The following is a 71,540-nucleotide window of genomic DNA, read 5'->3' as shown; positions in this document are numbered from 1 at the left end:
TATATTCAACTACTATTTTCTAATTGTGGACTGAGATAACAAAGCAGTGTGTACTTTTGATTCTATATTTGTGGCACAATATCTAGTTAAAACTAAAGTGAAATCTGAAAAGCATAATGTACTACCTCGTTTTCTCTCTTTATTAATAACAAAGCATGTGAAAGGTTCCAGTGACTGCTCTCCAGTCTGTGGTGCAATTGGTTGGAGGGCTTGGAAAGACCTAACTGTCGATGGCAGTAATGACTGAAATGTTTCTGACGTATCCTTGCGGCTGCTCTTTTAGAGGGCAGAAACGATGACACAACTCACTGCATACAGTCCTCACTCTACAGCTGAGTGTAGAGTGAGGAAGCTAAAGACCAAGACTAAAATGTGATGTGATTTCGGAGATAAGTCATATTGGGTTTCTGAGTTAAGCATGTAAGGTTTAGAATCTACTTGAGCTCAGTTTGTTTAAATGGGGTGTATCTCAGCGATTCAGAGAAAATATGTGAATTGATGCTCATTTACCAAAGTCAGATTTTATATGGCTTTTGAAAATATACACATGCATGTGGATGAGGCCCTGGGCCTTTCTCTTTATGAAATCATTTAAAACAATTAAAAAAAACTTTAAACAAACAAATGAAACATATATTACAATATATACCAATTAGATCTAGCAAGAGTTAACCAAGAACATTTTTAGTGTAAATGTTTCTGCTGTTTCTCCTCCACAGTTTGCTTGGCTGAGGCCTCTGACTGACTTAGTGCATCTCCCCAGCCCAAGCAGCCCACCACCTCTTCAGCTATGAGCAATAAATTAATTACGCTGCTTTAGAGTTTCAGCTCCATCTGCTCAGGAAGACTAGTATGGAGAAGAGTGAGGTGCAGTGGTTAATTTACTGCATGAATTCTGAAATGTTTTCATGGTCTTTCCAATTTAAACATCATAATTAATAGTAATCTAAAACATTTGGTTTTAAATGTAGGGGTACTGCACTTTATTTCCACATAACTAGAATATGCATCAATGGACCTACAGCCTGCAGTGAATATAGAAAACAGTACAATGACCGCTGGGCACTTTATTTATTTTTATATAGATTAAAAGTATAATAGTATATTTTTATAATAATAAACTGACAAAATCATCACCTTGGAATACAGAAAAGAGCGTTTGAATATTCAACATTTGCATTGTAGATTGCAGTTCCACATCTCTTAATATGATCTAGATAACACCTAAACTGGTTTTATTAATCTTTTCTAGAAGTTGTTTTGTATTAATTTTTAATAATTCTTACAATGTTAGAGCATTTGTCAGGCCAACAACTGAACTCTACAACTTTTTGTTTCTGCTGCACTTTACTTTTAACATAAGACTTTTAGCAGTCACAAACAAATTTTTTTTGATTATTTTATGTCAATTAATTTATTTTCTATTTATTTTTCAAATACACATGCATTGTCTTGCTAGCCTTACCATGCTGAGGAAAGTTACCATTTTACACCAAAACAATAGGACACAAATAACGTTTATGTAGTACTTAGCCACAAAGGCACATACCTATATATATGACTACAGGTTAAGTACCAGGAAGTACCTTATCATGACTGGGAAAAAAGTTGGCTGAAGTGCACAGCCTATGACGTCCCTCTCCATATCTCCATCTGTCTGATTCAGTGCCATGAGGTCACTCAGGATGACCTCTGCACTTCCCTCAATCTCACTGGACTGGAGCAACAGATGGATGCTCAGTGAAAGGGTTCCTGTGTCCCAGGAAGCTGAGCAGAACGTGATGAGTCAGCCAGGGCGTGGAAGGATGACAGAGCCCACCTTCCTATGGATCATTTTGTTTTGAAGGTGTGTTCAGTTATCCCTCTGGGTCCTGGCTACTGCACTGCCCTCCCTACTCTAAACCCACGCACATACACACATCCATGTCGTGATGAACTGTGCTGCCACTATTCATTACCCTCCCACTGAGTGACGGAGTGACCCTGAAGCAGGAGCCAAAGCATTAGATAATGAGATGAGAGTTTGCCTTTGCACTGCCTACTATAGAGTGACACACTTAGCTTTTCAACATGCTTTAAATACAAACCATCATGTTCTCCATGATGGTTTGTAATGGCATCAGTTTATAGACGCCATTACTTTATTGGGCTCATTTACAGCAAAATACACCACCACATGTTTGTTAAAAACAAATAGTTCAGGGGCTCTGTGTAATTGTTGGCTCTATCATAAGGTCTCAGTTTGATCCCTGAGATGCCACAGCCATCCGTTGCCTCAGAGAGCATAACTGGCCTCGCTCTGTCTGGGTGGTTAGGATGGCCTTTTTTTGTCCACTGTTGCATAGCACAATGTTAGCCAGGACAAATGTCTGTTAGCTGACCTAAGCTGTCCACTTGCCTAATATGCTACTAGGCAAAGCACCACCAAAATGCCAGGCAGTTCTTGTTTTTTTTCCTGTTATGCAGTGGTCAGTACATACCAAAAGTGATCCAATAAAGGAACCGACAGGGTCATGGGTACCCAAGGCTTATTGATGGGTCCACTTCACGATTTACATGATTAAAGGATCTGCTGCTAATGTCTTGGGGACAGGACACCTGCAGAGATGGTCTCGAATGGTCAGATCTATTGTGGTGGCACAAGCAGGACCTACTTAATATTAGGTAGGTGGTACTAATGTTATAGCTGATGGCTGGGGAAAGTACCATACACTGACCTACTGCGCCACTAGTGACATCAGTTATTGTTTGGTGAACTGGCACCTCCAAATGATCACTCACTCACTATCATGAGCACCATGAGCAGAAAAACAAATGTTGACCTGTAAACAAGTAAGTACATCCACACTGGTTACATTTTCATTCCCATAATTGTTCATGACAAACATTTTAATGCATCAAATTGTTGATTTAAGTTGATCATTGCCAAGTTTCCTTACATGCCTCTAACAACAAACACAAATGCTGCATCCCAAACTAATAAGTATGGCAAAAACTGGTAAAATCAGGTAATGCGTTACAGCCTACCTTCGCTAAAACAGTATGTTTGGATATATTCAATATAGTAAACAGCATTATGACATAGCATGTGCTTTAAAAAGCTCCGTCATCAGAAAGAGCAAAATATCGCTGTAACCCAACATAGCCAACTGGATCTGTTTCACATTAGTGGTCCCCAATACCCAATTTTAACAATTACTGTTTTCACTGAAAAGACTCTACAGGAGGAATTAATTTCAGTAATGGGGGTCTAAAAATACACATGTGGACAAAATTGTTGGTACCCCTTGGTTAATGAAAGAAAAACCCACAATGGTCACAGAAATAACTTGAATCTGACAAAAGTAATAATAAATAAAAAATATATGAAAATGAACAAATGAAAATCTGACATTGATTTTGAACCATGATTCAAAAGAATTATTTTAAAAAGTGAAATCGTTTTCAACATCAACAGGCCTGGACAAAAATGAAGGTACCCCTGAAAATAATGTGACCAAAAGGACATGTTGAATCAAGGTCACAGTTGCATCACAGTAGCATCACAGTTGTCTACAATCTTGTAATCAGTCAGTGGGCCTATATATAGGACTAAAGGTAGTCACTGTGTTGTTTGGTGTCATGGTGACCATTGTGAGATTTTCTTTCATTAACAATTTTGTCCATGTGTGTACATACCCACTGTGTGCTCATTGAAGGTTCAATTGGATGATATAACCCCTGACTGCAGAGTAAAGCTAATATAACCCCTGAATGCAGAGTGAGTATAATATAACCCTTTGACCGCATAGTGAGGCAAAAATCACCCCAACTGCAGAGTGAGACTAATATAACCCCTGACTGCAGAGTGAGTCTAATATAACCCCTGACTGCAGAACGAGGCTAATATAACCTCTAACAGTAGCGTGAGGCTAATCTAACCTCTGACCGCAAAGTGAGGCTAAAATCACCCCGACTGCAGAGTGAGACTAATATACCCCCTGACTGCAGAGTGAGACTAATATAACCCCTGACTGCAGAGTGAGAATAATATAATCCCTGACTGCAGATTGAGGCTAAAATCACCCCGACTGCAGCGTGAGACTAATATAACCCCTGACTGCAGAGTGAGACTAATATAACATCTAACAGTAGAGTGAGTCTAATCTAACCCCTGACCGCAGAGTAAGGCTAATACAACCCCTGACTGCAGAATGAGTCTAATATAACCTCTGACTGCAGAGTGAGACTAATCTAACCCCTGACTGCAGAGTGAGGCTAATATAATCCCTGACTGCAGAGTGAGACTAATATAACCCCTGACTGCAGTGTGAGTCTAATCTAACCCCTGACTGCAGAGTGAGACTAATATATCCCCTGACTGCAGAGTGGGGCTAATGTAACCCCTGACTGCAGAGTGAGACTAATATAACCCCTGACTGCAGAGTGAGGCTAATATAACCCCTGACAGCAGTGTGAGTCTACTCTAACCCCTGACTGCAGTGTGAGGTTAATATAACCCCTGACTGCAGAGTGAGTCTAATATAACCCCTGACTGCAGTGTGAGGTTAATATAACCCCTGACTGCAGAGTAAGTCTAATATATCCCCTGACTGCAGAGTGAGTCTAATATAACCCCTGACTGCAGTGTGAGTCTAATCTAACCCCTGACTGCAGAGTGAGTCTAATATAACCCCTGACTGCAGTGTGAGGTTAATATAACCCCTGACTGCAGAGTGAGTCTAATATATCCCCTGACTGCAGTGTGAGTCTAATCTAACCCCTGACCGCAGAGTGAGGCTAATATAACCCCTGACTGCATTGTGTGGTTAATCTAACCCCTGACTGCAGAGTAAGTCTAATCTAACCCCTGACTGCAGAGTGAGACTTATATATCCCCTGACTGCAGAGTGAGGCTAATCTAACCCCTGACTGCAGAGTGAGGCTAATATAACCCCTGACCACAGAGTGAGGCTAATATAACCCCTGACTGCAGAGTGAGACTTATATATCCCCTGACTGCAGAGTGAGGCTAATCTAACCCCTGACTGCAGAGTGAGGCTAATATAACCCCTGACCACAGAGTGAGGCTAATATAACCCCTGACAGCAGTGTGAGTCTAATCTAACCCCTGACTGCAGAGTGAGACTAATATAACCCCTGACTGCAGAGTGAGGCTAATATAACATGACTGCAGAGTGAGACAAATATAACCTCTAACAGTAGCGTAAGGCTAATCTAACCCCTGACTGCAGAGTGAGACTAATATTACCCTTGACTGTGGAGTGAGACTAATATAACCCCTGACTGCAGAGTGAGGCTAATCTAACCCCTGACCGCAGAGTAAGGCTAATATGAGCCCTGACAGCAGAGTACGGCAGTAGTCTGCAATGGGCTGGATGTTTCTGCCCTCTACTGCCTTTGCACTCACACAGCAGTGACTCTGACACTGACCTGAAGCCTCCTCCTCTTACTCCCCCACAACAGCCTTTTCTGAATAATGTATCACTTTCAGCACCAAAATGGCTATGTTTGCTTTTTTTGTTCTTTTCTTTTTCCCTCACACCGCCACTCTTCCCCTTGCCTCTCCTGGAAACAGAGTGCGGAAGAGGGTTGTTGCTATGGTGATACATCCACTGGCATTTCGTGAGACATTTATAGCGTTGAAATCCTCCGGGGGATTTAGCTCCCTATAACGTTCTGTAATTTCCCATCTAATTATATCCCACCCAGGGTGGACCGGGGCACGGTTTCTCACACTCACTACAAATGTATTTATTCATTATTTAATTCAGTGTTCCATTTTGGCTGATGCTTTTATCCAGAGTGATGTTTGAATCGTGTTACACACATAGACAAATGTAGTGTTTGGCGTCTTGCTCAAGGTGTCACCCAAAATTCTACAGTAGATATTAGGATCTAAAAATTCTGTCACACAGACCCTGCAATGTCACTGCAGAAATGACATCCATGAATAATCAGACATTTTCAAGTGGCGAGGTAAGCACTTTGCTGTAATGTATTGTTGGTCAATATTTGGTGGTATCCATGGTGATCAGACAGAGCCTGTTAAAACAGAATCACCACAGATTGTCATAGTTTACCTGGTGCACAAGTCTTGTACACTTACTTTGTTTGCAGTTCTTTTAAGTAGCCTTGTGTCTGTAACTATAGAATGCATTCTGTATATAGCTTGGCAGGGCACGCTGAATATTACTGTATTGTCCAATGACGATGGAGTATTTGTAAATGGAAGATCCACCTCCCTCTGTCCACCCCTAACCTATATAACCCAATCAAGTTCCAGCCTACAAGCTCCGCCTTGCCCGTGGTTCCACCTGTGCCTTGTTCCTTATTGTTTATTAAACAATACTGTGTTAATATACTCTGCTTAGTACTTAGAAGCCAGTTAATTAATTACCAGGTACCATACTATTTTTCTAATATATTTATTAATGTTATTGGTTCCACATCAGTAAAATAAGTTATTTCAACACAATTACTTTGTGTAAGTTTGCTTTCTAAATGTATGTTTTTTTCAGTGGTCACTAAACAAAATAGGGCTGTACTGACAAAGAGTCTTTTTGAATAGAATGGAACCATGTTTTAAAAATGTACTTTAAAGAACCATCTGCAAAAGGTTTTGCAGAAGAATGTAACCATAACACTTTAAGCATTTAAAGGATATAGAGGATGTATTTCCTATATGTATATCCTAGATATACTGTATGTATTAATAAGTATATGTATTTAGTAATGGACTCTTGTAAGTGTTTTTAAGAGTGTAGATGTAAATGTAAACACCCCTGTTTTTGACACGGGCAGGGCGATGTGCCTATTGAAGAAGTCAAGTTTTTCAGGTGACTACATAAAATTAGAAAGCACAAAAAAGTAAAGAAAAAAATAAATTATTATATTTTGTTATTGATATATTTATTTTATATACCATTGCCATTCCATTGCCAAGAGTGTGACTGGTCTGCAGGTACATTAATGCTGATAGTTTGAGCTTGAAAATAAGTACTTTTTATGTACATTGAAAAAAATTATACGGCATGATAGTTTACCGCTAAACTATGAAAGTTATGAGTGGATTTGGAATCATTCCTTGATTTTTGAGAAACTCCAGGTCTTTACTGCAAACAGTAAGTATCTGCAGCACGTGGTTCTAAAGTTTTAAACAATACACAAGACCTTGTTTTCAATGTCACCGGTGAAATGGGTGAATTCAGAGGGTTTAAAAATGGTTCTATATAACACTGATAACAGGTTCTTTGACTCATAACAGTAGTGAAACACTTCTTAACCCCTTAAGCAGCCTATCTATAGGATGTTATCTGTCATATAGGAAAAGTCTTTGCCACTCAAAGAACCATTTCAGAATTCAAACACTCTGGATTTGACAGATGGAAATTAGGTTACAAAACATTGGTATGTTCCCTTATCTACTCTGCGCTCGGATCAGTGGGAATAGTTGCAAATTGTTCCACGAGCAAAAATAAGTTTGTGTCAACTTGAAAATTTCATCAACATGTTTATCAAACTGAGCGTGTCTGAACCCCTGAGAAGCAGTGGCATCAACCCTGCAATGATCATACAGGACTGATAATATCTGGCATTGGTGCTTTTTAGGATAAAAAACTAAAAAACAGCAAAAAATTTTCTTTGTGACAAATCTTGCTTTCTGAAGTGTGAAGTTGATCATTATATGAGTCTACATTAAAGAGCATTAAAGAGTAAGAGTACAGTAGATGTACAGAGTCTACAGTAAAGATGAGTTAGACAACTCATACAACCATTTCAAATGGTTCTTTGCTAGGTTAGATTGTTCTTCTCTATGATAGAAAACCTCTAGTCTTGTAGATTGATCTTTAAAGAAACTTTCAAAAGCCCATATCAAGCAAAACTGTATTTACTTTGCAATCTGTAAAACAGAAATTTGAAAAACATAACCTTTTTAAAACAAAGTATTCTTATATTGAATACACCTAGAAATGACACTGGACATTGATAAAGCACTGAGTACAGTAACAGCAATCCATCAATCTTCTAGAAAATAGGTTTAGTCTAGGTGTAGAGTAAAAGCTGTGTGTATTAATGAACTCCCTTTACAGTGGTCAGTTTGTACCGTTAACCTGTAATAGCCTAGTTCCTGTCAGAATGGACAGAGGGCATGGTTTTTCTATCAGCTATTTTAGCTAATCTAAAGAAACATTTCATAAATACATGACTTTAAAATGTTCAGTTGTGTAGTCAACATCATACCAAAATGTAATTCATACACACTGTTAATTTTCCCACACAACAGAAACGGGCAGTCAACTGTTAATGTATTTGAGTGACTCCCATGTTCTCCCCCTGTTGGTCTGACTGGGAAATATCTCTGTTTATTTGGGTTTGAATGGATTCAGGCCTTTAGTTTAAATGTTTGCAAATATTAAATAGTAAATAGGCTAAATAGTAGTAGAAGTTTTATTTCATGTGGTTCAGGAATTAATCTTGAATTCAATTATTTAACTTGGGGAAAAAAACTTAAAAGACTTAAAATATTTTGAACTTAATATGACTATATCCTATTATTTCCGTGTAGATTATTTGGTTTTATATGCCAACAACGTTTTTATGTACATTTTCTCTGACTATGCAGTTTCTCAAAATCATTTGATTTTGAGGACAATATTGCATCATAAAAAGGCTCTGTCCTATATCAGTTACACTGAGAGGGGTTCATGCTGTTTGATTGAGTATGAAATAACAAATAGAGAAAAAACAAATAAATAAACAAACAGCAGATGATACCGAGTGTGGCGATTACTCATTTGGGCCCAGATTGGTGTTTATTACTGCTGCTGCCGGGCCCATCCTGCCAGATGGAAGTTATCATTAGCCGAGCTTCTGGTTTTGGACTGCCTGACACACATGCACACACACACACACTCTCACTGCTTTTCTTTTTCACTGCTCTCCTCAGTGAGGCCTGTCAGCTCTTTCCTACTTCATTGATTGTGTTTATTGTATGTCTGCAGGCGCTGGAGGGCTTTTTTAATGCACACTGATGTAGCATTCTAAATGATTCTATTAACTAGGTCATGGTCTCCTGTGGTCTCCAGGAATACAAAAGAATCTCTGTGTGACTCATGGCTCCAGACTGTGCTCTCCGTTCTGATTTTAATGTATGCACACCCATGAGTTTTTAGATGTGAAGCACCTCATGGACCTGACTTGTAACTCACTCACATTCAGCAATCTGATGATTCTCCACAAGGGAATGCTATTAGTACACAAGTAGCTTACAGTGCTTTTCATTAATGGCAATGTATGTACAAGAGTAGTCAAGACAAGTCAAGTCAAATCAAGTGGGTTTTTATTGTCATTTCAACTACATACAGAGTACACAGTGAAACGAAACAACGTTCCTCCAGGACCATGGTGCAACATAAACACAGTGCATACAGAACACAAGTGCAACACAGTACAAGTGCAGACAGACAATACAACACAATACAGACAAAGAATAATAATGTGATAGAATAACAGTGTGATGTGTGTGTGTGTGTGGGGGGGGGGGGTGTTGTAGGAGATGCAGGAGAGTTTAGGGAATAAATAATATTTTTGCTCAATCTCATAAAATATCATAAAAGATCTTTCATGAGATGTTTCTTCAGGGAACCATTTATGTAAATAAAATATGCAAGTGTGAAAATACCTTTTAAGGGTGCCAAAAATGATACTTTGTCTGATGAAGAACTCTTAATTATAAAATTGCCTAAATTATTATTTGTGTGATGCCACAGAGAAACCACTTTTGGTTCCCTGGAAACTTTTATGATGTTTTAGGTAAATTATTTATTCTATGTCTTTAAAGTCCTTCTTTGCACCTATATGTTTAAGTGGGAAGCATAGCAATGCCATAGGGGAACCATTTAGAATCTTACAGTGGATGCTTCTCTAAGAAATCACCTTGATTGTATCAATAAAAACTAAAAGGCTTTTAATAGACCTTTTAGTAGTTTTTTAGGAACCTCTCAGTTTTGCGTGCACATAAAAAAATATAAATGAATTGCAACCCTAGTCATTAGCCTAGAAATCAGACATTGTGTGATCCTTCCTTACTATATTTACCATGTAAATGCAATAGCAATCCTAGACTTGTAGAGCTCAACCTTCCATTCTGCCCACAAACATCAAAACAATACTGCTAATACTGCAAGCCTCTCTTTTAGCTTCCAGTATTCTGTTAGTGTGGAGGTAACAGCAATGCACTTGATCAGGTTTTGGCTATTCTAGATTAAACAGAAATATCAAAGCTTTATTTGAAGCTTGTAACAGACATTAAGGTGTAATTTAACTGTGTCTGTTTGTGTGCCTTTCTAACAACTGTAGGTGATTGACACCTGCTCACACACACTGGTAATCAGAATATAATTGGTTGATTAACCTTGTTAATCTCGTGTTGATGGTTAATCAATCACATTTAGGCCTTTGGTTTTGTTCATGACGCCCAAACATAAGCTTGCCTACAGCTTAAAAAAGGAAATAAGACTTGAAACCTAAGTTTATCAAGTTTAAATGTAATTCTAATTATACTGAATAAAATTGGCTAAAATTCAAGATATGAGGACTACTATTCCAGAAGGCTTTCTGGACTTTCAGAGTCCATAGCAAAAGGACCAGGCATCAGTATGAATTGCTGAAGGGTTTTACCGCTGCTGTTTTGACACACGTCAGTGTCACTGCAGTGTCAAGTCAAGTTAGGACAAGTCTAGTGGTTTTATTGCCATTCTTCAAAATAACTTCTGCACACTTGAATGAGATGTTGTTCTTTAGGCTCATGATGCAACACATAACAGCAGCAAGTTTAACAAGCCCACATAGAGATACATGACATGCCAGTGTATATACAGGACAATAAACAACAAGACAATGTCTACATAGGATAGCAAATACAATAAACACAGAACACCCACCAAGAAGGACAACTATGCCAACAATACAGTAAATAGAGGTAGTGGATCAAGTATATGGACTGGTATTAGAGCAGCACATGTGTGGAAGGACGTATAGGGAATGCAGTTGTCAGTGGTAAACTGTACAGACAATTTGATTTGAGTATGAGACTTACAGTACAGGTGTAGAACCATGGTTATGAGATGTGGGATCGGTCTATGTGATATATAGCTGCGTTTAAGAATTACGAATTTAAAGTGCAAGTTGTCAGTCATGGTTAAGGCTTGTGTGGTCAGTCAGTGATGGATGCTGGGGGTCATCAGTGTGTACAGTAATCTGACCACCTCAGGGAAGAAGCTGGTGTGGACCCTGGTGGTGGAACGGATGTTCTGCTACCTTTTTCCAGGTGGCAGAAAGGTGACGAGTCTGTGGGAGGGTCATTCCCCAGCATGTTGTTTGGGTGGTTAAAGATCTTCTTAGGTGTAGTCACAGTCCAATACATGGTCTATACCACACAGTGAGCTGCTGGTCAGGACATTTTTTGTTGGCCCCACGTTGAAAGTAGTGAGAATGGAAGAAGGGGAGTTGCTCTCTTCATCTGCAGGAAGTGAAGTCACTGCAGGGATTTCTTAGACAAGTAAGACAAGTAAGTTGATTTACACTCTCCATTGACAGGTTGGTTTCTGTATCTCTGACATTTTCCCATTTTAACTGATGCTTTTCTTTCCACAAAAAACCAAATTAAACCACCCAGTCTCTCTGCTTCCGTCAGTGAGCTACAAGCAAGAAGTCATTAATATCAAATGCAATATTAGGTCTTTAAGGGATTCAGGAATGGAAACACCATGTGAGAACTCAGAAGGTTAACCAGCAGTGCAGTGTTAAGGTAGAGTTTTAAGAAGGTCTGTGAGAAAGGTGTTTTTCTCCACTGCCACCCTGGAGGGTGTGGAGCTCAGGCTCTGGGTTTGTGTGAGCTCTAACTCCAGCAGACCAGTGGTGTGTGTGTGTTGTGCTGTAGACTGTTGACAGGCTCCCCTCCTTGCTCTGATTTATAGCTATGTGAGAAACCAGTCGCCTGCCGGGTTTCAGACTTACCAAAATAAACTGCTCCTACGCTCAGGATTACTATCGATCCACACCCCGTTTTCACCCACCTCTGAAAAACAGCAGGTTTTCTGTCAAAGAGGGCAGCCTCCTTTACTTTCTTTCTTTTTACCTTTCTTTCTTGTTTGTGATTATTCCCTATGTTTTCTCTTTCCTTTACTCTTGGTGATCCCACGTTCCCCATTTTGTGATGTACAGAAGGATGTGATGCACACTTATGCTAGCTTTATGTTAGCTTTTGCTTCTGGCTTAGTACACTGTAAATTCTAATAGCTGTTATGACTTACATAAATAAGTCAACTTTACTTTTAGGGTGTGCCTCCTGTTTGGGCAGTTAAACTTTGAGTAAAACTTGCACCTTTCCCATTGTTTCCTGGTACCATTTATTTGCATACCATTTATTTGCCCACCCCCCACTTACCATCAATGTGTAGTCATTCCCCCAGGCTACATCTTTATGTGTTCACTTATACGTTATTTTCTGAGATAGCTGTCTGGTCTGTTCTATTGGCTGTAAGAGCAAGTTACCACTTTGTCTGCTGTTACGTGTGGCTTTATGTTGCTACAGTGACCACTCATGCATTAAGGCAGATGGCTTTAATACAAATGCCATTGGATGTGTGAAATACTTTTTAAAGCAATTGGTTTGCATGGTGTTACCAGATAAATTAGGTTGCTGTTCTAGTAAATACAACTGACACATTCTAAGCTGCAGGAATGTTACATTAGTCAGGCCAACTTAAAAAAGTGTGTTATCCGGAAGAAATACACAGTTGGTTTATTTAGTTTAGTTGAAAGAGTAATTCTGAGTAGTATATGCTAAGTCAGTAGTATGGAAGTATAGAAGTACTCTATACAAGTCAATGAAACTCAAGTGTAAGTAAAGTTTACTAAAAAGCATTGCTTAGTACAACATACAATACCCATACCTGCTTTGTTTTTTAAAGGCAATCCGATTGCATGCTAATTTGATTTTACAGTGTAGTACCAGACACATGTGCCTTAGTTGTACCCAAAGCTTTGTGCACTGAAGGTATTAGTAACTAGAAAGCATAACAGCATTATTGAAAGTCTATTTGTGTTGGTGCTACACACTCGGGTGTCACAACATTTGGAATAAGAGCTTTTTCAATACAAAAGATACACTTAGACTCACTACATTCAATAGGGTCAGACGTTCCTCAAACTCAATAGGTCAGTGGCTCCTTTGACTCAGTAGGATCAGTGCTTTCTCAGACTCAATAGGGTCAATGATTCCTTAGACTTAGTAGAGTCAGTGGTTCCTCAGACTCATGAGGAACAGTGATTCCTCAAACCCTGGTTCCTCAAGCTCAATATGTCAATGATTCTTTAGACTCAGTCGAGTCAGTGTTAGTCGAGTCAGCGTTATGGCGTTATGCCCATATTTGTCACTCCTGGGCTGAGCTTGTAGACTTAAATGGTGAAACTGTGTTCAGAACCCTGTATGCCTTGTTCTGTGTACATTTACCTTCTGTACATCAAATGATCCAGAGTCAGTGGTTTTATAGACCACTCTATAGGGTCACTGGTCTCACAGATATGACTCTCAGTAGGGCCAGTGGTTCCTCATACTCCGTATAGAACGCATTCATTTGAAGGGGTGTCCACAAACATTTGGACATGTAGTGTATCTCTTGGATTGGTGAAACAGGGAGACAATGATTGTTCCATTATTTTTCTAGTGAAAATAAGGAGCACTAGGACCTGGGGGGACTTTATGGCTTGGACAGCTGAGAGGAGGCAAGCAGGAGAGAGAGAGGGAAAGACATAGAGAGAGAGAGAGAGAGAGAGAGAGAGAGAGAGAGAGAGAGAGAGAGAGAGAGAGAGAGAGAGAGAGAGAGAGAGAGAGAGAGAGAGAGAGAGAGAGACGGGTAACCCAGCTGCTGTGGTGGAGAGTGTGTGGCGGAAATGGAGCGGTTTATCTGTGGGGACTGAGCTGAGGATCAAGAGGAGAACTGCATGTGGAAGGAAGGGTGTGTTTAGAAAGAAGCAGGATTAAAAGGTGAGTCTAATGTTGATCTCGAGTGTGTGTGTGTGTGTGTGTGTGTGTATGTGTCGGTCAGGGTGTGTAAGATGAGGAGGCAGAGCGGTGTGTGGTGTGTATGCTGGTAGCAGTTGAATGTTTGTGTGAAGGAATGTGGACATGTGTTATCACTAAAACTCGAGAGGAACACTTTCCTCTCTAGTGTGCTGTGTGCGTGTGTGCGTGTGTGTGTGTGTGTGTGTGTGTGTGTGCGCGTGCCCGAGTGTGTTAAAGGGTGTTTTCCCTCAGTCTGGAGCTGGGTGGAAGGTGCTGCTGGTGTTTATCTGGAGAAAAGTGAAAGCACGGCGGCTGTTTCGTCCTAAGGGAGTTTTACTGGAATTAGATACAGAATCTTACACTTTAAAATGTGTGCATTTGTCCAGAGAACTGTATGTGTGTGTGTGTGTGTGTATGTGTGTGTGGTGGTGTTGTGGGTCTGTAAGGAAGTTTCTTGCTGAATGTGGAGGATTTGGGGCTGCGTTGTTGAAGCAGAGAGCCAGCAGTCTGGGTGATATCCTGCCAGACAGAGACAGATAAGCATTCCTGAGGTGTGTGTGTGTGTGTGTGTGTGTGTGTGTGTGTGTGTTATTACATATAGGTACTTACACATATAAGACATATATACACATTCACAGCAGCTCTGACAATTTGAGCCGTGGAGTCCACAAGACTTCAGAAGGTGTCCTGTGGTATCTGGCACCAAGACGTTAGCAGCAGATCCTTTAAAGTCCTTTAAGTTGTGAGGGGGACCTCCAGGTGCCCATGACCCTGTCGCCGGTTCACTGCTTTGATAGGTACTGACCACTGCATACCAGAAAAACCTCACAAGCATCAGAATCTGACTTTACTTGCTGCATATCATATTCCACCCGTTGACAGATGCCACTGTTTGTCACTCCACCTGTCAGTGGTACTAATGTTATGGCTTTTTGTGTGATATGATTGGCGTGTGTGTGTATGTATATATGTACATATAATTACATTACATATGAATGTAACTACTTCTCAGAGGCAGTTGAGCCAAAGCACAGCAACGGCAGAGTGGAGTGTGTTATGCCCGCCAGCGTCTGTCTAACTGGCGTGTGTGTGCATGTGTGCAATCATGCAATGGCTTGTGTGTGTCTGAAAGCTCAATATGTGCATGAATGTACATTGATAGGAGCGTATTTTGCCTGAGCTGGAGTTATATGTAGAGCATGTTTGTGTACAAGACAGCACACATGCAAGCCAGTTATGAGCATGGTCACTGGTGTGTGTGTGTGTGTGTGTGTGTGCATAAATGTGTGTGTCAGTTTCCCTGCCTCTCTCTGTGTCCTTGAACTTATTTGAAGAGCTGAACAGCAGTGTGTGGAGAGGTGCATTGCTTGAGCGCTGGTGTGTGTATGTGTGTGGTTGTGTAAGGAGCAGTTTCTGGAGTGTGTTGTTAAAGGTGATTGTGACATTTCTCCAAAATCTAAATCTGTATAATGAAATGGTTATGATGTAAACATAGACTGTAATTGTTGTGAAATGCTCCGTTGTAAAAAAACGTAAGAAACGTTCACAGAGGTGGTGAATAAAACAAGGTGTCTGAAGAGTTTAATGTTTAAAAGCAGAATCACAGAAATGATTACAAATGGTTAATGACATGGTTATTAAAGGTAAAGGTAAAGGTGCAGGTATTTGTCACTGTATGGTGTACAGCGAAATGTGTCCTCCGCATTTAACCCATCTGGTAGCGAACACACACTCACACACACACACACACACACACACGTGTTAGGGGCAGTGAGTACACACACACCCAGAGCGGTGGGCAGCCAACTCCAGCGCCCGGGGAGCAGAGAGGGTAAAGGGCCTTGCTCAAGGGTCCAACAGTGGCAGCTTGCCGAGCCCGGGAATCGAACCCACAACCCTGTTATCGACAGCCCGGTGCTCTAACCGCTGAGCCACCACTGCCCCAATACACTGCTAGTCTTTAAATGATTTTGGGTCTAAAACTGTTCAAAATCATTTTATGTTGAAGGGATACGTGATGGGTGTCGTGTTGCAAAATAAGGAATTGAAATGAAAAAACTTCTTCTAAAAATCTATTTTTGACCTCCTCTTATTTATTATTATTGTTGTTGTGCATGTTTCTATAGCTGTATGTAAAGCCTGAGGTGATGTGACTGAGGTATATTTGTCCATGGATGTGAGTCAGGATGTGAAGCCTTTGTCTCTCAGATGTGTAGGGCTGCGATGTCATCATTGGTTCAGGGCCATTATGTAATTTTCATTGAGGGAGATGATGTAAGCACAGTGTGTTTTTCTCTTGCTGTTAAAGTGAAGTCATATTTGGAGCTGGTGAAGGACTGAAAGAGTTCTTAAACATGACGGCAGTGATTAACTAAACAGCAGCCTTATGGAATTCCCCCAAAATTCACTTTAGAGGGGTATTGTGGTTGTTTGATTGTTTTGCATTAAGACATCTTTGGTGCTTATGTCTTGTTTGTTTACATTAGAAGAAAATACATAAGTACTTAAGTATGGGTACTATATCACAATCTATCTCGATTAAAAGAACAGAAACTGTACTATAGTAAAAGTATGGGTACTGTATCACAATCTAACTCAATTTAAAAAAGCAGAAACTGTACTCTAGTGAAAGTATGGGTACTGTATTACAATCTAACTCAATTAATAGAGCAGAAACTGTACTATAGAGAAAGTATGGACACTGTATCAAAATCTAACTCAATTAAAAAGATCAGAAACTGTACTATAGTGAAAGTATGGGCACTGTCTCACAATCTAACTCAATTAAAAGAGCAGAAATGGTACTATAGTAAACGTATAGGGACTATATTAAATTCTAACTTGATTAAAACAGCAGAAACTGTACTATAGTGAAGGTATGAGTACTGTCTCACACTCTAACTCAATTAAAAGAGCAGAAACTGTACTATAGTGAAAGTATGAGTACTGTCTCACACTCTAACTCAATTAAAAGAGCAGAAACTGTACTATAGTGAAAGTATGGGTACTGTCTCACACTCTAACTCAATCAAAAGAGCAGAAACTGTACTATAGTGAAAGTATGAGTACTGTCTCACACTCTAACTCAATTAAAAGAGCAGAAACTGTACTATAGTGAAAGTATGGGTACTGCCTCACACTCTAACTCAATCAAAAGAGCAGAAACTGTACTATAGTGAAAGTATGAGTACTGTCTCACACTCTAACTCAATTAAAAGAGCAGAAACTGTACTATAGTGAAAGTATGGGTACTGTCTCACACTCTAACTCAATTAAAAGAGCAGAAACTGTACTATAGTGAAAGTATGGGTACTGTCTCACACTCTAACTCAATTAAAAGAGCAGAAACTGTACTATAGTGAAAGTATGGGTTCTGTATTACAATCTTACTCAATTAAAAGAGCAGAAAGTGTACTATAGTGAAAGTATGGGTACTGTCTCACAATCTAACTCAATTAAAAGAGCAGAAACTGTACTATAGGGAAACTAAGGGCAGTGTCTCACAATCTATAATCCAAAACTATAGTCCAAAATGCTTGTAGACACGCCATCTAATGAATGCATTTCGAAAGTCTTCTCTGGTCAGTAGAGTTACTTTAACAAAAGCAGGATAAACATTTTTTTAATCGCTTTGAATTTGGAAGAAACAAGGAATTAGCAGACGTACCGATGCCTTTGTCCATGTAGTGCATATATTGGTACTGTATCACAATCTAAAACAAATCAGCTCTCTGAACTCCACTCTGCTGAAAAAAAAACATCATTGACCAGCATGAATTTCATGCTGATCTAAGCTGTTTTTTGCTGGTGTGATGCTGGTGCAGTGAGCTACATATCAGCATTCAAATAGAAATGTTGGTTTTTGCTGGTGACCATGTTTAACAAGACAGAGAGGTTGATCAGTGATTGGCAACACAAAGAGGTGTATAGTGAGTATTTTGATGGTGTCCATAAGATATATGGAGTAAGGAGTTACTTTTTTTTTCTCTTGAAAAGGTGAATGAGTAAAAATACTTTACAGTACTCATGGGATCACAATATTTTTCAAAGCACAATTACTTTTGCACCTATGCTATGACGCTAATGTAGCTAACATCTAATGAAGGCTAAGCTGAGAGACACTAGCATGCTGCTCACTGCATGCCAACATTTTTACACACTCTCCTCAAACTGTGTGAGTGAGTCATTCAGTAATTGTATGTCATTCAGTAATCTTATTTAGTTTCTGACACTGTTATCTTTAAACAGACCTGCAATATATGGAGCATAATGTAAGTCAGCTTGAGTTCTATCGCTCCAGCATCAGGTTGATATCCCCCCCCCCCTTTGGTCCTTTCAGACCATCCCAAGTGCTACAAACCTCAGAAAACATACAAAAGTAACCTGCCAGAGTAAAGTCTCTAGTGGTGGCTGAGGAGCACTTATCTAAGCAGATCAAGAGCCACCCATATTCCTTGTCTCTCCTGTCAAACTACATCATCAATTTAATGTGTTGAAGTCTGAAAGCTCACTCAGTGTGTCTTTCCTGAACGCTCAGGCTTCTCAACATGGAATACACAGCTGAACTCTACTCAGAAAACATACTATTGTTAAACTAAACAACTGATTTAATTCCAGAGCCGTCCTCTGTTATTCTCTTTCTGCTGCCGTCATTATGCAAGTTCTATTTGTGCTAGAGGCGATTTCTGCTTAGTCAGTCAGAATGACAGTGTGGATCATACAAACGTTTTAGAGTGGCCCTACAGTTCTTGTCACATATTGCAGTGAGTAGTCTGTCAGAATGACTGTGTGGATCGTATGAACATTATAGAACACTATAGAAGTGTTATAGAGCACCTCCTGTGTTTCCTGTACTGCACTACAGTCTGTGAGAATGATTGTGGATCGTATGACCATTATAGCGCATTATAGAGCGCTCCTTACACTTCCTGTAGTGTATTACAGTATGTCATAATTACTGTGAGGGTCATATGGCCATTACAAAGCATTATAGAGTATCCCCTATACTTTCTGTGTACTACAGTCTTCCAGAATGACTTTGTGCACCCAACATATTTCCCATGGTATATGGTGACTTTAATCATGCAAGTTTGTGCTTTCTAAATTTGACCAGGTCCTTGACTTTGTGACTTGTGGATCAAACACACTGGATCTTGTTTACATCTTGACAAGCATCTGTGACACATACAAGGCTCAGCACTCTGAGACTGTTTTGATGCACGAATTGGACAATTCAAGAAGGCTGCTACACTAAACGACTCAACTGATCTGGGGAAAAATATACAGTGTCTGTGACAGTCTACATCAGCAATAAAGAGCAGCCTTTCGTCCACCCTGGATCCACAAAGGATGGCATATCTTCTGCGGTTGACCTCTCACTGACCCTCTTGTACAGAAAAAAGAGCTATGTGAGAATGCTGTTCATATACTGTAGTTCAGCATTCAAAGCAATGTTTCCTTAGTAATTTATAGAAAAGAATATAGCTTAAAATTAAAGCTATAGTTTTAAATAGCTTAAAACTAAGCTTACTGGACTTGATGTCCTCCCTCTGCAAATTGATTCTGGGCATCTTGACTGGGAGACCTCGGCCTGGCAGGATTGGGGACCACCACCAGGAACACCACCATACTGAAAACAGAAGTTCCCTAAGGCTGTTTACTCAGTCCCCTGCTATTCACATTGCTGACCCATTACTGAACTGCAATGCACAGCTCAAATCACATCATCAAGTTTGCTGATGATACTACAACAACGAAGAGTCAGCATACAGGGAAGAGGTGGAACAGCTTGACAACTGCAGATTGTTGGTATCTCTTATTGTTGGTAAAATGAAATGTTCCTGTTCCAATATTTACAAGTTATAATGAGACGTAACTCTTGAACTTGAGTCTTCATTTATGTCACTGGTATATCTATTGGATCTCTTCTATGTAGAAACTCAGAACTACTGTTTAATCTTCATTGTAAGCGTCTCTTACTTATATCCTTTGTAGTTTCTTCCTCCTGCTCTTAAGATAGTTCTCCTAATGCAGTTTCCTTTTGTGTACAGTAGGGGCCTGCTCCTGCATTTCTGGACACCTGAAGAAAAAGGTTCATTAGTTTAACCTGAAAAACTGTTGTTTATCCTAAATACATGCAGTGGCAAGCAAACTTTTGGGCACCCCTGGTCAAAATGCCTGTTGCTGTGAATAGTTAAATGAGTAGAAGGTTAGCTAAATGAAACATGAAGCATTCTTTTCAGCATTTGTTGAATAATAATGAATGTTAATGTAATCAAGAAATAGCAGATTGTTATGAAATGGCAGAACAGTGTAGGTCACACTGAGGTTAAACAGTAACAGATTGAGGGGTGAGCTGTAACCTTCACCAAAAAGTCTGGTAAATCCACACAAACACAGTTAATTCAGGATAGCTCTATACTGTTTGAAGCAGACAAGCGTAAAAACCTAAACACATGAAAAATAATTGTGTTTAAATAAATGTGGTCAGTGAGAAGAGGCTGCTGTGTCGAACACTGGCAGTTATTCTACACCACAAAGTAGAACAACAAATATCAGCCCATCAAACTCAACCAGACTTTATTTCCATCACATCTACAGAATCTTCCTGATCAACCTGTTTCCAAAACATTAGCTGTTGTGAATGTACATGGGTGGTCTAGCATTGTTTACTTTTAGGGTCTTAGTTTACATATTTAGTAGCAGTGTGTCAAACCAACCTCACTGTGTGGAGGCAGCACCCTGTTAAAAAAGTTCTATTAAGAACCCTGTATAAGAGTTTATACTTTTTTTAGACTTATCTTTTTTAATACTTTTATCTTAATACATATATATATATATTTACAAAATAATAAACACACACACACATATATATATATATATATATATATATATGTGTGTTTGTGTGTGTGTATAAAAAAAAATTCTTGAGGAAAAACAAACAGTGGTGTGCCGAAGTAAACGCTGAAATAAACACCAGCATGAAACTGCAGTTTGCACAGCAGTTGGCTTTTGCTTTGGTTTCAGTTCTCTCCAATGATGTCTTAAACACAGAACCAGTTACGCCAACAGATTCAGTTGCAGTCATTTACCAAATATGTACCCATTTTATATATAAAGCTGTTTCTTGCAGACATGCCTATATTTACTCAGTGCAGTGGCTCTGTCTTTTGGCGTCTGCAAGGCCCACGCTCTGTCTGGACGCTCTCTGCTCCGTCTTGGTCCGTGCGTGGGTCTGTTCTTTGGCACCATGAGGGGAAAAAATACCTTAGTGTATGATGTCAGTGCAGCAAGCACGATGCTGAGTTTGGTCTGTAAGGGCTCGGGAGACAGGGCCGAGTTAGAGCGTGGAAAAACAGCCATGTTTACATTATTGCCTTATTGCTGAATTCAGATTTTTTTTCTCCAGACTTGATCTGATTTCTCTAGTTCACTTTTTTATAGGCATTCAGATTTGACAGCTCTCATTACGGTTTGGCATGACAACGTATAAGATATGCATCTGATCTAGGAGGAAAGTTTATCAGATCACAGTGGAAAAGATCACATGGTCCTGAATGAGTTTATAGGAGAATGTGTACCATTGATTGAAGAGTTTCATTGATTTGACAAACAAATAAATAATTTCAGGAGGATTGTCATTTGCAAGGTGCCAAAAACAATAATATAATACTTAAAAGGAAAAAAGCAAACAAACAAAAATATTAAGACAATAATAAAATAAAACAATTATAGTCAAAAAGCAACAAGCAGCATTTATATATGTGTATCTTCTGAGAAGGCTTTATACTAGATTTTTGAACTGCTGTGAGGAGAATTTCAGGTCAGGTACTAATGATAGAGGATTAGTTCTGCCACTTTGTCAGCAGTGGGTGCACTTTAAATCATCTAAGCACCTAAATTGACTTCAGTAAATTATATTTAAATAGTATAGAAACTTAATAAAGTTGGAAGTGAACATCTGCAACAGTTTGCAGTATGCAGTATTTTGATTTCCCTCTGTATTGCTGCCCATCCGAGCCAGTCTGCAAAATGGATTCTGCTAAACATTCTTCTAAACCGAGCATACCCCTACATATATGTATCCTTGTTGACTATGTATTTTGAGGGAAGACCACTGCTTATAACTGCAGAGGCCAATCAGACAAACATTATTCAGACAAGGAGATGTCCTCCCACAGGCCTTCGCTTTCCTTTGCTTCTCAAAACAGAGAGCATGCCTACATTGTAATTGTGTGGTGTTGTTTTTTTTTTACTTCTGAATGACGCTTATACATTTTTCCATGATCATCAACTCTATTTCTTACGATGTTTTGTTTCTGTGAATTTAAGGCTGATATATGTAAATTATGCTTTTATGAATGCTTTATTCTGATTGGCTGCCCTGTATTGTGTTCAACACATGACATCCCGGAGACCTACAGTGGGGAGAACAAGTATTTGATACACTGCTGATTTTTCAGGTTTTCCCACTTGCAAAGCATGTAGAAGACTGTAATTTTTATCATAGGTACTCTTCAACTGTGAGTGATGGAATCTAAAACAAAAATCCAGAAAAATACATTGTATGATTTTTAAATAATTAATTTCCATTTTATTGTGGGAAATAAGTATTTGATACACCAGAAAAAGAAACTTCATATTTGGTACAGAAACCTTTGTTTGCAATTACAGAGATGAGACGTTTCCTGTAGTTCTTGACAAGGTTTGCACACACTGCAGCAGGGATTTTGGCCCACTCCTCCATACAGATCTCCTCCAGAGCCTTCAGGTTTCGTGGCTGTCGCTGGGCCACACGGACTTTAAGCTCCCTCCAAAGATTTTCTATTGGATTCAGGTCTGGAGACTGGCTAGGCCACTCCAGGACCTTAAGATGTTTCCTACGGAGCCACTCTTTAGTTGCCCTGGCTGTGTGTTTTGGGTCGTTATCATGCTGGAAGACCCAGCCACGACCCATCTTCAGTGCTCTTACTGAGGGAAGGAGGTTGTTGGCCAAAATCTCACGATACATGGCCCCATCCATCCTTCCCACAATACGGTGCAGTCGTCCTGTCCCCTTTGCAGAAAAGCATCCCCAAAGAATGATGTTTCCACCGCCATGCTTCACGGTTGGGATGGTGTTCTTGGGGTTGTACTCATCATTCTTCTTCCTCCAAACATGACGAGTGGAGTTTAAACCAAAAAGTTCTATTTTTGTCCCATCAGACCACATGACCTTCTCCCATTCCTCCTCTGGATCATTCAGATGGTCATTTGCAAACTTCAGACGGGCTTTGACATGCGTTGGCTTGAGGAAGGGCACCTTGCGTGCACTGCAGGATTTTAATCCTTGACGGCGTAGAGTGTTACTGATTGTTTTCTTTGAGACTGTGGTCCCAGCTCTATTCAGGTCATTGACCAGGTCCTGCCGTGTAATTCTGGGCTCATTCCTCACCTTCCTCAAGATCATTGATGCTCCACGAGGTGAGATCTTGCATGGCGCCCCAGACCGAGGGAGATTATCCGTTATTTTGCATTTCTTCCATTTTCTAATAATTGCACCAACAGTTGTTGCCTTCTCACCAAGCTGCTTGCCTATTGTCCTGTAGCCCATCCCAGCCTTGTGCAGGTCTACAATTTTATCCCTGATGTCCTTACAAAGCTCTCTGGTCTTGGGCATTGTGGAGATGCTGGAGTCTGACTGTTTGAGTGTGTGGACAGGTGTCTTTTATACAGGTAACGAGTTCAAACAGGTGCAGTTAATACAGGTAATGAGTGGAGAACAGGAGGGCTTCTTAAAGAAGAAGTAACATGTCTGTGAGAGCCAAAATTCTTACTGGTTGATAGATGATCAAATACTTATTTCCCACAATAAAATGGAAATTAATTATTTAAAAATCATACAATGTATTTTTCTGGATTTTTGTTTTAGATTCCATCACTCACAGTTGAAGAGTACCTATGATAAAACAGTCTTCTACATGCTTTGCAAGTGGGAAAACCTGAAAAATCAGCAGTGTATCAAATACTTGTTCTCCCCACTGTAAGTGAAAGTAAGCTTCAGTCATATAGCAATCAGGTTCATGTATTGTGATGTGATGAATACATTTAGTCTTGCATAAATGTGATCTGATGATTGTGTCTGGGGTTGTGACCTCACACCCATGTGATTAATGATCTTTAGTCATATTTCTCGGGTAATGGTTGTGACATCACAACCACACAAGGTATAAACTTCAGTTGTTTATCGATATCGTCATATAGGGATGTGGTCAAGGTTCTGACTTTACAACTGCGCAATGAGTGATCTTCAGTTTGATATTACGAGTGAAGGGCACATTTGAATGCTCTGGTAATGTTTGCAGAACTATGTTATTCTATAAAAGCGAGAATGATTTCCTTTGATATGGGCCCTTTAATGAGAGTGAAGCCTGGAGCAGAGCGAGAGGGCTGCTGCAAGCAGACTTTGCTGACTCCGCAGGCTCATGCTATGAAATCACTCAGGGGAAGCAGAGATTCACATGAGTGCTGCAGTGCTGGCTTCTTTTGCACCCTTCTGTTAGGCCTCTTTTACTGACCTATACAGGTGTGTTAGGCGGACTAAAGAGCAGGTCAGCTGTCACACAAGAGGGAATCCCTGAGTGTGAAAGGAAAGAGTCCTTCATTCAGCGAATGTTCACAGAATATTCTGTGGCTCTGCTGCACTGTTGGGGTGTCTGCCCAAAGTAGCAGGACAAGGATGAGGGAGCAGGGTCAGATTACAGAGAACAGAATGTCCAGTAGAAGCAGACAGTGGAGCACAATAGACATATTTCCTCCTAGGAATGTCCTGATCCGATCCAGTGACTCGGGATCAGGCAGATCCGGGCAGTTTTTAATGGAACATGTATCTGCTTTTAAAGCTTGTTATGCTTCCTATCCTTGACGTTGTTGTACCAGTGTACCCTCTGGTGTCCTCTAAGTGCCCTTAATAGACATGATTTCAGGTGCCGCCTGCTGTAGTGAGAAACTCGAAAAACTACCCTAGATATTTGTGACCTTATTTTGTTGAACAAAACAATAAAAAGCTTTACTTTAACTCATAAGTATGCGGACGACCAGTTAGCCGCCAAAACAAGGCAGAAGTTGTGCTCTTGCTCAAACTTTCCGTTCCACCTTAAATGCTGCAGCAGCTCCTTTCTACTGTTGAAATTTACACAATTACTGCTGCAGTAGTTAAAGTGGAATGGAGAGTTAGAATTAGAAACCTTGTTTTGGCTGCTAACTGGGAAAGCCACCGCACATATCAGTTTTGTTAATCAAAATGAGCTCACAAATGGACCATGTTTAGGGACTTCAGCCTACTTCAGTTTAGCTTAGCCCAGAGCCAGACGCAAGAACAAACAGTACAAAGAACAGCAGTTGAAAAGCTGTGTTAGTTAATATGTTAGTCAGTTAAATATGTTAGTGTATTTTCTGCTGTCTGTGCTGTTTAATGCACACATTTCACATGAGTAATTGATCATCAGCAGCTGTCAGCTGTCAACGTGTGTACCAAAGTGATCTGACTGCACTATTTTAAAGGAACTAAAAGCTGAATGGTCAGATCAGTCAGACTGGATTCTAATATATTAAACGCTATGAAGTTTAGAATGTCTATATAAAATATGGTGATTTTACTAGTGTTAGTTAACAGCACTTCTTACCTAAGTTGTGAGGCTGTATTATTTATATAAACACAAATAGTGGTTCTGATCGGTATCGGCTAAATTAGGTTACGTGGATCGGATCAGGGCAAAAAAGCATCTCTATTTTCTCCCCTTGTAGTAATGTAAGCACCTATCAGGAAACAAACCTTGTAGGTGTTTAAATCACTATTGGACCAAAAACATCAGTCTGTGCTTTTAACAGTAGCTTAGAAAAAGTTAGATCATTATTTAGGCCAAACCTGATCTTCAGACCAAAGGAGATACTCTGATGAACATGAGCTTCAGGGGTGAAGATCAATCAGATCAAGAGAAACTGACAGAGTTAGAATTCTTCACAGTGGTGGTAAATGGAATCAAATGTCTGAAGCTCTAAAAACTCTCTCACAGAAATGTATTACACTAAATGGTTATGAATATGCTGGCTGATAATAAGCCACTGAGTTTACCAGAGTTTACGAAGATTTTGGGTCATATTTTAAAAATCCACTCATGGTGGAGCTCCTTAAAGAAGTATAATAGTAAGATGTATTTTTTGAGGTGTGCCATTACTTTACCATCATCAGCATTCCAGACAAAACTCAGAAGAAACATGTGGCTTCACCGAAAATAATTGCTGTATTTATGGTGTTGCCATGACAACACCTGCTTCCTATCACTACCAGTGAAAAGAAATCAGAGTTTGTTAGGTTCTCTACACTGAAGCACAATTTCACATTCCTTAAACACTCAATTATGCAGAGAATTTAAAATAAATTGAAAGGATCAGCGAAAAAGTCAAAAGTGAGCAGACTCTTGTTGTGTATGTGTTTGCAGTACTGAGCTCTACACGCCTCTCCTCAGTATCTGTGGATTCAGGCTTTGTTCTCTTCGCCCTCTGTCTGATCACCACTCCATCATCTTTTACTGCACCTCCTCTGACAGCTCCTGTCAAACATTGTTTTCAGCAGCGAGTGTCAGCTTCAGTGTGGACGACCCTTAGACAGCGCGTAGGTGAAAAGAGAAGCAGCTAAATCAACACAACACACAAAGACTGTGTTCACGTTTCAGGGCTCAGGTGGACCACATGTCATCAAGTGTGAACACATGATCTTTTCCATTTGGGTCTGATTGAATTTTGTAGGCGCTTCTCCATCAGATATGTGTCCGATACATGGTAACAACTGTAACAACTGAGGGTTAATCACAATCAACTGAGGGCTAATCATTTGCATGTTTGATTTGATGAGTGTTTCCACCCATTTCACCCATATTATATATAAAAAGTTGGCATAATCAAATGGTTAAGGTGTAAACAAAGTCAAATTAGAGTTGTTTGGTGTGAAATGCTAGAGAAACTTCAGAAAGAAAATAAACGATGCAATGTTGAACCTATAAAATAGTGATCTTATAAGACATTATAAGCTTTTAAAGTAATATTTTCAGTGCCTTCTGCAGACTGCATTGAATGGCACTATATACAGTTGAAACCAGAAGTGTACATACACTATATAAAAAGACACATATGCATTTTATTTCCCACTGTCTGATTAAATTAGAATAAACCTTTCCCATTTTAAGTCAATTAGGATTATCAAACTTATTTCTATTTGCTAAATGCCAGAATAATGAGAGAGGGATTTTTTAAGACAACTTTTATTACTTTCTTCAAAGTCAAAAGTTTAAATGTATTTCATTAGTATTTTGTACTATTGCCCTTAAACTCTATGGCTTGGGTCAAACGTTTTAGATATCCTTCCACAAGCTTCTCACAACATTTGGCAGGAACTTTGGCCCATTCCATTACTGGTGTAATTACCGTGTCCGTAGGCCGTCTTGCTCACACATGCCTTTTTTAGTTTTGCCTATACATTTTCAATAGGATTGAGATCAGGGCTTTATGATGGCCACTCCAAAACACTGACTTTGTTCTCCTTAAGCCACGTGGTAACCAGTTTGGCAGTATGCTTTGGGTCATTGTCCATTTGGAAGACCGATTTGCTATAGCTTTAACTTCCTGGCTGATGTCTTGAGATGTTGCTTCAGTATTTCCTCATAATGTTCTTTCCTCATGATGCCATCTATTTTGTGAAGTACACCAGTTCTTCCTGCAGCAAAACAACCCCACAACATAATGCTGCCACCCCCATGTTCACAGTTGGGATGGTGTTCTCAGGCTTGCAAGCTTCCCTATTTTTCCTCCAAAAGTAACGATGGTCATTATGGCCAAACAGCTCAATTTTAGTTTCATCAGCCCACAGCACGTGTCTCCAAAAATTAAGGTCTTTGTCCCTGTGTGCATTTGCTTTAGGTGTGCCTTAAAATACATCAACTGGTGTGTCTCTAATTAACTCAGATGTTGCCAATAAATCAGAAGCTTCCAAAGACATGATATCACCATATGGGCTGTCCCAAATTGTTTAAAGGCATAGTAATCCTAGTGTATTTAAACTTTTGACTTTTTGACAGGTTTGGAACTCTGCAGTTATTGAGGCAGCAGAGTATTGGTGACTTTAATGCACTATGCTCCACAGCATTTGGCAACCCTCCTCTGTAACTTTACACGGTCTGCCACGTCATGGATGAGATGCTGCGGTTCCTAAATGTTTCCATTTTCAATAATAATACCACAAACATGGGCTTATAGAACAGACTATGTGCTTGCAGTGCAAAGGGATGAATGCAATCAAATCTTTCAGCAATGTTCGAACAATAGAACAGAAGAGTAGAGATTATTATTGCAGCAAAGGTGGACAGACTCCTGGCTAATACCCTTGATTTCAGAAGAAACGCTCAGGTGTCCACATACATTTGGACACACACACACACACTGTGCTGAGCTTTACTGTGTTTCCATGGCGCCGCTGCCACTAAACATTACATCTGACAGAAAAGGGCCGTCTAATTTTACTGTTGCTATGACAACACACTACTCTAGCAGGATCCCGTCCAAGTTGGCAGCGAACTTCCCCGAAGGCTCTGAAATAAAAATCCTCAGTGCTCCGTCTGTCATCGCACACACACACACACACACACACACGCACACACACACACACACACTGTACCTGCAGTCACAGTCTCAGGTGTTCAGCACCAAGCTGTGCTGCACAGTTTGAGCCAGTGTTTGCATTGAGCTGTATAATTGCACAGCTGTACGCTGGGTTGAGAGATTGGCAGATTTCCCACCTAGTTTTAATTATTAATGATTATCTATTTTTAATGAAGTTGTACTGAAAATAATGACAAAATATGGACTTCTCCTGACAGTGCTGGACAGATCTGGATGTGTGTGTGTGTGTGTGTGTGTGTTGTTGCCCACGGCGCATGAATCAGAGGTCAACCCTCAAACTGGACTCCAAGTGGATGAGTTGCAGAGAAACAGGGCCCTTAGGCAGCTCAAATTTGATTTTTCGGCATATCTGATTCAAGCTGGACAGTTGGAATGGAAAAAGCCACATAAAATCCAAGTTCTTCCAATCAGATTCAAGCCTCATTGACTCTCAGTACATTGCTCCAAGTTTCCCTTCGTCCTCTAGCCTGCTCGAGCTTGAGCTGCTTTCTCCAGCATCCTCGTTTACTATGCTCTGTATGTAAAATACATAAAATTACAGTAGGCATAAAACCTGTAGAATATTAACTGTTATTAAACTAGCTTAGCTCTCTGTCAGTGTAGAGTGTGATGCAATTTCAGCTCAAATAGGCATCCATGTGGCTTGTGGGGAGGGGCTTAGATACATATTTGTGGCTCACAAATGTGAATATTAGTTTACAGATGAATTCAGTTGAGCACATGGAAGGAGACTCCCTCACTTAGCAGCGTGAAGTTTATTTAAATACTGGTAAAGATTTTGTGAAGCATTCCAATCAATATTAATTCTGCTCCACTTGTTTTGGGGACCACTGCTTTAAAACACACCCAGAAATGTTGGTTAACACTGTAGTTTGGAGCAAATATGAGATGATTTAATGCCTGAGATTTACTTAATATACAGAAGTGAACGTTAACATGTAGGAGAACAGAGGAACAGAGCTAGAAGTATGTTCCTCTATTCTCTTGTCTGGTCTGTTTCAGCATGCAGCCTGCATCCTGGGTAAATATTAGAGCAGGCTTAGCTTACTGGCTAATAACATTTTGAGACTTCACTGAAGTTCATGGCCGTAGAACCGAGAACCTATAAAGTGACTCTTTTATAGTTTTAAAACTAATGAAGAGAACAGAAATAGCACATTCTGAATGTCAGCAGTGTTATGGAAGCCCCCCTCCCCATCGCAGACCCTGAAATACAGCCTTGTTTAGTTTCCATTTCCTGTGTTCCCATGACAACAGTGTTAGGGCACGCTAGGGCACACGCATGCGGATGACCAATCAGGCGCTGCATCTCGGCATCAAAGAGTGCGACCCTTCCGTGCAGCAAACCGTGTCAGAGTGGCCCATGAGCAAAGGCAAGAAGGCAATGAATCATTTTTCTAAAGAGGTTTTAGGAAATTTCAAAGCAATAGTTAAGCCAAAAATGAAATTTACCTATCCCCTGACCCTGAATATAGTCAAGACATACATCTATCAGCCATAAAATGAAACCCACCTGCCTGTTAGACTGCAGGTCCCCCTCATGTCGCAAAACAGCTCTGACACGTTGAGGCAAGGACTCCACAAGACCTCTGAAGGTGTTGTATGGTATTTGACATCAAGAACTTTATCTCCTCAGGTAAAAGGTGGGCATCACACAAATTAGCCCTGGGTACCCTGTTGCTGGTTCACCGGTTGTGCTTCCTTGGACAAATGCATTAAAGTGATTATTTATGACTGTTTTAGCTTTCCTCACATCTGGTAGGAGAGAGGGTGACAACAGATCAGCTGTGTTCTCACAGTCTGGCTCTCACATTTCAAACTCATTGCTTTTGCACAGCACAAGGTAGGCATTATCGTCAAGTTTTGGTTTACTGTTTTGCAAATTGTGACGTGGCTTCGTACTGCAGTCATGTCAGAGTTAAACTTAAGGGGGTGCTGTAGAGGCTGAATTGACCACAATTTTGATGTTATTTTAGCAGAGGCCTCGAAAGAGCACAGTTTGCCTTGCTCTCTCCAGGGTGTGTAGAGATGACTTTCTCCCCACATCACTCCAGTGCAGTGCTGGTCGGCACTAGCATCTACTGGCCAACACATCAGAGCCAGGTACACGGTGCTTTCCTCTGAGCATGTTGGTTGCCCGGTGATGTTGCATCAGCAGCAGTCCAGGAAAAGAGGTGTTGGCTGGCCACACATGTGTCCGAGGAGGTGGCAAGGCAGACTGAAGCTCTTTGTTGGACTACTCTCAGTAATGTCTCCAGTTCACATTATAAACCAAATTGCTGAATGCTTAATGCTCTTTTAGCCAGTTTATGTTTGTCTAAGCAAACCTATCAGTCAGAAGTGTAAACGTGTCTGCATTGTGAAACCTTTTTTATCAGCAGCTTAAAACTGCTGCTGACCATTGCCCAATCTAGATGCTGACCACAGTGATATGAGCATGCTCAGTTAAGTAATAATAATGAAACATACACATGAATTGTAATCTGACCATTCACATTATGGTCACCATGGCAACACAGCATATACTTAATTTGTCTATAAGCACATGTAACAGACAGACAGACATTAAAGAAGATCTAATCTCATTTGAAAAGTCATTTAAAAAGCTTTTCAAAGTTTAGAAAGAAACATTATTTAGTGTCTAGAGTTTTTAATACTTACTGTAATACAATCTATTCAGTGTCTACTGTGAAATGTTCAGTTTTTCACTATTAATTATTCAGTATCTACTATGAATTATTAAGTAACTACTATGGATTAGTCAGTAACTGTCATATAATTAGTGTGTAGCTAATTCTGTAGATATGAGAATGGGGAATTAAAATGTATACATTATACATTTCTTTTCCCTCCTTTTTTTGTTGTTGAAATAGTACTATATATAACTGTCTGAGACGTTGTCTGTGTTTATTTGTTCTTTTTCCAGCTGCATGTTTGTGCCATAAAGAGACCTGTGTCTAAGCTTCCTTCTTAATGTGGCTAAGGCAAGTTAATTCTCTTCTTGTGTTGCCTTGGATACAAATATTGTGAAGTCTCTCAAGTAATACAGTTATGACTGACAGCTGTCAGTTAATCACAGGGCAGTCAGTCACTGCTGAGTGACATCTGAGGAAGTGTAAGAAGCAGTTCAGTTACCGCTTCCTTTACAGATACCTCTGGAACTGTGATATCTGGCACCTCTATATTTTCAACAGAGGGTGCTGGACTGTGTGTTGTGACATGTTCCTCTTGTAATCATCATTAAGCATTTGTGTGTCACGGTAGCCCTGTTTGTGTGTTGGTTTGACCCAGACAGGACAGCCTTTGTTGGCGTTGCACATTGATGAGCTTTGTGCACCTGATACCCTGTCAGTGGTTCAGGGTCTGGCGCTCCTCAGACCACCGCCCGTAGGTACTTACTTATCTGGCCATAACGATCTGGCCTTGGTCAAAGTGGCTTAGGTCTTCATGCTACCCATTTGTCCCGCATCCAACACTCCAAGACCTTCACATTTGAGATAATCAATGTGGTTCACTTAATGTGTGAGAGATCATAATGCTAAATGGTAAATATATATATGCAGGCTGTATATATGTGTGTGTGTGTGTTCATAGGATTAAGGTTAGAGTTGGGTTACAGTGGGTTACAGCAGATTGCAGTAAAGAGTTGCGGGAGATTGCACTCTCTGGCTCTGCGCTGTGTGATAACGCCTTATTTAGATTGATATCTGTGGATAGACTGTGCTAACCCCACTATAATCCAACCCTCCGGCAGTCTAACCCTGCAGACTACACTCTCTCTTACTCTACCTCCCTCTCTCTCTCTGTCTCTCTACACACTCTGTGGCTCTCTACACAGTCACACAGGGTATTTAACAAGATTATATTGTGATGATATGTTCAGGTCAAGGTTCCATACCCAATGCCTTATTTTATATACAATGTATACAAATCTCTATAATATATGAGATGTGTGGAGGTGAAGAACCTTAACACTGACAATTGAGAAAGAATTTATATAGAGCGTTCATCTTTAGCCTATAAGGTTCTTGAACATCTCTTTTTGAGATGGTTCTTTAGGGATCTAAACGTGGCAATTCTACAACATCACTCAAAGGTATCTTGTGCGGAGATGGTCCTACTCTGAAACTCTCAGTCCATTACTAAAAGTGTCCACAATCAATTATGCATTGCAGCCTGCATCATTCCTCCTTCTGTCTCTTCTTGTCCTTCCCCCAACAGGAGAGGTGGTCATGCCGCCCGGGAAGCGAGCAGACGGTCCAAGCAGCGGCAGTGTGGCGCAGGGCCTCAACCCACTGTACCAGGACCAGCTGTACCAAGACCCGACCCCAGGTGACCTTTCACTGGCCCTGTCCGCCTCTCTGAGCCATGCAGAGGACGAAGAGCTGACCAGCCTGAACTGGCTCCATGAGAGCACGGACCTGCTGACGAGCCTGGGGCACCCGGGCCTGCGCAGCGTGAGCCCCCTGCAGGACGCTCAAGGCTATTGCGGATCTCCATCGCCATCTCCCTCCAACTCGCCCAAATCCGGCGGGGTTTCACCTGGACTTGGCCGGAAGCCGCCCTACTCCTTCAGCTGCCTCATCTTCATGGCCATTGAGGATGCCCCGGCCAAGCGGCTTCCTGTCAAAGACATTTATGGCTGGATCCTGGATCACTTCCCCTACTTTGCCAGTGCCCCCACTGGCTGGAAGAACTCTGTACGACACAACCTGTCGCTCAACAAGTGCTTCAGGAAGGTTGATAAGGATCGCAATCAGGTGTGTGTACTTTTTATAGTGGATGATATTTTTTAGTGAAACTTCAAAACAAAAATGGAGTGATGATATGAAAGAACCACTTTTGATTGCCTAAGCTAGTGGTTTTTGAACTGTGGGTCATGACGGAACCATTATGTGTTAAATAGATAAGGGTAGATTTTGGGCTGAATGAGCACTTTCATCTGGTAATGCTTCTAAAAGGGGTCCCATTAATATTTCACCAGTCTGCTGCCTTTGAGATACCTTAGAGTGTAGAAAATTGTGTGTGTGTGTGTGTGTGTGTGTGTGTGCTCTAAGGAATAGGTCTTGGTAAAGTATTTTTTGGGTCTGAAAATCTATGTGGATTGCTATACTCCTGTAGAAAGGTTCTGTCTGTCAGAGGCTTCGTCCACATGGGATGTGGATACTTTTGAAGACATTATTTTTTTCTGCCTTCATCATTTCTGAAAAGCTCTCCGTCCATGCAACAACAAAAAACAACTCTAAAACGCTTGCACGAGCATGCCAGGCCAGCAGGAGGCACTAATATCACAAAGTCAAACGTCAAATCAAGTGTTTCGACAAAAACAGACCCTAGTTACAATGCAAAGCTGAAGCACGTTTTCTAACAACATTGATTTTCTTACTGTGCCTTTCATACACTATTTCTATTCCTGTATCAAAATTGGAAAAAATAAAATCAACATTACGTTTCCCTGAATTAGCTGTACACACCTAATCATTCAGTTTTTATAACTTTTTCCAAACATGAGTGCAGTATCTTCTGTCACAGTATAACATAGTACAAGTAAACCCAGTTGTTAGCCAGCAACAACTAGGATTAAGGTTCCTAGGATTAAGGTTAGAGTTGGGTTACAGTTGGTTACAGCAGATTGCAGAAAGAGAGAAAGGGGAAGAAATTGTGAACTCAAGGTGAAGTAAACATTAGCTAACGACTACAAACAGTGACAAATAAGAATAAACTTAAAAGTAAAGTAGGCTACAAGAATTTGTGTGGAAATGGCAAAGTAAAAAAGAAAAAAAGGTGAAAAGTGTCTATTTTGTGTGATAGTGTGATATTTTGACCAAAGTATTTCACATTTTATTGTGTTAACTTCTCTCAAGTGTTGATTTATGGAACAGATGTCTAATATGCCCTCTTTAATACACAATTAATGTTTATTTACTGAATGTTACATATTAGATATAAATAAAACGTGTCCTATACAAAGATCTTTTGTAAAACTTCAGGCTGACGCATTGGATGATCTGCTGCATTTGGAATAAAAGTTTTGTGCAAATGAAATTTTATTACCGAACTACCAGTTTAAAAACACTTGGCCTGTGGACTTTGCTGTGACGCAGTGATACTGCTGATTATGTTACAGCAGTGGAAATGTCCCTGCAGAGGTCGAAAGAGGAACAGGGGGCTGGCACAGACATCAAACCAGGCAAAGAGTGAAACAGTGTCTGAACTTTTACTTTACTTTTTTTATTAGTTGAACTAATGTGATTGGAATGTGTGACATGCTTTATGCCTCTAAAGAGTTCAGAGAAATGTTAGTCCTGGCAGTTTATTATAGATTTATCTTACTCTGTGTGTGCAATATTATGCAAATGACCTCATTAGTGTTATGTAATTGTGCTTTCAGTAGAAGTTTAGAGGTGACGTAGAACATTGACGTCTCGTCTGAAATCACTGCAAAATAGAGCAAATGGAGTCATTAACTACACAGTGTGTGCAGGAAAGTGGTGCATGAGTGAACACAAGAGTGCACATGTGTGCTTAAGTATCCAGTGCTTCTAATGGGTAATATTTGCAATATTAAGGTGCAGCCATTGGTGGCACAGGCATTTACACACAGCTTGTATAATTTCCATATCTAAGCATTGATTAATAGGACACTGTGGGCACACTAGCCTATGGTCACCATGCCCGATGTCGAGTGTGGGCTAGAGAGTATAAAGCCCCCCAGCACTAGCCTGTGGAGCAGTGGACAGACCTCTTTCTGGAGAGATGGCGCTCCATCCAAAACCATTTGAGATGAGTTAAAGTGACAGAACTAATCATCCAGCCTCAGCACGTGACCTTACAGTTGCTCTCGCTCTCAGGAATGAATGCAATCATCTGAGCGTTTTTCTGCTTCTACCATCCAAGTCATCCCGAACACATTCAGTGAAATAAGAAAACAGGAAAATCGTCTCCTCTTTTTTGCAGATGTATTAGTTTCTATCTGATGTCTGATGACAAATCTCTTAAGAAACAAAGACCAGACATTACAGAAATGAAGCACTCTCTGTCTAGCATTCTTACTAGCCACCTTATTTTCCATTAAATGAGAGTGGCCATCTTTAATATATCAACCACAGCAATAATAAACATGCAGTGAGTAGTATAATACGCTCAGTTAGAAGGTGTCACAATAACTGGAAGATGAGGAGAATTTTGCGTGAGCAACAGTGTTACCAACACAACACAAAAAGATTGGGGTGTTGTGGAGCACCATGTAACATTCCCCAAATTCCAAAAAAGATAACCTGCATCTGTGGTTGAAGGTGCTAAATTTAAAACATCTAACCAAACATGTGTGGATGTTTTAAAGTTAATGACTTTAACCTTATGTTTTGATATGGTGCCCCACACACAGTCTGACCTTTTTGTGCTGTGTTCAAAAGCTAGTAGACTAAGCTCTAAATAGCTTCAAATAGCTTGTTGGCATGTTGGGTTAGAATAGCTATATTTATGAGCAGTGTCCACAACAGTAGCCTTTTACTTTGAATATGATACAAACACAAATCATTTCATAAGAAATGACTGAAAATCGACATGAAAGTGGAAGCAACAAACTCATAAAGTGGGCGTGGCAAAATAAGGTTACCCATAAGGTTATAAGGTTAAAATAAAGTTGTATACTAGTATATGTTGGCATGTCTATGGCGTAGGTTTGTGTCTGTGTGTGTGTGTGTGTGTGTGTGTGTACATTACCTTTATCTTCATGCTCTCAAGCCACACTGTCATCAGCTCTCTTACTGTAAATGCTGGGAGTTTCTGTGTGTATTTATCTCCATAGCAACCAGACTTCAGTTGACATGAAAAGTATGCAGTTGCTCTAGCAACAGCAAAACTGATCTGGCAGTGTTGTTGTGTGTGTGTGTGTGATATATATATATATATATATATTCAACATGGAATGTGGTTCCAGGTGTTCACCAGGTGGCCGGTTACCTGCCCAATATATGATTTATCATTAAGAAAGCATATATAACTGTCTATGTGTGAACTACTACGAATAGTGTCAGGGCCCTATCAAGAGGTAAGTGTTCAAGTAAATTTTTTTTTTTAGTGTTTGAGATGAATACATTCAGAGTGGGGTTTGGTGTGAACTTGTTGATTATAGAGAAATCTAATAGGAACCAGTTGTCAACACAGATAGAGCACATGTTGATGATGATAAAATAGTGGCATAATATTTTGCCACACAACTCCCTACATGGATCCATCCACAATTTTAAGGAAATACAGTGTCACAGGCACCAGCCCACATATTTATAACCATGTGGTGTAACAACTTTCTGTGAGTGAGCTTTAAGAGGGTGACACATCTGGTTCTATTCACCACTAGAAAAATTCTGACTCGGGAAACACCAAACCCAATAACTTTGTTTTCTTATTGGTTAACAATTTCTTCATGTGGATATTCCACTTTTAATATTCCCCAAATAAATAAATAAATAAATTAAATCAGTGGTTTCACAGCTCTTAAAGTGTGCAGTCTGGAGCCACTCTTCATTCAGAGCAGTGGAGGAGGATTAGCTGGGCTATTAATGTACTGATGAACAGCATAGCTGTTTGGGAGTTTGGAGAGACCTTGACTTAATTTGAACATTTCAGAGTAGTGTTTGATTTTCACTGTAACTTTTTTAATTATGTAAGAAAAAAAGTGGTTTGGTGCTGTTAAAGCAGCCTTGTGCTAATGCTTTGAGTACACTCTAAGCAAAAATGTCCTTCAGTGGGGAACCATAAGGGCCATCTATGCATTCAGAGAAGACCTGCTGTTTTTTGGAACTAAAAAATGCTTTGTGTCTAATTTTAGTTAATAGTTCAGCAAAGTGCATGTTTTAGTGCTGCAGTGTTATAGCACTACTATTATTTTATTGTTTAGGTTTTGGGGTTTTTAAAGCTTTTATGGACAGTTGTCCATCAGGATCGCTTTGTCAGTGTCATCTGGCAGTTTATGTCCATAATTCATTTATATATGTTTATTACATATAGCTACTCCCTGTGACTGAATAAGAGAAGTGTTACAATGAGGGCATGTAATAGAAATAGATTAACTATGATTAACACAACAAGCTAAATAGCTAGCTGGACTAAAAATGTTCCACTACCAAAACAAGAGCTGTGCCCTATTTACTATCCTATACTATCCTATACATGCAAAAAAAACAAGATCACTATACAGAGCACTTTTTTAGGGAACTGAATCATCAAGATAGTGAACAATTTCTAACACCTTATTATGATTGTAATCTCACTGATGTGCGACAGCTGAATACCTCACATAAACAATCTGAACACTATAACACAGTCCATTTGGAGAACTCCTAAAAATTGGAAAGAACTTTTTCAGTTGACATTTGTAACAGGCCAGTGCAGTCTCTGAAGACGCCACCATCATCCCTTGGTCTTTCTCAGAGAAGCTGTGTGTGAACCTTCAAACCAGACAATTCGAAGAATAATAGGTATTCCATGTCCACTAGGGAACATTTGTGGCATTGTTGCACAAAATGGTGTAGTAGTGCACTATATAACTATTTAACTATATATACTATATAACTGGGAACAGTTTCAGACATAGCTAATGTGAGAGGCAGTCATTGCAATAGCATATGATATGAGGGGAACCAGCAGCAGCAACAAAACATTACTTGGATGGAAAAAATACTGCAAATGTTACGAGATACGAGAGCTTCTTTCATGTCACTCAAATCAAGCTTTTTCTCTCTCTTTGTTGTGCATGATGGGCAGTGACACTGCTTAGACACTGTTCTGTTCCATGTCTAAGACTACCTCCATGTAGTGACGTGGAGTCACTCCAAAAGTGTCCATTTTTCGACTTCAACCTAAAAAAATTGGGCAATATGACAATATTTTATTGTATCGTAATAAACAATATACATTTATAAGTGTACTGTGGATATTGTGCTTAAAGAACACTGGTTATCTGCATGTTTCATTACAAAGAATGAATTGAATTATTTAATTCAATAACATATTTCAGGCAAGTACTCAGTATTGGAGAGTATTTGTACAGCGGTTTTTAACAAATGTACACTGCTTGTGCATTTTGTTTACATGACAAAATATTGTGATAAATATCATATATCATAACAAATGTTTTTAAATATTGTGATAAAAAAATAAATCTAAATCGCCCAGCTCTACTCCAACCTGTCTGGGGGATTATAGCTAATTAGTGCTAATTGGTTAGCATTACAGATTCTGAGTGGCCATGAGCATTAGTGCTCCTGAAAGATCAAATTTTGGCATTTGTAATTATTGGAAATTTTCTAATACTAATGTCACATGTTAGTGTGGTAAGTCGCAGGTTTGGTTCAAAAAGGGTCTTGTTTACCAAGCTCTTTAAAAGTGTACTAGCTAAATAATAAAAATCATGAAGTCCTATAATTTACAGTGAGCTGATGTGTCTCACCTTCAAACACATTCAGTGAGGTATTCCCAACAAAAAAAGCTTGGCGAGTCTTTCTAATAAAATAATTAATTCTTTAATTACTATCATCCTTATCATAGCCAGTCCTAAAGATAACCATCAGTCAGATTAAAACTCCCACAGTCTTTCTATTTCACTTCTTCTTACCTCTTCATATCTGCCATCATGGCCCATATTTTGTTGTGCACATGACAGCTAAGATCAAAAGAGTAGGGTGCTGAATTTCATGGCTCGTTTGAGTTTTTTTTTTTTTTTCTTGTAGGCTGGGGGCTCCTGGAGCTTTCTGATGGAGTGTAGACAGCTTAATTAGGTGGGGAGGTGCTTCTTTGATCTAAAAATAAACCCCAGTATTTGCCCGCAGAGGAAGGAAGTTAAAACGATTCCTCTACGTATCTTCCGTCAGACAGTGCTGATCTCTTAGCAAATATTAGTTCAGTTATTGGAGAGATAAGGCCGCCCTAATCCTCTTCCGTACCTTTCATTTTCCTGTCAGCTTTGTTGCTTGTCTGTCTGGGCTTGAGAAATGCTTTGGAAATGTTTGTGAAATGTTATGGTAGCTAGGCTAAGCAGCATTCCATGTGGATCTGGCTGATGCTTTTTAATTTTCATGATTGGGAGAACAGAAAGGCTTAGAGGATCTAGATCCCAATCCTGGGAGTTTAACACAATCACAGTGTTCACAATATGTCCAAAAGTATCCAAATGCTTCTTTCAATTAGTGAATGAGAGACGCTACGTTTAGGTGCACCCTTTACTGACATACAACATATTTGGGATGAAATGGAGTGGCAGAACTAATTATCCAACAGCAGTACCTGACCTCACTGATGCTCACGTGGGGCTAGATGGAGCTTTGAATAATAGTAGTGGCAAATGGATAGAAACCAATAAACACATTTTAATTAATAAAATAATAATAATCAAATAATAGTTGATAGAATCGCCTACAAGAGAAATTATTGGTTGCTTCCCAATGTCTTGTCATAATTTTAAACTTGCAAAAGAAGTGTTGTGATATTTGATTATTACTTGATTACTTGAATCAGAATCAGAATCACAATCTCTTTATTTCACCAAGTATGTTATACATACAAGGAATTTGTCTTGGTGAGAGCAACACGTATGACAAGTAACAAAAACACAGAACACAGATTATTTACAGTATTGATTAAATCTCTCTCTCTTTCTCTCTTTCTCTCTTCCTAGAGTATAGGTAAAGGTTCTCTGTGGTCTATAGATCCTGAATACAGACACAATCTGATCCAGGCTCTGAAGAAAACCCCATACCAGCCTTTTTCTCCTCAGCTTCCCACACTTGCCTCATCACAGCAATATCACAGGTAAACACACTTACACTTGTTCCTGTGTTTTTTTTTCTGATTTATTTGGCTATGCTAAATAAAGTGTTGACACTACTAACTGTTGCACTAGTGCACAATGAACTTAACATAAAATGCAGAATAAAATTCAATGTGTTGGATATCACAATGATAATATAGGGAAAATCTTGTGTCTCTGTGGTATTTCGTGTTGGTATGGTATTCATTGTTTCTGTGGTATCCTGCGTATCTGTGGTATTCAGTGTTATTGTGGTATCCAGTGTTTCTGTGGTATCCTGTGTTTCTTTGGTATGTAGTGTATATGTGATATCCAGTATTTTGTGCTATTCAGTGTCACATGGATATCTTGGGCTTCTGCTGTATCCAGAATTTCAATGGTATCCTGTGTTTTTGTGGTATCCAGTGTTTCTGTGGTATCCTGTGGTATCCAGGGTTTCTGTGGTATACAGAATTTATGTGCTATCCAGTGTTAGAGTGGTATCTTCTGTTTATGTGGTATTTTTCGTTTCTGTGGTATCCAGTGTTTCTGTGGTACCCAGTGTTTCTGTGGTATCCAGTGTTTCTGTGGTACCCAGTGTTTCTGTGGTATCCAGTGTTTAAGTAGTATCCAGTGTTCAATAATCTTCACAGCTGATTTAAAACAAGTGGGAACTTTTCACAGTCTAAGTGACCAATTAAAAAAATATGTAAAAACAAGTTCTTTGGCACATTCTTTCATTATAGCTGTAGATATTATATCCAGACCTGCTGCCTTTCTATTCCTGTTCTGTTTCTGCAGCTAAATTTAAACTCATATCACAGAGCTTAGACCTGTATCCACATCCACACCAATGCAGGGAAGACTGTAAGTTATTAAAGTGACAATACAGGCCGATTGCACTGACCTCCGTAGTAATGAACGCCAGGTCCTAAGCCCACCTGAATGCAATCACAGACCCTCTGCTGGACCCCCTGCAGTTTGCGTATAGAGCAAACAAGTCTTACGATGATGAAATTTGTCCCTGCACTTCATGCCACAACACCTCTACACTCCAGGGACTTACATTACATTGCTGTTGGTGGACATCAGGTCAGTTTTTAACACCTTTGTGCCAGAGCTCCTCCAGGTCAAACTGTCCAACCTGTCAGTGTCAGATCCCATCTGCTGGTGAATCACAGGTTTCCTTACCAACAGAAGGCTGCAGTTTCAGCTAAGAAAACACATCAGACACCCAGAGCCTAGTGGAGTAGTGAAGCACCACAAGGCTTGTGTTCTCTTACCCCTTCTCTTCAGTTTTTATACCAGTGACTGCATTTCCTGGGAGATCCTAAAGTTTAAGGAATGACACCATCAATCAACAGTTGTGAAGAAAGTTGAGCAGCTTGTGTCCCATAATTAAGTACCATTTATTTACCCACACTCCAGTATACACTTACATGCTGTGCTTATGCAGCCAGGAAATCAAGCTCTTCTATGGGAAGGGTGATGTTGTTGGCCACACCACTACACCAACTAACTTCCAGGGTCTGCAACTAGCATAGCAGCATGGAAACACTGCACACATACACATCTGATGTGTGTATGTGAATGTGTGCTGGGGACAACACCCACTTGCCTTCCCTAAGCAGTCCCGCCATTTCTCTGTTACCGTGGCGACTGGAACACCTCCATGGCAACACTTGGGCCAAGCAGGTGCTGTAGGAAACATTTGTGTGGAGAAAAGATTAAAAACATAACAGGACAGACAGACGGACAGTTAGAGCTAAAAAAAAAATGCCACCTTAGCAACACTTAACTCCATGGCAACAGCCGGTGGATGTGGAGCATTTTTGCATCTTTTAGTGCTTAAACTGAACAAATCTGTGGTATTTGTTTCTTAACTGATGCCACTCGTCTTTTTCTGCTTAATATTTTTAAGACATTTTTGTGTTTTTGTTTATTTTATACTTTTGATTCAGTCATTATGAGATTTATCATGTAGTTTCAATATTCCTTTCAAAAGGAATAGCCAAATAGTACTAATAATTCATAATAGTAATAAGTAAAAGTATTAACAGGTTAATATCAGGTTACTGAATGAGCTGATGTAGTAAAGCAGTGTGGCGTCTTAAAATGCCCACAGAGGGGTGGGCACTGCAAAGGCTACAGCTCTAAAAGCTAATCACAGGAATTTTAGACCGCCTGGGGTTATAAGGGCTGTAATTACAAATCAGTGTAGAATGACTACACTCTCACTCTCCACATTCTTCTTTTTTCTTTATCTCTCTCTCCAGTCGTCCTCTATGGTCAGGGCGACCACTATTCAGAAAGAACGGCGGAGTGGTCCTGCAAGGTAAAACCCTTTCATGTGTTATTTATGCAAAAACTCTTCTCTGTTTGCTACAAAATAAATCCTTTTAAAAGCATAGTAACAATCTAAATGTAGGTGCGCTATATTCTCAAAAGTATTCACACAACCATTATATTAGGTTTAAGGTGACCGACACAGGTGTTCCTGTGAAATGTATTGCAGCAGCTGTGAGCACATGAGCTTAAGGTCACAATGTCCAGTGTCAGGTGTGGGCTAGAGGGGTATAAAGCCCCCAGCATTAGGCTTTGGTGCAATGGAACTGTGTTCTCTGGGGTAATGGAGCTTCTAAGGAACTAATCATGCAACATCAGTGCCTGACCTTACTGATGCTCGCACACTAAAAGCAGTAAAATCCTCTGCACGACAATGTTCTTACTAATTCTTTTCAGAAGAGAAGAGGCTTGTGGAGGACAGCGACGAATCAGGACAAAAGTGTCAAAAGTTCTGTTGACAATGATAATGACAAGTCAGGACAAGATCATTATAAGAAGAAAATGACTGCAGCAAAAAAAATCTAGAATTAACTAATTCCATTGATTTCAGAAGAAACACAGGAGCAGTTATCCACGCCCATAATGTATTTCCAATTCAGTCAAATATTAATAACATACTCTAAATGTAGGCATTGTGAAATGAGGCGAGATATGAGGCGAGAGCTGCAGTCTCTCATTAGGGTTTATTATGGAGCTTTGAGAAAAGGAGTTGGGAATTCACTGCCGTGTTTTTCTGTAACACCTCCTTTGCATTCTATGATTCCCTCTAAGTTCTTGCTAATCTTTCAGGTTCTCTCTTTCGCCATCCCTGGAAGTGACTGAGCTGTTAAAATGACCATCCAAACCAATCTTTGTGCTCAGTTGGTCTCAGCTCAGAGATCCACTCCAAATAGATCCATTATCTTCTGAACCTTCGTCCTCCTTCATTATTCTGCTCTTGTTAATGGAATAATGACCACCAAGCCGCCTTATGTGAGTGTCTGAACTGGACTGCTTGGTCTGTTTCTCTTTAAAGTGATTTGTAAGAGTGCAGAGGGTGTGTCTACTTAAAGCAGTAGTTTTTGCCAAAAATTAAATCTACCTAATCTTTCACCTTTCTTAGCCGAAATGTAGTCAGTCTACTTTTTTGTTTTGTTTTAAAATGTACATGTAATTGATACATATTTTATTAGCACAATATTACAAGTATTAACAATTTAACTTAACAAACAAACTGTTCACTACATTCATTACAATCATTAGTATTAATTACAAAAGCAAGTTCAGCAGGTAATATTGGCTTATGCAGCAGTGCATTTTGTTTGTATCAACACTAAAAAAACAATACACTTTGGTGTGCAAAATCATCTGAATTCTAGTGTAATTATCTATTTGTTGTGTTGTAAGAATATTAAGCTAGTTGTGTTACATGTCGTTCTTGCACAGTGTTTGTCGATATTTGGAAAAAGGTACACCATACACTTACCAGACAAACTGGGTCTCAGACATAATTGGTCTGAGAGAACAAGGCAGGTCTAATAAATGAGTTAATCTGACTCTCGTCTCTGGTGTCTGGTGGCAAATTTGATTAAATTGAAATTTCAAGTTTCAGGTTTTGGCTTCATTTCTGTAGAATGAAAAAGAATGGAACCACAACATCATTCATATGAATAATTATAACTTACTATCATGGAAAAATTAAGTAAATATGAAAGTGAATTCATCACCATTTAGTATTATAGCAATAATTAAACATAATAAATGCATCCATCCATATTAAGGATCTGTGAAATCACTCAGTGTTAAAAGAGGCATGGACGAGTATAAGTGAGTGTGGTTTCTTAAGCTCATGTTCTCTTCTCTCAGCACTGGTATCCTGAGTGCTGTTGCAATCCAGACAGACAGGGTTGTTCTTTTGAGACCTCTCAGGGCAGATGTGTGCACATGCAGATCTTGTGTTTGCAGGGTAAACAGCAGTGGACTGCAGAGACCATGTATGATGTCTTTTACATCAGGGACAGCTAAAATGAGCAAAGCTTTGTGTTTTTAAATTTTTTAAAAACAGACATAAAATATGACCTCTCCAGACTTTATTGTTAATCTACAAATGGCTGAATTTAGGACTATGATCCCCTTGAACCCAGGTCTTAGTATTTTACCGCTGGATTAGAACAGCAAATCGATTCAAATCAATCTTGAATTAAATACTTTAATGTGGCAGCTATGATTTCCAGTCTTTCTGCCTCCTTTTGAACAGAAACAAAAAGCAGATGCTGATTTCGGCAGTGGAACACTACATGGTTAAAAGTATTTGGGCATCATTCCTAAGTATTGAGCCACACCCATTGCAAACAGGTGTATTAAAGCAGTTACACAGCCAGGTGATCTTCACTGACTGGTAATAGAAGGGGCTTCAAACATGGTCAACGGCATGCCACCTTAGTCAGTATGAACTTTCTGCCCTGTTAAAGCTGCACCAGATAACTATAAGTGCTTTTATTGTGAAATTGTGAAATTGTGAAAAAAGTAGACTACGAAAACTTCCATAGCACTACAAAGTTCCAAACTGTCTCTGTAAGCAAATTCAGCACAATAACTGAGTGTCATAGATGGAGCTTCATTAAGTGAATGGTCAGATTCCTGCAGATACACTTGCATAGACACATAGTGGAGGGTTTAGACCCACGATTGTGGGAGGTGGGGTTGCTCCATTTTAATGCTCATGGTTTTAAAATGGGAAGTCCAGCAAGGGTCTTTTATGTGTAGTAGTTAGGTGTCTACACACTTTTATTAATATGGAATTTCAAGTGATCAGGCCGATTAACATTTACTGTAATGTATCAGCAGTAAGAATTAATCATTAGAATGTACTTTTATTGTCATTTACGTTTATACAGTACAATTAAACTAAATTTCTTAAATTTTGACCATATAGTGTATTTGTGAAGTGACTTGCCATCAAGTGAGATGCCATCATCTGAATGTGCTTTAACGGACACTAGCTCAATTGTAATGTTTAGATTTAATGTTTTAGCACTGACAGTGTTGCTTGACTTGATTTGCTTTGTCTTAGGAGTGTGATGTGGAAGAACACATTTCTCCGACAGGCTGTCTGGACAGTGACAGTAGATTCACACCCCTTGGTGCAGGTGCACAGGTGCCAACAAACCTGAGAATGTGTGTGTGAAAGCCTCAAAGTCAAATCTGGATTCCTAAATGCATGGACTCTTTTTGGGAATGACTCCCAGCCAAGGGTTGTTTGGTTTTCTTGGTCAGTTTCGCTGCAGAAGAAGCTGCCTGATTTCTAATAATCATTCTACACTCACAGAGCTTTGCTGATGCAGCATTATGCTTATGCCTATTGAGTTAGAGGTGAGTTCACAGTGCTGTGCAACTTATTGTGTGTGTGTGTGTGTGTGTGTGTGTGTGTGTGTGTGTGTGTGTGTGTGTGTTGGTCTGCTTAGTCCCACAGAAAGTGATCCAGCATGGCTCCCGGCTTGGTGCTGAGGGGCTTCTCCCAGTCATCAGACCCCTGCCAATAAGTCCTATTGGAATGACAATGGCAGCGAGGTTAGTATTGTAATGCAGTGGCTTGATTTGTATCTGTATCTTTCTGTCTTTCTCGAAGTGATGTGCACTAACACTTACTCTACAGAGTACCACTCCATCGGACATTGAGGAGGGTTCTTCTAACTAAAACCGATAGTATGAGGACATGAGACATCATTACTCATGGTGAATTAATATGGAAATCCAAATCATCAGGCCGAATAACTTTTACTGTGACGTACACTTGTACACTTCAATGATTTTTTTTTCACATGTTTCAGCTTAGAAAGCCATGCTACAGTGCTCCTGGTGCAGAGAGGGTTAGGGGCCATGAGTTAGGAGCAGCCTAGCAAACCTGGGTATTAAACTCAAAACCTTGTCATCAATAACCCCAACAACACTGAGCCACTGGCTCAAATTGCAGACATAGTCAGCAAGATTCTAACCTCCACAAGGAGGCCCCAATGGTTTACTAGTCCATTGCCTTAACCACACGGGCGCAACTACCAATTAAACCAAATAGCCTCATTTTTGGTGTGGTACGCACAGCTGTGATCATCTGACTGTCTCTCCACCATTTCTGTAGCCGTCTGCCACCCACACCACACATTTTTGTACTTTGTATACTGTAATAATGAGCGCACTTGGTTTAACCACTTGTAGCAATGCACCACACTAAAAATTAGTTCGTAGGAAATTAGGTCAATCCTCTACTTCATTTTTTATTGTAAAACTTTGTTAAAAAACGGCCTGAAAATCACATCCCTTCAGCATATTAATGACTAAAATGGTAAAAGAAAGTACATTACTTTCCTTACTAAAATGCCTGAGGAGATGTAATAGCATTAACATTCAAACTCAATCCCAGCAAGCCAGAGCTGCTGTAAATCCGGGGAACTGCTGGACTTCACAGTGATCTTGCCATCTCCTTTGAGAACTCATTGGTCACTCCATCTACAGAAGCACAAAGCCTTGATGTAGTCATGAATGATCAGTCATGTTGCAAATCTAACTCGGTCTTGCAAATTTCTCCTTTACTACATCCAGAGAATTCAACTCTTTCTCTTTCACCCAGGTGCTTGTTCAGACTCTTGTCACTTCAAGACTTGATTACTGCTACTCCCTTCTGGCTGGTCTCCCTCTGCGCACCATCAGGCCCCTGCAACTAATCCAGAATGCAGCAGCACCAACATTTCTAAGTACCGCTGCTGTGTTCTCTTCACTGGTTTCCTGTAGCTGCCTGCATCAGATTTAAAACTCTGATGCTGGTCTACAAAGCCAGGAATGGACCAACCCCATCCATACTTAACGGCAATGGTCAAAAGCCAATCTGTACCAAGAGCCCTTTGAGCTTCAAGTATGGCTCGGCTTGACCCGCCATCCCTTAAAATCCATGGAAGACAAGCATCCAGGCTTTTTTCTGTCCTGGTGAAATGAACTTCCCCTGGGTGTCCGAACAGCAGAGTCGCTCACTGTTTTCAAACACAGACTGAAGACCCACCTCTTCCGAAAGTACTTAGGCAAAGTGTAGTGTTGAGTATGGTCAAAGTTTTACTGAAGTACATGGAACTATAGAAATGGAGCTAGCTACCCCTTACCACTGCCAACTTAAGCACATCAAATCTAGCACAGCTGCAAAAGTGGAGTAACTCAGACAGACTGTATGTCCATGAATGAAGTTCTAAACTTCAAAGTTCTCACCAGTATGTGTGTGTTTGTGTTATTAGATCAGTCCTGAGTGATTACCTGACTCGAGATAAAGGCAGTTTGACTAGTGAAGACCCACCAGAGGAGCAAAGATCTTCTTCCATTCCAAGAAACACTGTTTATCCTCTCTGCAGCCAAGGTCGTGAGGTCATCAACAGAGTACCAGAGGTCAAGCAGGAGCCCAGAGACTTCCCCCTAAGCACCATTGCAACGCCCTCTCAGCAGCCCCTCAACAGAACAACAAACTGCACCAAAGGCCGTCTGCCAAAACCGGGCGACACTCTTCCTCTAAAAAAGAGACGAGCAGAGAAACCTTTGGTCAGTGACGATGAGGACGAGGAGATGAAAGAGGCTGCAGGGTCACTGCTTCACCTGGCTGGAGTACGAGCCTGTCAGAACAAGAGCGGTCAGAACGCCTCCAGAGTACAGCGGGAGCCAAGAGAGCCAGAGAAAGAATAGCAAGAGGCTGTGTGATGCTGTCTTTCTAGTCTTTGCTCTACGACAGGTCCCGCTTTTCCTTTTTTTTAGAATGTCAGGTGAATTCATATGTGGCAATATTGATCAGAAATCAGCGTTCTACTTGTTTTCAAGCACTATTTTTTAACAGGTGTCGCTCACGCCTCGGTTGGTTTCTTGTGCACTCGAGTAAAGGGATACAAGCCATAGTGAAAGTCATTAACATGTGAGGATCGTCAGTTTCCACTTATCACATGGCTAATTAGTGCAGGAGATGTCGAAATTCTTTTAATGAGCTAGACTTTGGCTGTTGTCACACATCTGCAAACCTGAGTTTGATTTCATTTTTATTTATAGCCACTGTTTATCAGCCCTAAAACTATACCAAATCACCTGAAACTGACCAAAATATTTTTTTTATGTTTGGTTTGCTGTTATAAGCAGATAAATCAATATATAGATAAGTCGAATCAGGCTGTGCTTATCTGAAAGATAAAAGAGCACCACTCACCCTGGTTATTGTGCTAAAAGTTAGCCTGACTTGTCACTGGATTTCAGGTGTACCGATTTACCAGAATAGATAGTGTGTAGCACAACATAACTAACTAGTATTACATTTGATAATGGCCATGAATTGTGGAATTTACATTTTCCCATTTGCTGATTTCTTTATGGTTTTGTGTTTATTAGTTTTTAATTGCATATTTTACTGTGGTTTGAAAAACTATATTGAAGCATACATACATTAAAAACTTGCCATACTCTCCAGTTCTCAAACATACTTGCCACACTTACTTTCCACATTTCTGTCTTTAACATAATGTGACACACGCTTGGTAATTATCAGCTCCCTTATGAGCTGGATGAGTTGCGTAACTGCAAGAAAAACAGGAAAACACTGTCTCAGTATATGAAAGCAGATGTTTTACCTGTGAGTGTGAACATGATTGTGTTCCCTCAGGCACTGATTGTAAGGCAGTATACTGGCCTGGGGGAAACAGAGCCGTTGGCTCATGGGTATTTCAAACAGAATCACTGGCCTACTTATGGATCAGAACAGGAGGGATATGAAACCGAGGGCTGTCTCTAAATGTCTTGTGTAATGAAACCTGTATCGAACTGTAGTTACTGCAATGACCAACAGATCAACTCAATCTCAAATCAAAACACTTTTTACCCTGTTGATTGAGCACAATTGATCATGTTTCCTTTAAGCAAACCCACAGTTGTTGCACTGTATGACTGTGCACAGTAAGAGTGGTAAATCCTACTCACTCTGTTCTGCATTAGACCAAGAGCACAAGACAAACCAACAAAGCAAACTTTAGAAATTCTGTGTTTTTTGTTGAAAATTGTGTCAGTTTGGTAAACCTTTCCTTTAAGCCCAATTTATTTTAACCGAACATGAGCTCAGGTTTGGAGTGTGTGTGAAAACTGCCTAAAATATCTATACAATCTGCTGCTCATTACTTTGGAAAGTGCCAAAGATAATTCTTGTAAAAACAACAAGTGCAGCTAATCCACAGGTTTAGCCAGAAGACTGACACAAAACAGTGATTAAAACTGCCTGTGTGTACCCTATGTTTATCATGCTCTTTGTGTTGAAATGGCATTGTTGTTGTTTCTTTTGTTCAGGGGTGCACAGCTCTTTAACAAAACCTGTAAAATAGATTAGCCACATGGAAGCCTGTTTCATATCATGTTCATAGTTCTGATGACTGATTTCAAGCCCTGTTAGAGTTGAATTAATAATAAAATACTCATGTTGCCTCACAACGTTATTAGAAACAGTTTGGTAAAATGGTCTGTAAATTGCCTGTTCTTATTTCAGTTCAGTTCCATTGACACTTTGATTTCATTTTTGAATTTGGACAGTTTTAATTTTGCTATTCAGTGTTTAAGTGAGCTCCTGTCAAAGAGATCACAGCAGGAAATCACAGTAGGACCCCATGTACATTTAATCCCATCTATGTTCTATGTTCTCTGTTTTTCATAATAGCATGTGAACCATTAGTTACCATGCAGAAATCCCAGCTTGACTGCTAAACAATAAAACAAAAAACAATGCTAATACAATATAATAATAAAAATATTATTATATTGTATATTGTATAATATTGTATTATATATATATATATATATTTATAAAAATAAAATTCCCAGTCAGAAGTGTAAAACTGCAGCTAATAGTTGTGTGAATAGTAAATTAGATGCTGTGAAAAGAAAACAAGCAAGGCAAGTAAATGTATTTAAATATGTCCACTGGGCCTTGCTAAATGCTTCTAGTGTTAACTAAGCTAATTAGCAAACAGTGAAGTTTTCTTTAAATCTCACATTATTTTGTACTGACATTAAGGCTTAATCATAGGTGTATGATTTCTAATAAGGTGTCTTGAGTTATAATTACAAAGCCACATTTAGAAAAGATGTGAATAAGTAGAAGCAAGCTCTAGTTATCACTCCATTGCCATTGCTGGTAGCATCGTCTGATAAGAGGAGACCTAGCTAGTGGAACCGGACAGAGCAAAGTTGGGGGGATAGAAATTATATATATAAACATGAAGGTACATAAAGGAGTTTGTGTTCCTGGGTTGCTGTTTGCTGAGCTTGAGCTAAATTTAGAGAGGCAGCAAGGCAACTTCTGAATCATGAGCTGTGCACTCCTGAAATGAGCCATTTTCTCATTTTCCTAACAAGAAACCTTTGTGAACCTTCCATTCTGACGTTCAGCTAAATAGCAAATTATGCTTTCCGAACGTGTCCAACGGATGACAAGATGCAAAATCAGATGCAATATATTAATCCTTTCTGCCAAGCATAATGTAAATGTCCAGAGCAAGTTAAATGAAGCACACTTAATACAAATATGTGTATTATATGAAGCAATGCCTGTTGTGTTACCTTGTGATTTATTTGCTTTGTATTGTTTTCTAAAACAACACTATTTGGATAATTTGCAATTTTGAATAACTGTAAAAAAGATCAGAACTTTATTATGACTATTTTATTATTATTTTTTTATTTAAACATATCATTTAGCCTTCCAGGTTTTCTCAGTTATACTGCATGGGTGCTTGTAAATAAGAAGGTATTTTTAATCCATCATACTCAAAGATTAACGTATGATAGCTGATGTATTTAGCATGAAGCATGACATATTTTCCTATGACGGTAGAACATTAGAGGTTTTTCTCTCTTTTTTTTTTTATCCCGTTGCTGTACGGATGTTGTATCTTTTCTGCAGACGACTCTTCTAACAGAAGATACTTTATGGATTTGAACTCTCCGAAGCTCAGGATTTTTATTTGGGCTTCAGGTGAAATCGATGCTGTTTGTTGTATGATCCTCAGTTTTGGTGGTCAACATATCGTCAGTGTTGGTGTCCAAATGTTCTAGAGAATCAGTGTCGAGTGAGGTTATACTCTTTACACCCTTTAAGCTCATGCCTGCCTTCACTACATGTGCTCAGATGTCAGATGTCTATAGGGTTTTTGTTTTTTGTTGTTTTTGTCTTTCTGGAGTAGGCAGTTCAAATTAAATGAATATCATGGATGTCTTTGAAATGAAAGAATGTGATGTAGCATGTAAAGGCATTGCTAAATGTGACAAAGCTCCTCAATCCATTCAGTTCATATGTGGAAACGAAGCTGCAAAATGTCTGGTTTAAAAAAATTGCTTGCTTTTGTTTTGTCACAAAAACCAAAACTTTTACATATATCTACCTATTCAGCCTGCAGCAGTTTAACCCTGCCCATTTGTTCTGAAGTGTTTCAGCCTGCTTTTGAGAGTGAAATACAATACAGGCACAATACAGGGCAGCAACTCAGAACTCCTTTATATGCATCCTAAGGGCACAGTTACAAAAACAACCTGTTAAATTATAAGAGTGGATAAATATTTATGAAGGACTCACTGTTTATTGTTTAATTCATAAACCCACACTAAGTGGAACTCAGGAAAGAAAAACAAAGAAAAATGTATAAAAAGATATTGACCCTTTAATAATCCTGATCCAGGTGGATCTAATCCCCGTCATCAACATATATAATACATGTCCAAAAGTATCTGGACAGCTCACTTTAATAAGTGAGTTTAGCTGGTTTAAGGTGCACCCTTTCCCAGGACAAGCATTCTCCTCATGAATATCCTTAAATTTAGATGAAATACTGAAGAAATGAGCATGTGGTATATGTGCATGCAAAATATCACATAGTTATCATGCAGTTGCCAGCAGTAAAGCATTTGATAAATGTATTGGTACTAATTGGTTTAGTTTAGGTAACATGTAAGCCATTAGAGCTGCATTCGTTCAATTCCACCTGAAATGGCCCAAAATAAGCTTTCTGAGTCAACCACAACCCCCCCCCCCGTATAATACACTGTCCTGGTAAAATGTATGATAAAACACCCTCCAGCTAGTAAACAAGATCACACTGATGAAGTTTAACCTTTAGAATCCACAGTTACACCAGCAGTAGCAAAACCATTTTATATGAATGATTTCTGACACACAGTTTGACTAAAACAAGCAGAGAAACTGTGTGACAAGTGCAGACTGTAAACTTTCATTCTATTCACCATTTGTCCATTGTGGCATCAGCACAAACATAAAAGTGTTCAGAATGTAAATGTTATTACAGAACTCACAAATCATGTGGTCACATCATTACACTGTAATAGAACAGACTAGTCTTCGAAGGGTTAACGTGCTGTATATTTTGATCTTTTTAATCCACCACCACAGTGTCTAACATACCGTTTATTTAAGCGTAGCCTGCTGTTGTTGCGACACAAGACAAACATAAATCTGGCTCTTGAGTCACATTTGTAAAACAGAAGTGTGTATGGGGTTGGGGAGTTTTTCAAGTTTTGTTTTATTATTTTTAACTCTGCCAGTTTTCTAACCATCTCTAGAGGAACAGCGATGTGTGTTGTTGTTGAAACTTGTCTTTACACGGTTTTTGTGTCCGATACTCAGATAGCAATCCCACATGGAGATAAAGCTGCCTATTTCCTTAATGTGCAATCATGACTGCCAAAGAACACGTTCATGAATACCTGTAAATAACCTCACTCTGTTCTGTAATGGAAAATCCCATGTCTTTACATTCAGTTTGTTTCACCTGAGAAATACATGCAATGTTTATGTAATGTATTGTCTTCCAGTTGCAATAATAAAGGATCCGTTTTAAAGGGACTTGTTGTGCAATATTGTTTTTACCCGTTAAATAAATATTCATATTGCTTTACACTTTACAGCACAATAATACTGTAAATATTCAGTGTCATACTGTAGGAAATGTTACAGAGCAATTTCTGCAAGCTTATAGTAGTAATAGGATTTACACCGTTGATTAAGATATTGTTAGTAGTTAAGGTAAATGGCCCAAACACCTCATGGAGACAAAAAACCCATCACCATCATTTTGTGTTAATCATGCTGAAATAGGTTACCAGTGCACTATCTACAGTGATGCTGGACCTATTGTAACAGCTTAGGAATAAAGTAAGTGTAAAACTGTAGACATACATTATAACTAAATTTACAGTTAATTCAGTTGCTTAGTATTTCACTTTTCTGTTATGTGTAATTCATTTAATGCCTTAACATTCCAAGGCTTATTACACACTGAGGTGTATTATTCAGCAAACTGATGGGGCTATTCTTTGGTAATAGAAGTAAAACCTTTGTCCCGCCAGCCATAAGTCATTTAAGAGGTCATTTTCCATTATATACACCATATCGGAGCATTTTGTAGTTCTATCATTACAGACTGTGGTCCATCTGTTTCTCTGCATACTTTGTTAGTCTCCTTTCACCCTGATGTTCAATGGTCAGGACCACCACTGAAAAATGGGAAGAAGGGGAAAGTGAACATTCAGAGTCTGCAGTCTGGAGCCACTTATAGTGGAACATCAACCGTTGTAAACATCTGCAATTTTGACTGTGTGTGGAAGCTGCCTTTCCTTCAGGTATGAGTGTAACATGTGAATGCAGCTGTTTTAAGACTGTTCTCTGCAAGTTTCCGCCAAGCCACCAAAACCATGTGTGAACCACACTCCCACCACGTCTTTCACTCTTGAGTCACGTCTGATTAAAAACAAAACTACCGAGGAAATGCTGTGTTTTACTCTTCTGAGCTTAAACTGCAGTTTAAACCAGAGAGAGAGATGATAATCTAACACTAAAGCTAAAGCAGTTGAAATAAACATGGTGTCACAGAGCATTCACCCACACTGAAAAACAGATTTAACACACAAGCAACTCATAAACAACAACCATTATCGGTTCAGAGATTTTCACATGCATCACGCATGAAATGGAGTGCATTTCACTGCAGTGTTTTAAAAGAACTGGCAACCAGGGTTTGAACGTAGCATTGCTGGCATTCAGGACGTTTAAACTGGGAATGACACACAAGAGCAAGAGTCAAGTTATAACATAAACAAGCTACAGACCAATCAGGTAATGGAGCCAGACACCAACTACACACATAAATGTGAATGTGTCGTATGTTTTTACTTTCTTAATTAGTCTTGCTAGTCTTAGTCTGCAAAACATTGGTGTCACTGATACTTTTGGTACTGGAAATACAATATTTCAGTTCACCTTCTTGTTGAACATTAGAGGAAGAGTCATGCAGCTCTCTCGTCTCCACATTTTTTAGCCATTTTAACTATGTTTTGGTTAAAGGCAGCTGTTTTAACTGCAGTATTTGTTAAGAATGAACATCAGCAAGATGCAGAAATACAGTGAAACAGAAATAGAAATGTGGCATCAATCTAAAAATGCTGGCGTGCCTCAAACAGCACATGCTCTATTGGTCTTAGCTGGTCTGGACGGCTTTACTGACTATAACAAGTTTTTTTATTTTGTCTCTCTGATTTTGTTGCTTGCTGCTAGGAGAAGATGTAAATATCAAACTAAATCTATCAGTGCAGAATGTCACATACAGTATTAACACTTCACTACAAAGAGATTTTACTTAAGTATTCATCTTCAGCACATTGGATCAGTGTGACCACCTCTATAAAATCAGACGTTTTGGCAGTTTGCTGGTCTGGAGCATTCAGGTGTGTGTTAACACAATGCTAAGGAGGAGAGCAATGATTATAGAGAAGCGATTGTTGTAGCCCCTCAATCTGGGAAGGTTTATAAGGCCATTTACAAACTAATTGAAGTCCATCATTCTACAGTGAGAAAGATTATTTAAAACCTACTGGCTTAAAAAAAAAAATCTTAATAAGTGTTGCAATGGTTCAGTCAAAGTACAGACATCAACCCAATGAAAATGCTGTGGCAGGACCTTAGGAGAGATGTGCCTAGACGAATATCCACAATCCTCAATGTCCTAAAGCAACATTGTAAGAAAGAGTGGGCCAGGATTTCTCCAGATGTGAGACTTGAAACATTGTTTACATACAAGATCTTCCATGTAAAAAAGTCACGAAATGCATAATGTTTTGGGCACTTTAAATACAGTGTGTTTACATTATTTATGTAAACAGGCAACAAATCATAACCATTAAACATGTTTTTGAACACTGGCTGCTGTTTTATAGACCTGGCTGAGCAGCGGAGTCCTCAGACTGAGGGTAAGTGTAGTGGAGTGTGACAGCTGAGGGTCATTCATAATTAAACACACACAGCCCTAATGACCAGGCCCCCTCTCAAGCCTCAACACAAGCAGAGACTCTCTCCTCTGGTTGCTACGGAACCACAGGAGAGATTTTATTTTTTTTTAGACATATAACATCACACTCACATTGAATAAAATGTGGTAGCGCAGCTATAGCACAACACATATTTGCACTCTTGTCAACATATAATATGCTTGACTGATGTATCTCATATTGTAATTTTCACAGTGTAATTTTCCATGTATCTGCTGCTGTAGTGATGCAATCACTTTTGAGATCAATTAGGTAAAGGTGCACATATTTGTCACTGTACAGTGTACAACGAAATGTGTCCTCCTCATTTAACCCATCTGGTAGTGAACACACACACACACACACACACACACACACACACACACACACACACCTGTGTGTTAGGGGCAGTGAGTACACACACCCAGAGCGGTGGGCAGCCAACTCCAGCGCCTGGGGAGCAGAGAGGGTAAAGGGCCTTGCTCAAGGACCCAACAGTGTCGAACCCACAAACTGCCATCGAACCCACAACCCTGTTATCGATATCCCGGCGCTCTAACCGCTGAGCCATCACTGCCCCTATGTAAAGAAGCCTCTGCTTGTGAGGTAAAGATGAGGCATCTAACCCCCAACTGTCAAGTATGGTGCTGGTAGCAACACTCTACAGCTAGTTTAAATACTATTTATTTATAAAAAAAAACAAACAAACAAAAAAACAACAACAACATATCATAAATATCATATTTGTTTCCTGTAGAGCATTTGTTCTATTATTATTGCCAAATTTTGCATAAGACTGTGAAAACAGAAGAAATCTGTAGGGGTCTAAGTGATCATTTGACCTCACAGGCACACACTGTGTGCTGCCCTCGTGTGGTGAAATGCAGTTATTACTAACATTGATTACTGGTAGTAAAATGCACTGACACTGTTTTTGAAGTATTGAATGGATGATCACCATTATCCGCCCAGCAGCCCTGCTTAATGTATTGAAGATGTGGCGAGTTGTTTTTGTGTGACAAAACCTTTATCATTCATAATTTACCAAGCAACTATATTTTCTATTGTTGAATAGTACACTGTCTTTTGTGATTTTGTATATCCAACAACAACAACAACAACAATAATAATATTAATATATTTAAGCGTAGAAATTACATTATTAATACTACATTATACTACATTATAACAATAAGTAATAATAACAATAAGTAAAATATATACAAATATTGAATAAAACTAAAAAATAAACATCAGTATAAAAATAATATAATAATCGTAATATCAGTAAACTGTTTTAAAATATATTTTTTAACAAATCATTTTTTAAACTCCTGTCCCGCCTCTCTGTGACCCGGTTCCTGTCTCGTGCTTCGTCGTCTCGCGATACCGTGACGCAGCCGAGCTGCCTATTTGACGCATGCGCAGCAGCTCGGCTGTGTGTATAAAGCAGCACGGCGGCGGAGGCGAGACGGCGGGGGACGCAGCCCGGGACCCGCGCGCTGATATAGCCAATATAACAAGCGTACACACCCCACCGGACAGCGCGCGGCTTCACCTACACACCTTATGCGGGCAGCTGCTGGTTGCGTGGCCGCTTGGGTTTAGTTTAATCAGAGCTGCAGCAGCGCGGCGTGTCTGGCGCTCCGCCCGCGGTAATGGCGAGCTCGGCTAACTCTAACCCGGTGGTAAGGACCCGAATTAGAGCAAGAGACAAGAACAGTGAGAAGGCATGGGGGGTGCGGAGTGCCCAAAAACGGTCAAAAGAAAGCAGCGCGTGGGAGCGGGACAGTGTTGCTTGCGCGAGCGTGTGTGTGGCTGTCAGTGTGGAAATCCAACCCATGCTTGGCCTTCCCTCTAATAAAAAGTGTTAGGCACACGAAATCGGCCATGTTAAGTCCTTTCTCTGTGCAGGCGGGGCTCACAAAGCAGCTCGGCACTACTTTTCTGAATGGATTATGATTATTATTGTTCTCACTAATAGGGCTGTTATTAATACTGTAATAACGTGCCGTGGTTTATAGTGGTATTAGTTTGTGACTGTAGCTGTTATTCCGAGCTGTTTAAAGCTGAAAGCTCGACAGATCAGACCAAACAGGATATTTGTTATTGTTGGGTTTTATTCATGTTGGTTTTTTATTTATTTATTTATTATAATTTTTTTTTACTTTATGTGCCCTCATACATCCCCTGCAACCAAACCAGGCGATATGATGAGCTTCAAAACCGAAGTTGAGCTGCTTATTAGAATTTTTCCGTTCCACCTTAAATCCTGCAGCAGTTACGTTCCGGCTCCTGAGAGGCGCCTGGTTGCATTTACTGCAGGATTTAAGGTGGAACTGAAAAATTCCAATAATCTCAGAGAGAGGGAGCCATTCCGTGCTGGAGTTAGCACTAGCCTTGCTCTTCCGCTCCTCTGACCCTCCCTCCCTAGAAGCCCGGGTTATATACGGCCCCGCGGCCGCTCTAATATCCACCCAGGCCGGGATGGGAAGGCGCAGCTCCGCGCCACGTCACCACCGGAGCTTTAAATAGCACGACCGACGGAGGGAGGGAGGGAGTGAGGGAGGCAGGCCAGACTGGGACATCAGGGACTGGACACTGGGGCTAGCTCTTTCCTTATTCTCTGCCTGTTTCTCCCACCTACTTTTGATCTGTTTGGGCTTATTATTTCTCATGATGGGCTCTGTGTTTAACTTTGTTGCTTATAATAATAATAATAATAATAATTATTATTATTATTATTACTACTACTACTACTACTGTTACTGTTGTTCACCCACTAAATTCATCACCTTTGCAATCTGATTTGTAACACAATGTGCTCTGTAGTAATTAATGTGCTCTTCTCTGCCTTTGTTAATCTCCCTCCAGCCTAAACTCTACAAAAGTGTGATGGAAGATGTGATCAACGAGGTCAGAGAGCTCTTCCTGGACGAGGGTGTGGACGAGCAGGTCCTCATGGAGCTCAAAACGGTAAATGAGCTTGACTTTATCTGAAGGGACCAATATAGGACACAAGTGCTCAAATAGTCATTTGTTTAAAATGTATTTATTTTTAAATAAATGTTAATGTACAAAACATTATGCATAATTAATAAAAAAAAAGTTCACTTATGTCCTAGATAACTTATTTTGAGGTGTGGAGAACTCTTTAAAGTTTTAAACTGCTCTTTCTTACCCTCTAAGCGAAATGGGTTCTATAGAGTTCTGAGAAGGTGTCCTTTTTTTAATCATCAAACATGCCATTTCGCCGCTTTCATGGAAATCGTGTAAATTTGATTTTCATGTTGAAAATCCCTCTTTCCCCTAGATGTTTTATTATGGGTAAATCAGAGCTAAGAGTATTGCTGAAATGTTAAAAGCCTTTTGACCATTGTTGCTCATTATTTTTGTAACAGTAGAAGAGAGAAGGTTAATTTGCTTCAACTGTCATAGTGGGTTATTTATGAAACAAAAACATGCAGATATATTAAGTTTTCTTCTGAAATGGATGAACGCCTCGGTTTCTTTGGACTGACACAACTGTCTGTATGAGAGCTGAGCACCTGTCTTCAGCTCTTAACTTGCGTCCTTGGGGGACACCCACTGGGCACAACTGAATTTGCAATATTATTGAACTAAGTAATTACACAACAGTTACCAAAGTATTTAGGTCTTTGAATGCACCACAATTTTTATGTCTAAATTATTAAAGTACTTTTAGGAACAGTGCTGCTGTACAGTCAGAGCCATGGTTTCTTAACTGGTCAGCTCTTTGCATTGTTGGAATTGGGGCTGAATCAACCTGCGTTAGCTTTACAGAGAAATGGAACAGTAGAGGATTATAAATGCAGTAAACTGAATAAAGTACAATTATTCTAGAGCAGTAGTTCAGCATCACATAAACATTCTGCTCTATGGGGGTTCAACAAATACCTAATCCCTTATCAGCTTTAGGTATCACATGTCTAAATCTCTTTCCAGCACTGGCAATATCTACCAATACTGATTTCACCATCATGCATCCATATACTCCTCCTACTCAGCTGGACTAATCAAAACATGTGGTCCTTGTGTTCAACTTTCTCAATCAGTAGTGCCGACGGGTGCCCTAGAGTCAATTGTGCAACTCTCAACTACAGCCTGGTTGCAGACAGTCATGTGAGTGAATGTGACCTGTGTCATTGATGTGCTGTTGTCTTGCAGCTGTGGGAGAGTAAGCTGATGCAGTCGAAGGCTGTGGATGGCTTCCACACAGAGGAGCAGGGTGCTCTGCAGGGGCAGCAGCAGGTCCAACAGGTTCAGCAGACCCAGCAGCCCAGTCAGCCACAGCAGGTCCTCCTGCCCCCAGCCCAGCAAGGTCAGACCCACATGCGCACAGACTTTTACGCCTGCATAAGTCATATTAATCAGACCTGGCTTGTCACTTACTCATTTGTGCTGTTTTAATAACTAGTAACATCATACTTATTCATCTAAGATGTCACAAAACATAATGATAACTGTTTCTTTTGTGTTTTGGATGTGCAATGATGCTGGATTCAGCTCCACAGCAGCAGGTGATCGTACAGGACTCCAAAATGCTGCAGCACATGGGTGCGACTGGCATGGTGAGTATAACACTACCCGGCTTACAGCAGAACAGGATTAATGAAGTTCATTAGTTTCTGGACACGGGTTAGTGTGCCATGTTTCATCAGGTGTCTTTGAACCAAATCTTTGTATACCAAATCCTGAAGGGCCCGAGTTCTTTTGTGACCTCATGAACAGTTTCCTCAGTAGCCTCACTCTGCTGTTTGGTTGAAGTTCCTGTTATAATTTTGTGATTGGACAAAGCAAATTTTGTTGTCTGTTTCAAATGGATCCCCCCCCATTTTCTCAGTCTGTGAAGTATTTCAAAAGTAATTTTCTCCAACAAATTAATGTCTCAAAGCAGTGCCATTTACTCACATTTATGAGGTATCTCAAAACGATGACCCATTTCTCCCAAAAAAATGTAAATCCTAAAAAAAATGTAGTACGTGATGTATGCCTGAGCAACTCGTTTTTGAAAATATAGTGGTCTGTAAATAAATTTGTAGTGTCAAACAACTCATAGGAGTATCTGAAATCATGGCTCTTAATGACTCTTTATGATGTAATGTTGACAGAGTGCAGCTGCCACAGCAGCAACCCTGGCGTTGCCCACTGGAGTGGCAGGTGTTGGGCCTTACCAGCAGCTCATCACCAGTCAAGGTAAAGACCATGTGTGGAGGATTCTCTGCCATAAAATGTTGCTCAGTTTTTCAGAAACAAGACAGCTTATGTGTTTGGGAAGAGCAATGTCTGAAAGTTGAAATTAGGTGGTTCGCGTGGCCACCATGACATAAGATTTGCACAGGCTCCTTGGCTGTCCAAGTAATGTGAAAGAAAACCAGACTCCTCAGACCAGGCAACCTTTAGTCACTCCAAGGTCCAGTCCAGATTGGGGATGCACCGATCCATCTTTTTCTGTTCTGATAGATACCTTTAATTGAACTTTTCGTAACGGCCAATACCAATCCGATATCGTTGTTCAACTAAAGCCATATATCTGATCTGTGAGAGACTTGAGGCACCAGGATTGCCGTAATCATTACTAACTGATGTACCCAATTTCTGTTTATTGGTTACTAAAACAAATGTCTGGGCACAGGACGTTTACGTGGAAGACCAGCTGGATTACTTGCCGACAGGTTGATGGTTAGATAGGGAGAGTCTTGCTGTTTGCTATTATATGCATCATGTTTGTAGGTTACTCTGATCCTGGGTTCTGATTACTGGTGGTGCAAGAATGGGGTTCTGTTAATGGATCAGTGCTTTGGATTAGACTAATTTTCCAATACTCGATCCAGCTAATTTTGTTAGTATCGCGACTGATATGGTGCACCCCTAGTCCAGATGCTTATTTCAATTGTAGGTACTTTTGATTGTGGACAGGTGTCCTCCAGTCAATCAGTAAACGTTTCTGAGACGTCTGACACAGTAGCTGTTCTGCCACCCATAATCATTTATATTTATGGTATTTAGCAGACGCTCTTATCCAGAGTGACTTCCAAAAGTGCTTCACTGTTTACTCCGGAAATATCCATAGTTAGTTTATCAGCCAGGATCTAAAAGATGCCTCTAAGCTTGGATACTACTAAATACAAAAGTCAGTAGAGACCACAATACTCAACACCACACTTTGACCAAGTACTCTTGTAAGAGGTGGGTCTTTAGTTGACATTTGAAGACAGCAAGTGATTCTTGGGTGGCTTGGTGATTCAAAGTGGCTTGGGTCCTTACACCTGGCTGTAAATTCTGCAACATGTGGACTACAAGAACCCACTGCTTAGTTACTGTTTACATGCATTCGAGACTTTGACGCACCATTGTCATGAGATTATTAGCTTTCTAATGACTAGCTTAATTTTAATGTTTTTGGAAACACTACTATAAGTGAAAATATGATATTTTTTTGTTTTACAATCTAACTCGAGCTGAAACTGTACTGACTGCTGTGCAAAAAAGGAGATTTCCATATTTTATTTGTGAAATTGGGTTGTAGCTTGTTTGCTTTTCGTTCCTTTCTTGGATAAAAATACAAATATTCTGGTTCAATAAAATACTTGAGTACAGGTGTCCCATGGTAAAACCTTGTGAAATGTCAACAGCCTAATTTCCATCCTGACTCTATAAATGCTGAGCCCTGTGTTTAGAGTGTTAGTTGGAGTAATTGGATGTTTTACTTGTGGTTAAGGTGGATTTAAATGGTCTGTTTCTGGTTGGTGTTTAGGTCAGATCATACAGGTGGTGAGGGCAGCAAATGGAGCCCAGTACATCATCCAGCCTCAGCAACCCATCATGGTCCAGCAGCAGGTCCTGCCCCAGATGCAGCCGGGTGGCGTGCAGGCCCCAGTCATTCAGCAGGTACAAAGTTTTTTTTTAAAAGGAGCTAACGCAACTGGAACGGGTACAGGTGCATCTCTTCATACTCAACATTTGAAATTTGGGTTAAAACCAGTTGTGCTCTGACATAACAAAAGCTAATGTCTGCGCACAGTTAGAAAAGTGTTTATAGCTGATTTATTAAAAGTCCAATCATTTTAGATTAGTTTTACACTAATAAAGTGTCATTTGAGTGTGTGTTGGATTATAGTGTCAAAGATGCACAACTGTTAAAGCAAGAGTCTAAATGTACTGATTTGTCCCATGGACCCCTTGTGTCGTCACCTTAAAGGCTTTATTTTGCTCACACATGACCAAGGGAACAAGATGTTAGTCTGAAATGTAGCGCACCCTCTCTTGCAGGTCCCTTAGGAGCTGGCTGAATGGTAGTTCACTAGTGTAAATCTGCCAGACCTGGACCACAATGTTAAACTTGTGCATAAGCGCATGATTTCTGAAGTGTGGAGTGTTTGTATTTGTTTTGTTGCTCTGGCACTAAACTGTTAATTCAGGCTTAACTTGCCTTTACTCGTTTCTTCTCTGTGGCAGTGTTTTATTCATGGCTCTGAAACACTCTGACATTTTGTCAAGATTGTTACATTTATGTGAGCAGGACAGTTTATAGTCAACATAGAAAAGCGGAACTTTGGATTTTTAAAGCCGTCATTATTCACAGCATTGTTTACTTTCCCGTTCAGCCATTTGTATATATTGTCTTCTCATAAAGCATAATGTAACAGTGACTTGGGGTCATCCCTGTTACAGAAATGGAATAAAGAGAGAAACTAGTAGACATGTTTGTTGAAGACATTTTTCATTTATGTCTAGAGGGTCCCTTAAAGTCTTGTATTTAGTGTATTAATGTATTATACATTTCACATTAAGTTAATGCATGAGCGTTTTCTTTCCCCCAGTGGTTCTGCAAATACAGTGGCTGCATGCAGTGCAGTCTATAATCACGTTTCTGCCCACGGGAGTATTTTTTTTGTTTTAGCAGTTTTAACAAGAAGCTGTTTTGAATCTGTGTTTAGGTCCTGGCTCCTCTGCAGGGTGGTCTCTCTCAGCAGACAGGGGTGATAATCCAGCCACAGCAGATTGTCCTCACAGGAAACAAAGTGCAACAGAATGCTCAGGTCAGCATTGCTTCTGACACACTGTACCCTAAACTTGGGCATGTCTAAACTGATCTGTTGTAAAAATAAATGTTTCCTTTTTAGTCCCTTTTTATTGCATTTATGTATTATTATTATTATTATTATTATTAGTGCATACCTGCTCTTAGAGGTCATTTTAAAGCGCTTCAATTGAAAATGGCTCATGAGTTTTTTAAGAAACCTTCATATTATCGGCTGATACTTTGAAATATTAAAAAAAAAAAAGTAGAAGTAAAGAAGTATTTGCATTTGTCATGATGCTTAAATCTAAGGGATGTAAAGAGGTTGTTGTGAAAAGGTTGTAAGTTGATGACTGTGTATTTGCCATCCTGTGCTTTCTGGTGCAGGTCATGCAGGCGGCCATGGCTACGCAGGCAGGTCAGGGAGCCGCTCCGGTACAGGCACCAGGCCAGCCTCAGCCCCAAGTACAGCAGCAACCAGCGCAGCAACCACAGCCGCAAACCCAGCCGCAGCAGGCTGCCCAGCAACAGCCACCCATGATGTTGCAGGTGGATGGCGCTGGAGACACGTCCTCTGAGGAGGATGAGGAAGAAGAGGATGAGTATGATGAGGACGAAGATGAAGACAAAGATAAAGATGGTGCAGAAGATGGCCAGGTGGAGGAGGTCTGTATAGTTGTGCCTCTGAGACGAAGTATCGTGTATTGAGTTTAGTGACACAGACTAACAGTCAAACCTGAAAGAAATTCCGCCGATATATTTTATATATATATATATATATATATATATATTATATATTTCCAAATACATGTCTGTGTTTGACCTTAAGCGTGGGTTTGGTGGGAATGATGAATAGTGCTCTGATTTTCTTATAGGAACCTGTTTTTTTTTTTTTTGTTTTTTTTTTTTTTTTGTTTTTTTTTTTTTGGGACAACAAGTCTTTTGTATATAAAATCCCAGTTACCGCAATGTGCCATGTGTATTATCACCAACTGCTAATATTTGTTCAGAAACTTGATGCTGAATGCTCCAGAAAGATGCTGGAATGCTTGAGCTAAACTTAAAGTGGTCTTTAACATGGTGTTTGTGCGAGTGCATGCCTTCACCCATCTTTGTTCTTGCAGGAGCCGCTGAACAGTGGAGATGACGTGAGTGATGAAGAGGACCAGGAGCTGTTTGATACAGAGAATGTGGTGGTGTGTCAGTACGACAAGGTGTGTTGGAGCCTTATTACAAAAACCTCTATCTACAAACTCTAAAATATCACATATATATATATATATATTTCAGATAAGTATTAATCCTCTCCTATCTTGACAACTTTGCCATCATAACTTTGTAAACTCACTGGTGTTCCAACTTCTGTTTTTTTTTCTTTTTTTTTTTTTTTAGTGTTTGTTCATACTGCAGAGAAAAACTGTTCAAAAAGGGAAGCCTTTAATAAATGCTGACTATGCAGCTTCTGTGTTTTCTGCTTAATTTCCAATAATAAATGACACCTAGGTCATGCAACTTTAAGTTTGCAAGGGGAAAAAAAGCAAACAATATTGGTTTATTTGTCCTGAGCAATGATGCTTGTTTTACAGTGCTTGTAAAATCTATTTTTAAAAATGAGTATGTAATTTTGCTTTCAGATTCACAGAAGTAAGAACAAATGGAAATTCCACCTGAAAGACGGGATCATGAATCTGAATGGACGTGATTATGTCTTCTCTAAAGCCATCGGGGATGCAGAGTGGTAAAGGAGTGGAAAAAACAAACTGTCAGATGTGTACGCAAGACTCGAGGCCTGGAACTGTATGACTTTCAGGAGATGAACATGGTTTAGGGATGTAGAGACATCCCTGTACTGTTGGGTGATACTTGAGCGGTGTTGAAGCCCTGTACGTTTGATCAGTGGATCTCCAATGACTGCCCCAATGTTTTTTTTTTTTTTTTTTTTTTTTTTTTTTTTTCTTCTCTCTCCCATCTCTTCTGGTTCTTCCTTTTATTCTTAACGGTGAGAAATCTGAATGCCCAACCTGAACAAGCAGATCTATATACAGTAGAGGCTGTCTTGAGCAAATGTAGTGCCTCGAAGTAGCTGTGAATTCCCCAGAAGTGCCCCCACACTTCCCCCTCCTGGCGTGTACTTTTAGATTACTGTGTGCTGTCCTTGGCTGTAATGTAGTTCTGAATAGATTTGGGTTTCCATTTTAAGATAATCCCTTGTGGATTAGGCATTCGTCTAGTTGGTTTGTCCTGCAATTCCCTGTTTTTGCCAAGCCATTGCTATTGAGTTTGCCAGTCGTTTTTAAGTCATCAGATACAAACACTAAAATGACCAGAAGCCATTTTAAGTCTGATCAATCACTTTAAATTTATTACAACAAACATTTGCTTTTCCCCCTTTTTCATAAATCAATGAATAGATTAGACAAATGTAAACGTTTCTCAGACTAGCTCAAATTTCCGTGTGTTTGTCTAATACAGTATTTTGCGGCTGGTTAAAGGTTTGCACTGTCGATGTGACATGTGGTTATCATAGCATGCTTAGTCCCAATGGCTTTAATCTTGCGTGTTTGTGTGCGGAGTCACTGCTCAGCCATGTCTTTTAAGTACTCAAGATGACCCTTACGATACTTTTAGAGCGGTCAACTTGTGGTGGGGTTGTTTTGTGTGTTTTTTTTTGTATTTATTCCTGAAAGCTCAGGCACCATCACGCATTGGGGATGAAACTGCACCACACTGTGCTCTTATGAAAAAGTGTTCTTTCTGCTTTCTTGTCTGCTTTAAAAGGTGATGGTGAGCTGTTCCATCGAGTCTTTTGCTATATTTTAACTTCATTATGAGCCCCCCCCCCCCCCCCTTTATTTTAAAAACTCATTAACTGAATTCGCGCCGCTCTTCTTTCAGTCTTCTGTTATCCACTTTAGGCGAATAGTAACAACAAAGTCCATTATTAATGTATTTATATTTAGAATGTGGTTAAATGGATGGAACAGCTTGTCGCTTTGAAGTGATTCTTTTTTTTTTTTTTTTTTTTTTATTGATTTAGGTATAACTTCTCCTGCTTTATCATTTTAATTTTGTTTGTGCCTTTCACTTTGTTGGATGTCAGGTATTTGGGGGTGGGGGGGTGAATCCTAAAACTGTACACTTGGCTTCGTTTTTATGATAATAAACCATGAGCAGGAACTGGTGTCTGCAGCTGTTTGAGGGAACCATATCCTAAATTCTTACCATGTTTTATTATAATTCACTACCATCTGTCAGTAAGATGTTTGTTTAGACTTTTTTAGTATGTTTTCAGAGCCGCCTTTTCCACCTTCCCTTTGTATGACTTTAATTAAAGAATTATTGAAATTATTAAATATTGTCTCGTAGCGGTTTTGCCATCTGCTAAAATAAAATGCTTCATCCCATATGCTTTTGGTAGCAGTTTAAAGGAAAATCCTGCAGTTGCTCAAATAAAAGCGGAGCTTGTTCATGTGAACAGGAGAACCGGAATTCTTGTACAGTCATGTTTATGTTTTTATATATATGAGGCTGAAAATTAACTTTTCCTATATTGTTGTTTCCTATAACGATCTACCAGTCTGACACTGACTAGGAGAAGGTTTTCCTCTCTCCTCCATGCTGAATTCCTCTGATACAATAATGAATTACCAGTGAATCCAATTTTGGAGAGATCTCCAGGCCCAACTGCGGAAAATCTGCCTCAAACCATGACATTTCCACCTCACTGCTTCAGAGTTGATATAGGATTTTTGTGCCCAAATGATGTCATCAGTTTTCTATGACCACATAATGCTTGTCCAGAGCACATTGCTACAGATGTCTTGGTTAAAATATTTTTTTCAGAAACAATTGTAGACCCTTTTTAGACTCATCTGCACCTACAACCACCTACAAATATCTCACTTTACCAATAAAGAGAAAACCAACCTAAATGTCTGAGGTTTAAATGAGACAAGTTCCTCTAAAATCCCATTTTATGATGTTCTAATCATCTGCAGATAATGTGCTGCACCTGATTCTAATGTTTTCTAATGGCATTTAAAGTAGTGATAAATGTGGGAGGGTGTCCTAATTTTCTCACAGGAAAATAGTATTTCTGTTAATTAAATTATAAGGTGTCTTTGTAATATTGTATTACATCAATCTTCCCATATTAAGTTTTTCACATGACTACTGTGTTAGCTAGCTGGAATCAGTCAGTTCAGGTCTCTTGTATGGGTATGTATGAATAAATGTGGCTTAGTACGTTATAAATTTGCCTTACAATGAAGGACTTTAATACTGTGGTATTTAATTACATTGATGAACTGTTGCTTTCACCGTGATTGAAATCAAAATTTCCCTGGTTGTTCATGAAGTGAGTGCTGGTGGGAAACAAAAAAAGAGGCAGCAGCATCTATTTCCCTTTTCAGGCTCCATTACTACAGAGAATGCAGCTCCATTGCTCCACAGCGCTGTGCTGTGGGGCCTTTTATACTCCTAAACAGTGTGCTTACGTTTGTTCCAGGGCTCCCAGTTCTATAGCTCAGTGCTTTTCTATGCACAATATAAAAGTTTTATAGACAAATTAACAATGATACCGTTGTTAGCACATTAAATCCATTAGTGATTTTCAACTGTCGGAAGTGTGTGACCCACAGTCATCTGCAACTGTTGGGTACTTTCCCTCATTTGCCTGACAAAGTGTGGAAGTTTCATTTCCTGCTTGTTTTAATGTGTTTTGCCTACAGTTTTGTCTTTAGTAAGTGGAAAATAACCCAGTGCTGACCAGCAACTAGTTTCAGCTTTAAAAGTAGTCTGTGAATCAGGACTAAGTATGTATATTTAGTAAGTGTATTTAACAATTTTTGCATAGAAATATTCTAAATCACTTGCTGATGTCAGAAACCTAAGCTGTACAGAAGGGAAGATTGTGTGGATTTGATAGGTTTAGATTTAACCTATTTTTCAGAATTATCTGTAAAACTGAGTGTTCAAGATGAACACATTGACAGTGGGGTCAAATTGTGCTTCTAACTGAACTAATTGAGACTGACTACACTGGTGGTGAAAGGAAGCAGTGAACCTACACGTGTCTTCTGAGTTTTATATATAATTTAGATAACATTGATGGTGATAAAACAGTTCTCTGTTGGTGTATGTTCTGTGTGTATCCCTCCACCATAAATTTTTCAGGCATCAAACAGGTTATTTTATGAAGAATTTGGTGTGACAACATTCTGTGAAGGAGGTTTTAAAGGGAAGGAACGAAGTTTCTTTAGAATTTCACACCAAAGCCTCTCTGAATGACTGTTCACATTAAAACCATAAAAATGACAAATGAGAACACTATTACAAAAAATGAATTAATTAGTTCATTAACGAGAAGCAAAGATGGACAGTATGGTGGCCATACTTGTGTATTTTTACTTAAATTGTGAAGCCCTGCTTTGTACACTCTTTGCAGATCTGACACAAATACATTGGAATTAGAAGTCAATATACTGTATGCTGCATATCAGGCACATTGTAGTTTAATATAATAATAATTATCCTAATAATTATCACACAATCACGTAATAAAGCATGTAGAGACACAGCTTAAGTCTCCTAATATTGCTTACAGTGAATTATCACCAGCAGGCTCCAAAATCATATAGCAGTCAAAAGTCAAAGCAGTCTATATCTGTGGCCTCCACGTGCCTACAATGCCTGGGCATGCTCCTGATGAGGTGGCGGTTGGTCTCTTGAGGGATCTCCTCCCAGACCTGGACTAAAGCATCCGCCAACTCCAGTCAGTCTATATCAAAAACCCACTTGTGTGGGTTGTACAGAGACTGACTCTACAACCCACACAAGTGGCTCAGGTAGTGCTGCTCATCCAGGATGGTACATCAATGCGGAGGCGCTACCAGGAGACAGGCCAGTACACCAGGAGACGTGGCGGAGGCCGTAGGAGGGCAACAACCCAGCAGCAGGACCGCTACCTCCACCTTTGTGCAAGGAGGAACAAGAGGAGCACTGCCAGAGCCCTGCAAAATGACCTCCAGCAGGCCACAAATGTGCATGTGTCTGCACATTTAGAAACCGACTCCATGAGGATGGTATGAGGGCCTGACGTCCACGGATGGGGGTTGTGCTCACAGCCCAACACCGTGCAGGACGCTTGGCATTTGCCAGAGAACACCAGGATTGGCAAATTCGCCACTGGCGCCCTGTGCTCTTCACAGATGAAAGCAGGTTCATACTGAGCACATGTGACAGACGTGACAGAGTCTGGAGACGCCGTGGAGAGCGATCTGCTGCCTGCAACATCCTTCAGCATGACCGGTTTGGTAGTGGGTCAGTAATGGTGTGGGGTGGCATTTCTTTGGAAGGCCGCACAGCCCTCCATGAGCTTGCCAGAGGTAGCCTGACTGCCATTAGGTACAGAGTGCAGAGGTACAGTACGCTTGTGAGACCATATGCCGGTGCGGTTGGCCCTGGGTTCCTCCTAATGCAGGACAATTATAGACCTCATGTGGCTGGAGTGTGTCACACACAATACTGAGCCTCATTTTGACTTGTTTTAAGGACATCACATCAAAGTTGGATCAGCCTGTAGTGTGTGTTTCCACTTTAATTTTGTGTGTGACTCCAAATCCAGGCCTCCATTGGTTAATAAATTAGATTTTTAGAAAATAAATTAGATTAGAAAATAGATTTTTGTGTGATTTTGTTGTCAGCACATTTAACTTGTACAGAACAAAGTATTCAATAAGAATATTTTATTCATTCAGATCTAGGATGTGTTATGTTTTTTTTTTTTTTTTTTTTACAATATCTGCTTTTTAAACCCCTGGGTATTGGGATTGCTCATTTTAGTGTTTCAGTTCTGCCACAGCAATAACTATTTCCCAGATTTGTTTAGACCTATTGTTCATGTCTGGCTCATTTACAACAACTCTGCCTTTTTTACATCACTGGTTTGTACTGTTTAACGTATATGTATTTTATTATGATTTTTCTCATTGCAGTCTGTTGAGTGTTTCTGCAGGATTTGGCATCATCTGTGCTTTCTTGCACAACTGGAGTTCTGCACTCAACTAAACAAGAGCTAAAATGCTTTGTTACCTTTCTGATACATGGATCTTTTCACACGAAAAAGTAAAACATAAGAGAACAACATTGAAAAACAAGATAAGATAAAGCTTCTTCTAACCCAGAGCAGCAAAACTACTTTCAAATGTATGATAATAGATTACATTCATAACAAT

The 71,540-nt window shown here is 39.7% G+C and overlaps 2 protein-coding genes across 4 annotated transcripts; both read left to right on the top strand.

Annotated features, from left to right (window-relative positions):
• The first annotated feature begins 13,925 nt into the window (after positions 1–13,925).
• ches1 (checkpoint suppressor 1) lies at positions 13,926–53,805 on the top strand. Of its 2 annotated transcripts, none has more exons than XM_072688328.1 (6): positions 13,926–14,053; positions 33,005–33,543; positions 40,461–40,594; positions 42,848–42,906; positions 46,361–46,466; positions 48,173–53,805. In XM_072688328.1, exons 2-6 carry the CDS (start codon positions 33,016–33,018, stop codon positions 48,609–48,611), a joined length of 1,266 nt encoding a protein of 421 aa, XP_072544429.1. In that variant the 5' UTR covers positions 13,926–14,053; positions 33,005–33,015; the 3' UTR covers positions 48,612–53,805. The 2 variants fall into 2 exon arrangements, with proteins under 2 accessions (XP_072544429.1, XP_072544438.1); XM_072688337.1 differs by lacking the exon at positions 13,926–14,053 and adding an exon at positions 32,862–32,879.
• A 3,904-nt stretch (positions 53,806–57,709) lies between these two features.
• On the top strand, positions 57,710–67,658 carry gtf2a1 (general transcription factor IIA, 1). 2 transcript variants are annotated; one of them, XM_072688317.1, is made up of 10 exons: positions 57,710–57,949; positions 59,136–59,237; positions 60,450–60,603; positions 60,789–60,853; positions 61,394–61,478; positions 63,040–63,173; positions 64,223–64,324; positions 64,693–64,971; positions 65,430–65,519; positions 65,940–67,658. In XM_072688317.1, exons 1-10 carry the CDS (start codon positions 57,920–57,922, stop codon positions 66,045–66,047), a joined length of 1,149 nt encoding a protein of 382 aa, XP_072544418.1. In that variant the 5' UTR covers positions 57,710–57,919; the 3' UTR covers positions 66,048–67,658. The 2 variants fall into 2 exon arrangements, with proteins under 2 accessions (XP_072544418.1, XP_072544409.1); XM_072688308.1 differs by lacking the exon at positions 57,710–57,949 and having other exon boundaries at positions 57,968–59,237.
• Positions 67,659–71,540: the final 3,882 nt, after the last annotated feature.

This window comes from Salminus brasiliensis, chromosome 1, assembly GCF_030463535.1.
Source record: "Salminus brasiliensis chromosome 1, fSalBra1.hap2, whole genome shotgun sequence".
Classification (NCBI taxonomy): domain Eukaryota; kingdom Metazoa; phylum Chordata; class Actinopteri; order Characiformes; family Bryconidae; genus Salminus; species Salminus brasiliensis.
Note: the sequence above shows the minus strand (reverse complement) of the source record. Positions and strands in the feature narration are given on the sequence as shown.

Coding starts and splice junctions, on each gene's coding strand:
- ches1 (XM_072688328.1), top strand. CDS start 33,016: ATGCCGCCCGGGAAGCGAGCAGACGGTCCAAGCAGCGGCAGTGTGGCG. Junction 40,595..42,847: donor TCATCACAGCAATATCACAG/GTAAACACACTT, acceptor CTCTCTCTCCAG/TCGTCCTCTATGGTCAGGGC. Junction 42,907..46,360: donor CGGCGGAGTGGTCCTGCAAG/GTAAAACCCTTT, acceptor TGGTCTGCTTAG/TCCCACAGAAAGTGATCCAG.
- gtf2a1 (XM_072688308.1), top strand. CDS start 59,100: ATGTGCTCTTCTCTGCCTTTGTTAATCTCCCTCCAGCCTAAACTCTAC. Junction 59,238..60,449: donor TCCTCATGGAGCTCAAAACG/GTAAATGAGCTT, acceptor GTTGTCTTGCAG/CTGTGGGAGAGTAAGCTGAT. Junction 65,520..65,939: donor TGGTGTGTCAGTACGACAAG/GTGTGTTGGAGC, acceptor TTTTGCTTTCAG/ATTCACAGAAGTAAGAACAA.